This window comes from Gymnogyps californianus, chromosome 22 (genome assembly GCF_018139145.2).
Source record: "Gymnogyps californianus isolate 813 chromosome 22, ASM1813914v2, whole genome shotgun sequence".
Taxonomy (NCBI): Eukaryota; Metazoa; Chordata; class Aves; order Accipitriformes; family Cathartidae; genus Gymnogyps; species Gymnogyps californianus.
The window spans coordinates 4,542,829-4,612,694 of NC_059492.1; the positions used below are offsets into that span (position 1 = coordinate 4,542,829).

Consider the following 69,866-nt stretch of genomic DNA (forward strand, 5'->3'; position numbering starts at 1 on the left):
GCCTTTAGCTTCAATTCCTGACCAAAAAACATTACCCTTGCCCTGTCGCTGGTATAACCGGTGGCCCACGGTGAGCAGCCGTGGGGTCTCTGTGCATCCCATGGTGAGCGTGGGCGAGGTGAGACCCCGTGCCGCTGGCCGGCTTCTGCTGACACCGCTCCAAAACCAAGGCTGACCGTCTTGCTCAACGGGGATTTGTGATGCACGGCTGCAGGGGAAGCTGGAGGGAGCAGGGAGGCGAAGGAAGAGCTGCTTTTCAGGGTGGGGATGTGCCTCGTTGTTGTAAGGGTGTTGGGGTGCACCAGGCTGGTGGGTGCCGATGGCAGCACCCTGGGGTGGTGGCGGCGCAGGGTAGGAAGGAAAAATGAGTAAAGACCTGCTGCACATCTGGTACAGTCCCCCGGGTTATATGCAGGCTGTCGACGTTTGCTGCAGCATGGGAAGCATCCCCAGCGTTAGCGCCAGCTGAAACCACGGATGCCTTTTTGGTTGCAAACACAAATCCTCCTCCACTGTCCAGACCTGCTGCTGCTCTGTGCCTTGTCCGGAAAAACTTCTCTCCATTTCCACCCGTTTCTGCCTCTTCCCTTTACTTCCCTTTGCCACCCTGGCCTTGCCGGGGCAGCCACCACGCCGACGGCAAACGTGGTTTCCCAGCCGGTGGGGATGGCGAGGCCCTTCACAGAAGCATCCCCGGGGGGCAGCTCCCTCCTGGGCACCCCTGGTGGAGAAGGGTGCATGGGAAAGGGGGACAGAGAGCACCCACCTCCCACGCAGGGCACTGGCATCCCGCCTCAGCCGCTTCTGAGAGGGCAGGAGGTGGCCCCCGCACGCCGGGTGCTGTACGGACCGTCGTGACGCCACGATGCATTGACAGCCTAAAGCAACACCCAAGCTGGCCACGACAGCGGTCTGCAGGGTGCCAGGCGCAGCCTTCAACCACAGCATTATCCTCCTCTTCCTCCTCCTCGGCTCTCGTCTTTCTAAAAATGCTTTAATTTTTTTTTTTATTTAATTTTTTTTTTTCGAGAAACTGGGACAGCCGACGCGTCTGCAATCTGGGGGTATTTTCCATAACATAAACATATTAAAAAGAAAAAGAAAAGGGAAAATAAAAAGAAACAATGATTTTCCATTCCCACTGGAAGCGGCGAGTGCGTTTGGAACATGAGGAATGTATTACTCAAGCTATTGTAAAATAAAATATAAAAACAACCAAAATAGGAGGAGAAGGGAGAGATTTAAAAAAAAAAAAAAAAAGGCCTCAGTTGGGAAGGGAGACACTGAAAAATGGGCTTTTCTTCAACAATCTCTGTCGTACAGGAGGGCCCCGTAGAGACCTGACCTTTGCCTCTGGGATGGCCGGATCCTGGATGGAGGGATAAGAGGCTCCTGGGTTTGTATTTCCACTTGGGGAGATGCAGCCCTCCCCGTGACGGCTGGGAGGGACCTCCTGCCACCCTGGCTGGTCCCATCACGCCAGCGAGGAGCGTCCCACGAGGGATTCGTGTCCCCAGGGTGCCATCAGTTTCACGGCCACGATTCGGTGCCCCGAATCACCGCCAGCACCGGCCACGCGTCCCCCCCCAGCCCGCCCCGCCGGGGTCCGGGGCACCGACCGCCCTCGCTGAGGTTTCACCGACGCCTTTGGCATCGTGGCAGGGTTTGACCTCATAACCATGAGCTGTCGGCAAGGGGAAGCCGTGTGCCCGCGGGGAGCCTGGCCGGGAGGAGGCACCTTCCAAGGGTCTTTTCTCCTGGTAATGATGGGATTTAGGGCTCTGAGGCTGCTTTTTCTTTTTTTTTTTTTTCAGTCGTGCTGTGTGTGTGTTTATGGCAGCTATATTGGGATGTGATTTCACAAGGCAGCATGGTTTTTGTTAAAATAGCTTCTAAAAAAATCAAAACAAAATGGTAGGAATGATGTTAGCAGCACAACCCTGGACCAAAGTCTGCCCTGGCTTCTCACACCCTCCGTGCCTCCTGGGTGCCGGCCAGGGCTCAGTCTGGCATGGAGACAGACAGACAGACAAAGGGTGCCGCAAACTCTCCGCGTGCCGATGGAGAGCGTGCCGGTGCCCATGATTGCGGGACAGGGTGAGCTGGTCGTTAAAAGATACTCATTGTGTTAACGAACCTTGGTTGGGGCTTTGCAAGAGGTTTCCCGCATCGCTCCGGGTGCAGCACCGGCATCCCAGGACGGAGCCGACAGCACAGGAGTCCATGTGTCTGTTAGATGGGTGTTGGTTAAATAGTGCTTCTCTTGCGGCTGGAGGGGAGTTTTCTTGGAGGAAAACCTCAGCAAGTGACTGGAGCGGTTGCTTTCTGATCTCTGGAGCAAGCACGTGGGTTATTCCCAGGAGCGGCACGTTTCCTAACCAGCAACGCAGCCCACGCACGCCTCCCGTCCAGCCGCTGCCGCTAGCAGGGCTGTTACAGGAATATCCCCAGCTGTAGCTCGATTTCTCTTGCAATGAGAAGCCAAAAAGCCAGGGAGGAAGCTACACTCAATTACAAATACTAAAAACTCCCGCGAAAATTGCCTATTTCCATTCCTGTTCATATTGCTTACAAAATATTTAAAGGAATATTGCTCCCTGCATCCCACGCTCAGTGATGGTGGGTGCAAGCGAGTGGCAAGAAGATGTTCGAGCTGGGAGCAGGGCCACACATCGATGGGGTGCACGGAAAAGCCGGGGAGGCTGTTTCTTCACAGCCTGGCAGACATTAAATGCCAGACACGGGCTGCGCCGTTTCCCTTTAAACTGGAAGCATATGCATGGAGATAATTTAAGGACAGAGCACGGTGCCGTGATTTCAGTGACTTGAAGTCAGGAATAAACTACTTAGTGGGGATTTGCGAAAGGCTGTGCCATTTTCCCTCATTAGGAGAGAGAAAGTGCCAGCCAGAGAACGTAAAGACTAAATCAGATGTGCTGTTCCAAAATTAAGCCCTTGTTCTGCAGCTCCTTTGCACCGCGCTGCATTTTACTGGCCACTTTTGTGCCCAATTACCTTGAACCCTGTAATTAAACACCTTTTTTTATTAGCCCTGGGTCAGTTTGGAAAATCTTGCTGAATGAGCAAGCCTACCATTTTTTTTTTCCATAAAACTCAGCAAAACTGCCAGGCTGGGAGGAACAGCCCCAGCCCCGACTCCTCGTCCCTGAGCGGGTGTGGGACACCCACCAGCATCTCGGCCCCGAGACGGGGGTTGGATCCCATGCACGTTCTTTAAACCTTCCCTACCTCTAGCAGCTAATAGGGACCTCTAAGTGGCAAAGCCTTTCAGACCTCAATTTACTCCATGTTAGTGTCATGCGTTTGCTTTCGTACCTCGAGCTGGGCACTGAGCTTCATTTCACTTGGTTTTTCCCAAAATATCATGTTTCTGCTCCCTGTTAGCTCTGCTTTCACCAAGCGTGCCAGCCCTGCGATCACAAGCAGGGGCTTGGCCCGCTCTTGCAAGCCTGGGGGGGGGGTAGGCTGCTGAAATCCATCACTGCTGGCTTTCTCTTGTCGATTTGGGGACTTTGGGTCTGTTGTAGGAAGGGCTGAGGTTGGGTCGGGATTACGGAGATGTTTCGTGGTGGAGCGGGTGCTGGTGAGACCTTGGTGTGCCTCAGGGTGTTGCTGGGAGCCGGAGCTGGGCAGTTCAGCCCCGAGCCCTCCATCCTGCGACTCTCCCCATCACCTTCCTCCCTCAGGTGGAGGTCAGTGGGATAATAGATGCAAATGAGATCGTTCCTGATCGGCCCCCGCTTTGGTTAACTCTTTCAAGCCCAAACTGTGCTAGCTGGCACCACCAACGCACATTTTTCTCCCGTCGTTTGCAGGGGCTCATTCCTGCTGTGATGCCAGAGTTCATCTTCATTTACTCTGAGACAGCAGTATAGGATATTATTAAAATGCAAAAAGGTTGCTCATATTTACTACAACTATGTGCCTATCCATCCTCCGGGGCTTGTTATGCCCAGCTAGCCCCGGCCGGAGGGGACATTATCCTTGAGAAATGTGGCTCTCCATGCTGTGGTAGGATCTGGCCGGGCGGAAGACAAATGGAGCTGGTTAACAGTGATGAAGGGAGCCCACAAAAAAAGTTGAAGCTGTGATAGTGGGAGGGATTGGGATCCACAAAGTCAAAGCTTTGGGTCCACAGTGAGACAAGCAGGTCACCTACGATGCCGGCTCCCAGCGCCTCCACCCGGCTGCACCGGGAGCCGGACGCCCTTCGCAGGAGGGGTTAAACAGGACCGGCAGCGCTGGGATTCCTCCTGCACTGGAAAGTCAACACAGGCTTTGGTGTAGGAGGTGGATTAGCCAAGCCCTTAAGGTGGCATCTTTTAGTCATTTCAAACCTCTTTCTACCTCCACAGCCAGCAGGCACTGTTTAACCCAACGCGCTGCAGAAATCATTGCTCGGGTGGGCGGTCTGACTGTCCCACCCCGTGTCAGAGGAGATGAAATACCCTTATCACATCCAACAAGATCAGGGGCATTGGGGTATGCTTCTGAGATGGGGGATTCACAGTTTATCTATCTCCCAAACTTTCACCGGAGACATCCCACCTCCCGTCCCCGACCTCCTCTGCGGTTCCACTGCCGCCATTCAGCAGGCGAGCAAAGCCGACCGTTGTCGCTGGGAGATGAAAAGACCCGATCCTGCCAAAATCCAGCCCGCTTGAATCCCACTGACATCAGTGGAAGCGGGGAGTGCTCACTGGCGGCAGGATGGGCTCGTCCCCGTTGTGTCTTGAAATGCCAAGAATGCGAGTGCGAGCCTGCCGGGGCTCGTGGAGCTTTCCTCGGGTTAACGTTAGGTCTGGGGGGGCTGGTTGAAATCGGGGGCTCCTCGCTGCCGGAGGTGGGATGCGCACGTGGTGCCAGGACCGTGTTGCGTGGCAGGGTCTGGTGCGGGGGGGTTGCCGTGGCCGAGGGGTGGGAGATGGGGGAACCGAAGCACTTGCCAGGGAGCCCCCGCGCAGCACGTCTGGGGTCCTTGGGGAACGCTGTGGCAGAGCTGCGGATTGAACCCAGACATCTTGCTTCCCCCGCCAATGCCTTCTCCCGGAGCCCACGCTTCCTGCCAGCGAGGCCCCGCCGCTCGCTTGGAGGAGAAAATGTAAAAACTTTCTCGAAAACCACCAGTTTTGGAGGGTCAGGCAGGCGTGGAGCAGCTCAGAGCCCAGGACACAGCTGAGGTTGCGTTTTGCAGATAAGATCCCCTCTGTCCCCGCAGATCTGGCTGCTCATGCGAGACCGAAAGCCGCTACCGTTTTGTCTGGGCAAGTTCTCCATTTCTTTCGTCTCCAGCCCCAACCTGCTGCTGAACCGCTCCAACTTCCCGGCTTGCTGTCTGGGCTGGGGTGAGGAGCCTGCTCGTGGTGTCAGCCAGCTGACCCAGGCAGACAGGCACCTCCTGCTTGCATATGAACTTTTATAAGAAACTTCTGCAGAAAAAAAATGAGCTCACGCTGATGAGCATGGGGCTGGGGGTTTGATGGAGGCGAGCAGGCACAGTTCTCTTTCCAAGCTGCTGGAGATAGATGAGGAGCAAACAGTGACTTAACAGCGGTCCCTAAATAACATCACATTTGATTTGTCTGACTTCATAGCCAGAAACCAGAAAAGTACCTTCTGCGTCATTTTTAGCCTGTGACTAATTCCTCCAAGTCGGGGATTTGTTCTGTGCCTAAAGGGATGCGTAAGTGCTGGGTGAATTTGCAGGCTGAACCCTCTCGGGGGCTTGTTTTCTGGAGCTACTCTACAACCACCAGACTTATTGGTGGGGGATGTCGAGCAAACTCACATCGACAAGAGTCTTTACGGAAGGGCAAATATGAAAGAAAACATTTGCACCGGAAAAAATAATCTGAGGAAGGAGCAGAAGCAACGCAACCCAGAGCCCATCTAGTCAAAGCGGTCCAAACGCAGCCCTGCTGTGAAACAGCATCGCCCGGAGTTATTCATAGAAGTGAAAGTAGTGAATAATTGCAAAAAGCTAATGAACCTGGAAAAAATGGGGCAGGCCTGCAGGACAATTTGCAACTGGAACCAGAGGCCAGTTTTCTCAGAATTACTTTGCTGCAGGCAAGTCGTTGATGGCAGAGTTTGAGGTTGCTCCGTGTCACTGCTGGAGGATCTTCACTGTTTCTCCTGCGGGTTGGCACAAAGTCCAGCAGAGATGGCAGAAATCAGGGATTGATCACGTAGGGATGATAAACACCCAGGACCTTATTTTTTGTGGAAAAATGGCCAAGGCGTTGCATTGACAGAGATGTTTGGGGTGCAATCATGGCATTGGCATTGCAAAAGGGCTGCCAGCCAGCCCAAACCTCATCTGTATCTTCTGCCTTGAGCTGTAAGGCAGAGTTAATGAGCTGCGGGTGCCGGTGATTTCACGGGCAAGCTGCTTGAGGAGCAACTCGAGTGAGGCGGACCTGGGGTGACGACTGAATGCAGAGATGCAGGATCTGCCCGCGGGGCTGAGCAGGCAGCTGCCCGCAGGCAACCTGTGTGCCGCCGGCCGTTTGCTCATGCTCCACACCAAGCAGCATCGCAACGGGCTGGAGAAACGCACTGCCAGCCTCCTGTTTGCATTTCTCCAGCTGTATGCGATGCCGCTTGGTGCAGACCTTGCAGCTTCCTCCGTTGCTGCAATCAGTCCCGTTCTTCCCGTCCCTGACCTCTGCCTTTAAATATCAGTTTGGGGGGCTTTTCCAAACCGTTCTCTTGCTGGAGAACAACTATCAGCCACCCTGCGCTGCCACTGCTCTGCAAAGCCCATCTGTCTGCAGACAGGTGGGGAAAACCCTTGCATGGATGAAAGCTGGTGGATAAGGCACGTTTATAAACCACGCATTTATAAAGCACCTCCTGTGATCTGCCTCCCTCCCAGCCCGCTGGCTCTGCCTCCGTCAGGGCTCAGCCCAGGCAGGAGAAATGGGGTAACCACCTTGGGGGGAAGATGGGGAAAGCATTGGGGCTTGAGGCAGGAGGGGAGGAGATGGCAGTGCTGGTGTCACTGCTGGCCACCGCGGCATGCCGGTGGCTCTCCCGGCGAGGCATCGCAGGCTGAGGTTCGGGGGGGAAACTCTCCGCCTCCAGCAAGAGGATATTCCAGGAAGGGCTTTGGAAATTTAGCAAAGCTGCCGCAAGGCATCTCCGCTGCCCTGTGGTCAGCCAGCGTGAGGTGGCACAACCCCGTCATCCTCTTCGGAGCAAGATGCAAGCAATGCACGAGGCCACCGTGGAAAGCACATCGTGGGCTGCCTGGTTAAAGGGGTGTCCAGGGCTCTCGAATCAGTGGGGTGCCCTCAGAGTGACGGGGCTGGGTTCCCTTTGAGGTGCTGATGTCCCACAGGGAAGTTAAATGGGTATAGTGTGTTTGCACTTGCCTGTAAAGCTGCTTTTGCTGAGACGTGACCCTAAGATGCTCTATCAGACCTGAACCGAAAGGGAAATTGGAGTTCCCTGTCTGATGCCAGCGCCCATCGCAGGCAGCTGCCAGCTCCCTCCTGCCCTCCCGGGGGGGACGAACACCCCTTTCTGCCCCCACATCTGAGAGGTATTTGCAGACATTGCAGCCCTGAAGTGGCGAAACCTTTGGCCGCAGTTTTCTAACAGCCGGGTGCCCCTCGCGGGGAGGTAGGCAAGCCTGCAGGAACGCGAGCCGTTCCCAGGGTTCACTTTCTCTCTCTTCACGTTTGACTTCCCCAACGGGATCGCTTGGCAGCCGGAGCCCAGCTCAGCCTTGCTCAGGACGGTACAGATGCTTCACCCTGCCAGGGCTCGAGCACGTACCCCGGCCGCTGTTTTGGTGTGTGGATGCAAGACCCTTCCCCAAGGGTCCCTGCAGGCTCCCTGCTGCCCTGCAAACCTCAGCGTAGCACGGGAGCACTGAGCACCCGTTTCATACCCAGCATCACCGCAACATTTTGGGCCAGGCTGTAGGGAACAGCATTGAAAAATGCTCTTTGGGAAACACCATTGCATGTTTAGCCGCCGTACAGGGACAGGAGGTCGGTTTTCCCATCCCACCAGGGATGGGGACAAGCGATGGGGCAGTTTTTGCAATGCATGGCTATTTTCCAAGACAAGAAACTGCTTTCTGCAGTCTTTTGGTGTTGCAAGACCTCTTTGCTCAGCACGTGCAGGAGGATTTCCCTGTGCCCCAGCCCTCGGCGCTCTACCCGGGAGCCCTTCCGTGACAGTAACTCCTCCGAGCAACTCTCCTTGCAATTAGAAATCATGTCGTGTTTTTCTGCGTCCACCCCGTTGTACTTTTCTTGTCGTCATGTGCCTTTCAGTTCCTCTTTCCACCATCCAGACGTTTCCCCTTTTTCTTTCCTTTGGAATTTTTTTTGTTTCTCCCCCTGTCGCGTTTTGGGTTTTGAAGGGCTCGGCACTGCCCCGGGCTCCGGCGGCACGGCTGCGGGACGGGCACTGCCCAGGGCCCCGGCGCTCAGTCCCTTCCCTCGTGGTTTTGGCTGTGCCGGGCTCCGGGGGCTCAGGGGTTCGAGAAGCCCCACGAAACGCTCACCACGACTTCAACCATCTGCCTTCCAACGTGGGGAACGGACACATTGGAGATGTCTCCATGCAAGAAGAGTCCTCATTCCCCACAGGGTCTGGCAGGAGGCATCGTGCCCCCCTAAAACCCCTCCAAAACCCCCGAAGAGAGAGAAACTCCCATGAACTTGAATAGCTCTGAACAAAGTCCAACGTTTCCAGTTGTGCTATCCACCTTTGGGCGTTATTGGAGGAGATGGGATGTCCTTAGGTGCTCCATAACCTTTGCATGAATAGTTCCTTTTCTCTGCATAAGCACATTCTTAAAGGAGCATTGGGCTTTCATTCTCCACTTACTTCAACCGTCATACTTCTCTGTTCACTTGTTTAAATCAAGCATAAAGCTCTAACTGTTCTTTGAATATTTATGACTAGTTTTTATCTCATGCCATGCATACAAAACATACTTGATTTCTTTCCTAAAAGTTTTTTCAAGTGCAAAGTTTTAAAAACATGTGGCTTTTATTGCAGGCAGGAATGAATAACAGCATTCCACCAGTAACCACATTAAATGGAACAGTAATATTCATATGCGTAAGGGCAAAAGCTGCCTTGTTTCCTATTTGCAGTTGAACTCTGAAATTAATTAAGAACTAAAAGGATCTGACAGTCATTAGGATCTTTTAAAAAGGAGTGGAAGTGGCAGATGGGACCCACGCTCCAAAAAGCTCGGCCGTGCTATCAATAGCACAGAGGATGTGAGCCCTGAACATGCTCCTCATTGTCGGGGCGTTGTGGGGAGAGGAGAATCGCGGTCCCGAACAATGAAGAATGGCACTTTCGTGACTTCAGAACCGCAGGATTCACGTCAATCGCACTCGTGCTCCTAAGTCACTTCGCAGCTTTTGAAAACCCCATCTCATCCCGTCGGCGCTGCACACGCTCGAGTATTTGCACTACACCCAGAGCGCAGGGTGCTCGCCAAAGGCTGGTGCCGGGGGAGCGGTGGGTCCTGGCTCCCCTCGCGTGCTGTTTAGAGAGACGATAAATCCCCCGACGGCAGCGGCATCGCTCCTGATTCACCCCGGTGCGTGCGCTTGGGGCTCACCGCTCTGGTCCCCGAGCGGCTGAGGATGCGTGTGTGGGTGCACGTGCGTGTGGAGTGTCTCCCTGGGGATGCTGATTTAAATGAGGATTGGGAATAAAATGCACTGGTATAAAACGGGAGAACTGGGAGGACAGGCAAGCCCCAAAGCTGTAAGGAGAGTTAGCGACCGCTTCTCCGGTCGTGGCCTTTGCTAGTCATTCAAGTGATGGTGAATGAAACCTGGCCCCAGGCAACCAGGTGGGAATCTCATATGGATTTTCCCTGGGGACATCCTTTCATGCCAGGATCCAAAACTCTTGCTAGAGTCTTCCTCCTCCTGCCCTTGCTGCCCCAAGCAAGGATCCTGGATGCCAGGCGCCAGGGCTGCGTACGCAGACAGCAAAGTGGATTTGGGCAGCCGTGGCTCCCGTGGGGTTAACGGATGTCCCAGCTCAGGATTTGATGTCAAACTGCAGCCCTAGCCCTGGAAGCGGGTGCTGAGAAGGGTTTCCCCCGCTGCGGGTATCGCCCAAGCCCGGGGCGCAGCGGCCGCCGAGCAGAGCCCGGTGCAGCCCTGCTGGAGTCGTCAACAGGCTGGTCTCGCACTGCTCCCTCGCCCAAGCGCAGGCTTCCCCCTGATTTATGTCTGGGGCAGCCGCTGCCTTTTCTCCCCCTAGTTTCCCCTTATTTCTTCCCCTGAGCCCCGCAGCTTCCTCCCGCAGGAACCTCTGCCTGCAGCGCCCGTAATTGCCCCGTGGGAGCCCGTTTTAGCGGTGACACTCAGGGGTTAAAAATTGTCACCATCGTGCACCCCATTGGACCCAGCATCTGTTGTTTGATTTATGAATGAATAGCACGCTCCCTCCCTGCATGCTGCTCTCAGATCCCCTTCCCTTAACTACAAAATAGATCCAGACACCCGCATGGCCCTACTGAGCGCCGTGCTCCTGAGAGCTCTGAGGCAGAGTTTGCGATGAATTTTTAATAGAAAGCTTCCTATAAGCCTCTGCGCTCGCTTCCTTGCCGTCGAAACGAGTGGCTCTGCTGCTAAATAGCAGCTCAAATGAATTAAAAACTACAGAGGAGCCTGTAAGGGAAGTAATCCCAGCGAGTAATGATTTAAAGAGCCGCTGACCTCCCTGCGATGTGAACAGTAGCTTTTAAGTATTTGAAAAGAGGCCCATGCAAATCCTGGGGCTTATATTCTATTAACCTCCTCTGGAGTGCAGGGAGGGTGGCGGAGGCATAATCCCCACGTGTCGATGTCTCCTGGTTTGCGGAGGACGAGAGCAGTGTGAGGTTTGCCCCCTGTTTGAGACGCAGAATCCTGCTGTGCTGAAAAGGATAATTCAAAAGAAAGATAATTCCCGTGAGAGCACGGTGCCGTGGGTCCTCGTAGCTCTGGGACGGCTTTGCTCGCTCGAATACCTCTTTGCAGGAAACAGCCGCTGGGTTGCTTTGCTGGGCTCTGCACCTCTGGGGGTCACCAGCCAGTTTGGGGTTGGGGGGAGCCTGGTTTGCCGCTGCCCTGTGTTTTGGGTCCCGTTTTATGTTGCTGCAAGTCGGTGACTAACTCTGCACCTATGCAGCAGAGAAGTGCAGGGCCATGCAATGGGTTAGGGGGGTGAGTCTGCATCCCGCTGCCCTGAAGCCAGGAATAAGTCAGGGTGGGAGGGCAGAGGGTGCCGGAGAGAGTGGCTTTTGGGGAGGGAGCAGGACGTGGTACCCTGCGCACCTGGGAATACCCAGCCTCGGTGACTGACTCGGGGTACTCCGGGGAGGCATTTCTATGTTGCCTTGAGGACACCGAGGCGATGTAATTAGGTGCGCTTTCCAACAGGTTGCTCCCGGTATAAAAAGGGATTAGGGAAATGCGGGGATGGCAGGGCTGCGAGCGGACGCCGAACGGATAACGCAACCGAAGCAGGAAAAGCAGGAGATGTAAAGCCAGTAAACCTGGAAACGAGCATCGTGCTGCAGGGAGGCAGCTCTGTCCTGCTGGGACCGAGCCCAAAACAACCCAATGGGGGCTTGCAGGACGGGGCGGCCAGCCACGGCAGGGCTTTACCTGTCCGTGCGGGGACACCCGCCCTGCACGGCTCCGGGGGTGCAGCTCCCGGGATGGGGGGGGGGGACAGGACACAGTGACCGGGTAACACCCCCCAGGGCTGCGCAGGGAGGCGGCTTGGGGCAAAGGCGGGGTAGCCCCGGGGGTCGGTTCAGCGGCGGTAAGAGGCAAAGGAGAGGTACTGCCTTGCAGCGGGCCGGGGCGGGCGGACGGCGGCGGCGGCGGGGGGGGGGGTGTCAGCGGGCCGGGCCGCCCCGTCGCGCCCGCCCCGTCGCGGAGCCGCCCCGCCGCCACGGCGGAGCCTCGGCGCCAACTAGCGGCCGCGCCGCCTCACTGCAGCGCTGCCCCGCCGCCGCGCATGCGCGGTGTGTCTCTCCCCAGTCCCTCCATGCCCACGGCCCCCGGAGGGTACCGGGGAGGGGGTACCGGGATGGGGACGTGCCCAGTCCCCCGGTAAAACCCGCAGCAGCCCGGCTCGGCAGGTTTTCCCCGCCCGCAGCTCTGCCCCCTGCTCCGGGTATTGTGTGGGTCCCCCCGCTGCTGAACGGGGGGCGAAAAATAGAACTAAACCCGGCGGCCGCTTTCACCTAAAAAGGGCAGGATTTCAGCGCCGGTAACTGCGGGAGACGGCCCGACACGCGGGGCTGGCGGCCGCCCCCCCCCCCCCCCCCCCGGGCCCCGTCACCCCCCGGAGCCGGTTGGGCTCGGAGCTGCCCCCGGCACCGGCTCGACGGACCCGGCTCGCCCGGCGCGGCTCCCCGGGGCGCCGGTGCAGCCATCCGCGCTGCCCCGGTTGCTAACGGGGCGCTGCAGCGAGAGAACCTCCGCTCCTCTTAGTTTAAAAAAAAAAAAAAAAATCTATTTTTTTTTTTTCTTTTGGACAAACACGGGGTTTTTCTGGGTCTTGCGAGCAGCGGGACGCGGAGCCCGGCCCGGGCTCGCCCCTCCGGGCACTGCGGCTTGCGGAGGAAAATGTTTCATTAGTTTGTGGAAGGAGTTCAGGAAAAGGAGAAATTTTTTTGGTGTTGGGGTTTATTTTTTGTTTGTTTTAAGGAAAATTGCGTTTCACACCGCGCAGCGCGGAGCCGGGAACGCTGCGGCCCGGCCGGCTCCGCTCCGACGGGTCGTCCCGGTCCCTAAACACCACGGGCAGCGCTCAGGAGGAGCTGAGCCCCACCGGGAAACGGTCGGGCAGCGCGGGCAAAGAAACCTCCGCCTCGGCCTCCCGGTTCTGCCCCCGCCCGCCCCGCGGTTCGGCGTTTCCGCGGCCGGGGCGCCGCGGGCAGCCGCGGAGCAGAGCGAACCGCCGCCTTCGTTGTGTTCCCGCAGAACCGGTGGCTTCGCCACGAATTTTCTCGCCAACGATTCTGGCCAGAACCGCCGGCCCTGCCCGCAGCCGCAGCCCCGGGGGAGCTGCCGGGGGGCACCGGGCGCTGCGGGCGCCCCGGGAGCGCCGGAGATCGAGGCCGTTTTCGTTTTTCTGGGGGAGGGCAGAAGGCGGAGGTCGGGGAGCAGCGGTTTTCAGCGGAGGCCGTGGGGAGAGCCGCCCCCGTCGGGGACGCCTGTGCCGGTGGTCCCCAGCGGCTGTCCCGCGGCCGCCGCTCCCCCTGTCCCGCCACGGCCGAGCGACCGCGGGGGGGCGCGGGCGGCAGCAGCGCTTTGCGGCGGCGAACGTGCTGTATTCCCAGCCGCTCTGTACGACGGCGGCTCCGGCCCCAAACCGTCCCCATCGCGCCCCAAAACCCTCCGCCGGCGGCGGCGGCGAGAAGCCACCGGGACCCCGACGTGCGCCCGCCCCGACGGGCCAGCCCGACGGGGGCGTGGCTCCCCGCGGCCACGCCTCTTTCAGGCGAGGCCACGCCTCTTTCCGCCTTGCCCACGCCCCTTTCTGTCGTGGCCACGCCCCCTCGCCCCGAAGGAGCCGGGCGGTGGGAGGGGAGAAGGACCCCCCGCGGCCCCCCCTATTGGCGCGGCGCCCCGTCCGTCAGGGCGCGGCCCGCCCCCCCGGGGCCGGCAGTAAATACGGTACCGGGCGGCGCGGCTGGCACTTGGGAGCTGGTTTCGGGGCCGCCCGGTGGAGGGGACCCGCCTGCAGCCGAGGGCGCCCGGCCGCGACGTGGCTTTGCCGGGGCTCCGCGCCGCCTTTCCCCGGGCGGGGCGGACGGGACCGCAGCGAAACCGCCGGGGACGAGCCTCGGAGCCCGGCGGGAGCGGATACCCCGCACCGCTTTCCCCGCGCCGCTCCGCCGAGGACGGCGATCTGCCGGGACGGAGCGAGGCAGCGCGGGGCCCGGCCGCCGCTGCCCCCGCCGCGCCCCGCCACCGAGCCCCGCCGCAGCCGAGCGGTGGGCGCCGGGCCCCGCCGGGTCCCTCCTCGTACCCCCGGGCCGCGGCGGCTCCCTGACGCCCGCCGTTGTGATGCGTATTCCCGTAGACCCGAGCACCAGCAGGCGCTTCACACCCCCCTCCACGGCCTTCCCCTGCGGTAAGATGGGCGAGAACAGCGGGGCGCTGGGGGCCCCCGCACCGGGCGCCCGGGCTCGACCCGAGGTCCGCTCCGTCGTGGATGTACTGGCCGACCACGCCGGCGAGCTGGTGCGCACCGACAGCCCCAACTTCTTGTGCTCGGTGCTGCCGTCCCACTGGAGGTGCAACAAGACGCTGCCCGTCGCCTTCAAGGTAAGCCGTGAGCTCCGGGGAAGGCTGCGGCCGGGCAGGTAGCCCCGGCGGCTCGGAGAGACCGGCTCGGCTCCGGGCTTGCCCTCCGCCCCGACCCACTCGCCTCTTTCCCTCCGCCCCTTTCACTTTAACTCGCTCCTGACATCACCTTCAAGGGAGCCCGGTTTATTATTTTTAATCAAGTCTCCGCATTGCCCCGCGGTCACAGCATCTTAGATATTCCGTACAGTTAGGAGCTCTCAGGCAACTTTGAAGTTTAATGAGAGTGGAGGTTAATTACCTTCCTGGGAGAGGGAGAGAGAGGCAGGGAAGGGAGATCTAATCTGCAAGAAGAAAGCGAAGAGCTGAAGCACCGGCACCGGGCTGCGCTACCCGGGCTCCCCGCGGCCGCCGGGCTCCGCTCCCGCGGGACGGGGCGACCCGACGGGGCACCCCCGGGCCGGGCATCCCCGCTGCGCCCCCGGGGCCGGGGCTTGGGGGAACGGGGCTGAGGCGAGAAAGCCAAAAATCAGCGGGAGGAGAGGCGGGGGGAGCCGGGCAGGACAGCAGCCGAGTCCCGGGGAGCCCGGCGAGGCGGGGGGGGGTGGGTGGGTTGGAAACCGGGTTCCCCCGGGCGTCCCGGCGCCGGGAGCTCGGGGCGCTGCTCCCCGGGAAGGGGGGGAGAGGGGGGGGTCCTTCTCCGCCAGCCGGGCGCAGGTTCCGCGCTCCCCTCCGCGGCCGCGCAGTGCCGCCGGCTCCCCGCGCTTCCCCCGGGCCGGCCGCGGAGCTCCGGGGCCCCGGTCGCGGCCACCCCGCGCTCGGCAGCGCTTTTTTTTTTTCCCCCGAATCAAACAAAATAAAAGCGCAAATGCCCCCGGCGGGGCCGAGGGCGGCCTGACCCCCCCTCCCCGCCCCGTGGAAACCCCTCGCTCCTTTTAACCCCTTTTCCCCATCCCCCTCCGATTTTCCAGCCTTCCTCGGGGGCTCGGATTGCTTTTAGTTTTGCTTTGGGTTTTTTTTTGGGGGGGGGTTAGGGGGGAAACCGTAGGGCAGGTTAGGTCCGACCGCAGTTAATTTTAGCCTAAAATCCTCTCGTTCTGCCCTAGGTGGTAGCCCTCGGAGATGTGCCCGATGGGACGGTGGTCACGGTGATGGCGGGGAACGACGAAAACTACTCGGCCGAGCTCCGCAACGCCTCCGCCGTGATGAAAAACCAAGTAGCAAGATTTAACGACCTCAGATTTGTTGGGAGAAGCGGCAGGGGTAGGTACCGGCCAGGAAATGGTTGGCCTCTTTATTTCGCTTTTTTTAAGAGACAGAGAAGGGGGAAAAAAAAAAAAAGGGGTTAGTTTTTTATTTGATTTTAACGGCGTGTTTCTCGCGGGCCGGTGGTTTCGTTGCTGCGGGCTGGGCTTGTCACGCAGGGGGGAACCCCCCAGCCCCGAAGCAGTTAACGGGAGGGATGCGGGAGGGATGCGGGAGGGATGCGGGAGCAGCCCCGGCCGCCCCCCGCGGCGGAGCGGCTCTGCCCGGCTCGTCCCGAGGGTTTTCCCTCTGCCGAGGTGTCGGGAAAGGAGAAGAAAAACCCTCGTTGTAAAAACCTGCGCGGTGGAGTAAGGCAGCCCCCTCTGAGGTGCGGGGGCTGGCAGGCAGCCCCAGCCCAAATCCTCCCGAATTTCTCTCCTCAGGGAGATAAAAGGAGGCAGCGAGGAGTGCGCGGGGGCTCGGTGCGTCCCCTCCGCGGGGGAAGGAATGCGCTCAGGGGCAATAACCCACCTGGCAGCTCGTTTTTTTTTAAATGGTGAAAATCAAGTGTTTGAAGTAAAATAATAATCCCGTGGTCGGCGTGAAGGGAATGCAGCGGGTAGGGGTGCAGAAAGGCTCATTTCAGTCGGGAGATGCGGGGCAGAGCTGTGGGCGCTTTTTTGGGGGGAAGGTTCGCTCGTTTTCTCCACGCTTGTTGCATGGAAAAACGGGACCGAAATTTTACTTTCTGGCCGGAGAGGTTGGCTTTGTCATTTAGCCCTAAACGGATCGCGCTGCTGGCTTTTTCAAAACAAACCGGCAAGGCAGTCAGGCTGTGCCATCCGAGGAGAGGGAAATCAATCCTCCGAAAATACTGACGGGCAGCGGGTGCCGGGGGCAGAGCCCTGCCTGCCCTTCCCTCCCGCCTCATCCCTCGCAGCCCTACTGTACCTGAATTTCAAAAGTATACATAGAATTTCAGCATTTCATCACCGATAAACACTGCAGATCGCAGCACTTAATCGTTCATTTAAACAAAAATAAGAAGACTGTATTTTAATGGCCGTATGGCGGCATTTTCGCAAAGGCTTCGAACGTATACGCACAATGTCAGATATATTTTGACTTCTCTGCATTAATTAAAAGCAGTGATGTTAGGAATTATTTGCATGTAATAACTGTTTACTTGTTCCTCTTTATGAAACTTGAATAGTTTACATTCTTTCATACATTTCCTTTTTCCTGTTGGCTCCTTCTCCATGTTGCAGTTTCTTTAAAACTCTCCACTTAACTGGTTGCAGGTTGATGGATGGAAAATGTTTTTCTTTTATGAATTAAGCTTTCATTTCTGTAATCCATTATTCTCTTAGGCTCTTTTCTTTCTGGTTTTTTTTTTCATCCTCCTCCTTACACAAATTTCCAAACTGAATGCAACCCAATCTCAGCTTGACTCTTGAATTCATTATTAACTTTCTTCCTCTGCAGTCCCAAGCTCTGAATTAACAGTCGTTTACAGTCTCAGAAAGCACTTGGGTGAACAGTCTCCTTCCTCGGGCAGAGTCCTGGCAAATACTCATTACAGCAGTGGAAACACCTCTGCTGCCTCTAACAGGCTTCAGAGCCAGGAGCATAACTCAAGTGCTGATTTTTCTTTTTTAATATATTCTTGTGGGATGAGGCTTTGTAATATTTGCAGAGAAATAACCCCATTGGGGCTCCCTGGGGCTGGCATGAAGACGGCACAGTGGGGTTTTCTTGCAGCATGAAGCGTGTGCTTAGTTCCCTGTGTACGGCCGTGCTTTCCCGGCAAGGGGCTCTTTCAGACCTATTTAGTGTGAAAAATCGTTTCTATTGAATTTTTATTCTGGGTGTCACACTTGCTTTCCCTTGTTTGGCTTAATCTCTGACAGCCCGGTGCTGGTTTCGTTTATTCTGGCAGAAATTTGGATTCGCTGCAAAATATTTTGTTGGAGCAGAGCTCTGTGTGTGTGTATAAATGTTTGTGTAAATCCGACGTGCGGACGTGTGCATCTGTAAACATGCACAGTCAGCCCCTGCGAACAGCCCGTACGTTCACGGGCTCCTGAGCTGCAGGAGCCCTGTAAAATCAGAAGCAGCGAGGCTCTCGTTCTGAAAACATGACTTGAAATGGTTCAGAATTGGGCATTTTTAGTATTAGTAATACTAATCATTCCCCGGCACGGTGAGGTGGGAAGAGCAGGTCCTTACCCGCCCCCCCCCCTCCAAAATTACCATCCCCATGTGCAAGACAAAGGGAGGGGAGAAGCACCAGTTTCCCTCTATGCTTCGCTCTAAAAAACCCCCAAAAAACCCTTTTCTGCTCAGATTGCACTGTGTAAAATGAAAGCCGAGGCCAGTGAGGTGCTACAATACCCGCTGCACCCCACTGCTGGCTCTCCCAGCCGGAATATCCCCCCGGAGCATCCCGCAGAGCCGTGGGTGCTCCCAAACCCACTCAGGAACTGGGATCCAGCCCCACGCAGCCGGCAAACCGTGGTTGGGGCTGGGGCACGGTGGGAATGAGTAACCTTAGCCTGGCTTCCCGAGAAGGCGGGAAATGAGTAAAAATGATGCTGAGTAATAATTGTCATTTTCGATTCATGGGAGGATTTTTGAGAGCTGTTAAGAGACGCAAAAATGGCCCGGCCGGCTCCGCGCTGTGGCCGTCCTCCCTGGAGAGGTGTTCGTATCTGCAGCGAGCAGAGGGGGAAACTGAGATGCAAGGAAGTTCTTTCACATGGAGAATAAAAAATTAAAAATAAAATTTAAAAAAAAAAAAAATCAGATGCAGTAATAAGTAGGGGAGCCGGGCACGGAGCTGCTGGGCTCAGCTCCCCGGGCGGGCGGGAGGGTTATGTGTCTCACAAGCCGGACTTGCCTGCACGCTGCCTGCTCCCTCGCATGCAAACCAAGGGGCTCCCTCCCTTTGCCTCTCCTCCCGCAGAATTTCCTAAATAATTGCTCCTAATAATCCTCGTCCCTGCACTCTGGGTCTGCAGACGTTTTGCCAACAAATGCTCGGTGTTGGTTGGTTTTTACGTGGCCGTGCAGGCGCCTGGGAGCCTTCATGCTCCGCAGGCTGCGGCAGCGCGGCTCTTCCGTGCAGGTTGTCAGCGCGACCGTTTCACCAAGGATTAAAATTGTATTTGGGAGGGTACACAAAATTCCTTTTTGTGCAGAAAATGAGCTGAAGGTTTGCGCACTGTTTAGTCCGGTTTTGAAAGCTGAGGCAGGGCAGGGATTGATGCTTGCTGTCTGCTTTAAAGCCAGCATTTCCCCCTCCCTCCGACACTCCTGTAGAGAAACTCTCCCACCTGGGATAATTGCAGGATGTTCTCCGGAGGAGATAATTTCATTTTTCCGTTTATTCTTTTTTCCTTCTAGCTGTATAAATACTGTTTTGTTCTGCTGTGGGTATTTTCAGGTCCAACCCTGTAGCTAGATGATGGTCGGGATCTGAAAACCCCTAATCCCTTTAGGGGAAAGGGAAAGGAGGTGGTTTCTTACTGCATTTATTTGTGAAATAAAGGCTGGAGGAGCTAAGGGCTATTGCACGGGCATTTCCAGCCTGATTCCTGCTGGGGTTTATACCTCTGAAATACTCGATACCTTTGAAATCCAACGGTGATTGCTCTTGGGGGGTTGCTTAGAGTGGTTTGCTCCCTTGCATGTGCAACCTCTCTCCTTTACCCAAGGGATTCCTGAATCCGGGGAGGCTGCGGGAGAGCCGAGGCCCTTCCCGCGGAGACCGGCGCTGTGCGCCGGTCTCCGCGGGAAGGGCCTCGGCTCTCCCGCAGCCTCCCCGTCGGATGGACATCGAGTAGGTGATGGCAGCCGAGATCGAGCAAGGAGAGGGCAGAGGGGTCCGGGATGGGGATGCCAAGGCTGCAGGAGGTGAATGGGTTTGGGGTCAGGATGGGTGCTGGGAGGGGAGAGCGGGGTGGTAGCAGGGTGCTGGGGTGCTAACACCTTCCATGATGCCAACAACATTTTTGGGCTGCGGATGGAAACCTGTTGTGCCAGGGCAAGGGGTCACTGTTGTGGTCTTGCAAAATTGGGCTCCCAAGAGCTTTTCACTGCTTTACCTCTTTATTTTTTTTAAAAGGTGACAAGCTCGGTGCTTCAAAAGCATCCCTGAAAGCCCCCATAATGGTATCTGAACTCTTTCCCAGCAGCAGGTTCCTGCTCTCTGGTCAGAACTGGGAGAGGGGGACAGTCCCCACAGCCGGCGGGGCCAGCTGTCTGGTGGCCGCTTCTGGTGGCCAAAGCCGGCCGGATTCAGTTCCCATTTTGTAGTTTCCAATTTCTGGCCCTGGCCCCCTGTACGTGGGCCGCGGGTGCCTGGACGGCCGAGAGCCCGGTGCAGCTCCCTTCCAAACGTCCCCACGTAGGTGCATCCACGGGGCCAAAGCCACCAGGATTCCCCCGCAAACGCCAGCACCCATCGCCTGCAGACTGATGCCATCTCACCAGCTTGCTCCCACAGGAGCATCCCATGGGCACCAGGACCCAAATCCATCCCTCACGGAGGGGGTCCCGCATCCAGCGCCTTGTTTCAGGGCTGGATTCCCATGGGAAAAGGAGAAGCATCCAAGTGGGAAGGCACCAGGAAGCTGCTGTGGGTGGAGGGGTCGATATGGGGACAGGGCAGGGGAGGGGGGGGACAAGTGACTTTTCCATCCAGGAAGGTCCTGGCTCCCGCTCTGAACGGGGTCCAAGCCTCTCTCCGCTGCAGCCAGCTGAACCCCAGCGGGAGCCGGCCGAGCTTTGTGTCTCGGCAATAATGTCTCATAAAATTAAATGATGTGTGTGTTGGAGTTCGGTGGATGCGGATATTTGTGTCTGAGCTTGCTCCAGCAGGAGCCTTGCGCTCTCACAAGAGCTGAACCCATGTGAATATCCTCATTTCTCTTGTTTCCCCCCCCACCCTCCCCCCCCCCCCCCTCCTTAGGAAAAAGCTTTACCCTGACGATCACCGTGTTCACCAACCCCACCCAAGTCGCTACCTATCACCGAGCCATTAAAGTCACCGTAGACGGACCCCGGGAGCCACGAAGTAAGTGATGTGTTTTATTTGGCAGCCACTGAGAAGCGCGGGGTGGCTGGGGGGGGCGCAGGGGGCTGAGCTCTGCGTGGCCGAGGGATGCAGCACGCCTCTGCGGCCGGGGCAGGCACCGTTTGCAGCGCGCGGAGCTAACGAGACGGCGTTGGCGTGGCCGAGCGAGCCAACTGCGGCAGGCACGGCTTGCCTGCTTTTATTTTCCCCGCACAGCGGAGAGGCGCGGCGTGTGTCCCTGCCTGCTGCTTGCTCTCGCCGCGCTCCGTATCCCATCGTGGAAGGGATGGTTTTATAGCTCCGGTCCTCGTGGCGGTTGGGATGTAGGGAAAATGCTTCGGGCTTCGACAGCAAAAATACAGAGGATTAAAATCTGGCGGTGCGCAAGGCGTTTCTAGGGGGGTTTACAAAGCCAGAGATGCTGTGCCCGGCTTCGGAGGCTGCCTTGCTGATTATTAAACTAAAAATGTTTGCAGGTTTCCTCCGCGCTGTGCTTGTATTTGCCTGTCTGTCCGCACGGGCCCAGGAGAGCTCGGAGAGCACCTTCCCCTTTTGGTTAGTGGTGGTTTCGCTTTCGGGTTGTCAAAGGCTCCGGCTGGCAGCGCCCGCGGCCGGGGGCTGCATTGCTTGAGAAAACCAAAGAGACGATTCAACCACAGAAACGTCTTTCTGTTTTGATCGAGTAGGCTCCTGGCTACAGGCCGGTGCCTCTTGGTTGAGGGGTGGCTCTTTGCAAAGGCGGCTGCAAACCCGCCTCGCTGGGTTCGTTTTCGGCGTCGGGCTGGTTTGAGCTCACCTTGGCATCTCCGGTGATCCGAGGAGTGCGGGGGAAATGCTCCGGTGCCGTCGGCTGGAGGAGTTTCCTTTTGCCATGAGTATTATTTGCTCTGTGGGACCCCCTGTGTGGTGGGATCTCGTCCCCGGGGTCTCCATCTCCGGCTTTTTGCTCTGGCTTCGCCTTCCTTCTCGCTCCGCACCACCCCGGGGACTATAAAGCAGAGTTTGTTCCCTTTGCGTGTAAAGCTGTCGGTGCCCAAATTGAAGGGAAATGGTTTGATCCTTCTAAATATGCTTTAGAAAATATTTTCTGTTGATGCTGTCGTTGGGCCATCGGTGGCCCTTGATGTCAGGCCAGGTGGAGTCTGTTACCTCGGTGAGGGGGTTTTATTTGCATCGGGGTTTGTTGGATTTTCTTCCCCCTTGATTTTTATTTTGGAGCGCGAGAGGCTTTACAGGAACCTGTCGAGCTGCTGGGGCTGGATTTGCAGAGCTGGCATCCAGGCGAGGCAACGCTGTTGGTTTTTCTTTTAAGCCAGAAACACAAGGCAGGTCCCTGTTGTGGGGCTGTGGCGGCGAGCAAACGTGGGTCGTGGTGGGTGCTGCAGCCGCTGGGAACGGGCTCAGCCCGGGGCTGGGAGGGGAAAGCAGGCAGGGGTTGGGCAGGGAATTTCACAACTCTTCCAGGTCAGGAATAGAAACCAGGTCTCCTGACTCCTGGCTCAGCCCCTTATCTGCTGCATCAGATCGCCTTTCTAATAATAATAATAATCAGGAATACATAAATAATAATACAGGGCGAGATAGTTACTACTCTTAGCGTTTGGTTTGCTCTGACTTCACTGATAGCCAGCGCTCCCCAAACCCCCACTGAATCATACCCGCTCCTCCTGAATTTCAACATCTCGGCCGATCGCTCCTGATCTTTAATTTAAATTTTCTGATAGGGAGGCGAAGGCTTCATAGCCAGGCGGAGAGCTGGGGGGGCCGAGCCGTGGGCGTGCTCGCCCTGCGCTGTTTGGATTGGGGCTGTGCCTTCGTTTGGCATAATTAGGCAAAACCGGAGGATGGAGCGGCTTGCCCTGGCTCTGGCTTGGTGTGCCGGAGGGATGCCCTCCCTGGGACGCCATCCCGGGCTGCAAGGTCAGCAGTTTCTCCTTTTTTTTTTTTTTTTTCTTTTCCCTGATTTGCGGACCTGAAAATGTTTGTGCCGGAGGTGTAGGCTCCTTAAGGAGGTCTGCGTGGTGTTTGTTTGCTGCTTATGCCCTTGCCTTGCGTGGACCCCAAAGGTCGATCTCTCCCCCATCCCTGTACTCCCACAGCCCATAAATTGCTGATCGAAGGGCTTTAGACCCAAGTTGTGGTTTTTTGGATTTTTTTCAGACGATCATAGATTTGTTGGCAGTGAAGGTCATATTTTGACTCCCAGTTTGACCCTGGGGCTTAAATTCATTATTGATGAAAATCCAGTGTCTTGCACTGGAAGAAAAAAATAAAAAAAACCTTCTTTTTTTGCCACACTTTGGTTTGTATTTTCTAATGAATACGAAAATTTAAAAAAATAATTAAATAATGCCCTTTGCCCTTCCTTCCCTGCAGTTCTCTGCAGAAACCCTGGGTGTGGAAATACCGGCTGCAAAATGATCCAGGCTCGCTCGTGGAAACCCAGTGTGGTTTTCCTGGTTAACCTGCCACTGGGTGGCTCTCCGGCATAGCACCCCTCGGTGCGCCGGCACCCGCTGGGCTCGCCGGCCGGCAATCGAAGCCGGTAAAGCCCCGGTAATAACCACCTTGGGCCAAACACGATGGCTCGCGCTGCCCTCCCCTGCTTGGCTTTGGGAGGTGAGAGCTGCCAGCAGGAATTGCAATTTTTATGCGTGTGTATATATCTTACATATACTCTTTAACATATATATGTAAATACATATGTGTGTGTGTATATATGTGCGTATATATGTGCGTGCGTAAAAATATATGGGGTTTTTTCCCCCTTCTTGGCTGCGGCATTGCAAATGAGTGGGACATGGTGTGTGTTGGCTCCTGTTGTGCAGGATCGGGCCTGGCCGGGGCTGGAGGCTGGATGTGGGGCTGGTGTGAGCGGGCAGAAAAGCACCCTTAATGTGGAAAGAATTGGCCATTTGTCTTGGTATCCTGGGAAAGCCCTGGGCATCGTCTTCTCAGATGCGGCAAAATTCCTCCAGCAAACGTTCTCGTGGGGTTTTTGGGCCAGAAACGCAGCTGGGCTCCATGCCCCACCTCTGAGCATCCCATTCATCTTCCACCCCTGTCCCATCGCTTCATCTCAGCCCTTAAGCAAGTCTTTTAACTAAAGCTGCGCCCAGAAAAACTTCTGAGGAGTTCGAAACTGAGTTGCAATGGGTGAGAAATCGCAGGGAAGCGGGTGACAGCCAGAGCCTCTCGCGGGGCCGGGGGGTGAAGCCTGGGTGGGGGGACCGGGAGAGCTGGACCTCGGTGTTGAAGACACCGAAGCGTGCTCGATTGAAGGACCCGCAGCCGAGCGAGGAGCGGTGCCAGGGCGTGCGTGGGGCTGATAACGGCAGTGGCTTTGGCCAAGCCACTGTCTCGGCTGCTCTGCCACGGTCCCCGAGCATCCCCTGCGAACCATCACACAGGCTCGCTCCGAGATATTTTTTTCTTGTGCTCAGGCTCTTTCTGGGTTAGATCTGGAGAGAAAAAGGACATTTTTTCAAGTTGACACCTTAGCTCTAAACAAATGGCGCAGCGGGTGCCAAGTGTTGACATACTTTGTACAAACAGGAAGTAATAAAATATTTGAACTTCCTGTGGAATTTCCTTCTTTTTTTCCCCCCTTCTCTGCAGCTCTTTATTTAGCAAGAGCCCAACTCAGCTGAGCTGCAGCCCTGATGCAAAGCCCTCTCACATCCACAGCTGCTTGCAGAATAATCCACGAGAGGCAGAACATGGAAAAATGAATAGCTGGAAGCTATACAGGGATGTTTAGACTGTTTCTGGGTAAATGGGAGCATCTCCAGGGCCTCCCCCATCACACCCACCTGCTGGCTCCCTTCCCTTTCCCTTCCCTTTCCCTTCCCTTCCCTTCCCTTTCCCTTCCCTTTCCCTTCCCTTTCCCTTCCCTTTCCCTTCCCTTTCCCTTCCCTTTCCCTTCCCTTTCCCTTCCCTTTCCCTTCCCTTTCCCTTCCCTTTCCCTTCCCTTTCCCTTCCCTTTCCCTTCCCTTTCCCTTCCCTTTCCCTTCCCTTTCCCTTCCCACCACTCTCACCTCCTCTCTGCTGTCACTTTTGCTCTCCTCCTCCCAGCTCCCCCTTGCAGCACCAGCCCCTTTCTGCCCATCTCCTGGGAACTCCTATGCAAAGTCTTTTTTTTCCCCTTTAAATCCCTTTCCCCCCCCGCTTTGACTTTTTTTCTTGCTGCCATTCAGTCTTCCTTAACCTCTCTCCCCCCTTTCTAAATCTCCTTTGCCCTTAACCCCTTGTTTTTGATTTCCACCCCATCCCTGCTGTCCTGGCCACCGTGTTGAGGAGGAAAGGGAGACCAAGAGGACTTGATCACCCACCATAACCCTTGTGAGGAAGCACATCTATACCCAGCCGTGCTCGCCTGGGGTAAAAACCATCCCTCTGGCTGTGAGCGTGCACAGAGCCCCGTGTGCCGGTGCTGGGGAGGTGGGAAAGGGTGCAAGGCAGCCCTGCTGGGATATGCAGAGCCCTCTCTGCTTGCATGGCGAGGGCTTGGACTGCTTTGAGTGTAAAGTTGCTTTCTGAGGTTTAATGCTGCTTAAGTTTGGGTGAACAGAGCTGGTATTCTTCGCTACCCCCAGCAAAGAAGGTGAGTAGAGGAGGGAGAGGGATGCCGGAGCGAGGCACTGGGGGCTGGAGCCCTCGCCCAGCGGCACAGACCTCCCTGCTCTTACATTGCAGTTTAATTTTCTCCCGCCCTGGGCTGAATGATGAAAGGGAGGGTGAGGAAGGGAGGGTTGTAGCCTGGGTTTCCACACCTGAAGAGCGAGGGGCAGCAGGGTCCCCGTGTCCCACCTTGTTGCCCACTCAGCCACAGCAGCAGTGCGAATGCTCGTGGAGGTGCTGGTGCTGGTTGTTGGTGTCTCCCGCCTTGCTTGTCTTGGGTGTGTGCGTCAGAGATTCGGTGCTTTCGGTTGTGTCCCCCGCTTGGTGTGACCACAGTAAGTGCCAGGAGCGTGTCCCCATCCTGCAGCGTCTGCTGGCTTGGACTGGGAGGAGGAGGGGGCTTGTTGCTGGGCTTCCCTTGGCCAGGCAAGAGTATTTTATATCCCTTCTCCATCTTGTCCTTGCAGGGTTTTTCTCGCTGGGCCCCATCCTGTGCAGGCACAAATCCCCTCCGGGGCCACTTTTCCTCCCCAAAAGGCTCCTTCTCCCTATGTCCCTGGGGAGGGAGCGATGGGGCCATGCCGGGAGTGGTGCCACCCAAGAGGGGACAGCCCAGCGGCCACCACTCCGGCTCACCCAGAGCACCCGCTCCCCCCTCGCACGGCACATAGCTGATGGGTGGAAAGGCTCTCACCTCCCACGGCTCTGAGTCGTTTCCAAGAACCGCTGCTTTTTGCTTTCATATTTTCGAGAGCCTCAGCTGGGTGAGGGTTTCCCTCCCCGCCTGCCCCCCTTGCGCGACGTCAGCCCGAGCCGCAGCCCGGCCCTGCGCTCTCGGCTGGGAAATGAAGAGTTTAGGATCCGCAGAGGGTGGAAACCCCCTTGTCCGTTCCTGTGCAAGGTGTTAGTGGCATCTGTGTCCCCGGGGTGCTGGCGGTCAGTGGGCGCAAGGCTGCGGCTTGGGTGCTGGCTGCCCTTGAGCTCCCCATGTGTTGAGGATGCTTGGCTTCAAGTACGGGGTAAAAAAGCAAAAAAAAAAAGGGAGAAAGATTGACTGTAAAGGGGAAAAGCCTGTCTGTAAATCCAGCCTGAAGAGGGCTTTGCCACTGTTAATATTGGGGTGCTGGGGTGGCTGTGGGAGGAGGGTGCCCACGGCCCCGGGTGCCCCCAGCCCCACTGCAAGGGCATTTCTTCCAGCAGTGCTTGTGCTGCCCAGGTGGCAGCCAGGGAGGAGAAAGGGTTGTAAGGGTTGTATCAGCACTTACTGGGGATGACACATACCTCGCTGTGGCTTCTCTATCCATCTCGAAGCCACGCTGATAAAAGCAGCGCCCTGAACCACCCCATCCTGCATTGGACCCGCCAGCCCGGACACACCTCAGCACCGCTGCCCACACCCCCGTATCTCACCACCTCCATCTCGGTTCTCATCCCACGCCCAGCGCCTCGCCGGCCCCAGCTCCTGGAACCCTGGTGCGTCTGCAAACCACCCTGAAAAAGCCTTTCTCACTTTTTTTTAATTTGTTTCAGGTGCATCTGAATCCATTTTTCTTGAGTTCAGAGGAGTCTGTGCAGTGGTTTGGGTTTTTTTTTTTCCTTTTATTCCTTTTATTCCAGATGCTCCAGTTTGAGGCTAGAGAGAAAAAGGATGCGCAGGACCGTGCTAGCAAGGCAGGCCATCCCCCCGCTACTTTCCCCGTCCCTCGTGGCTGCAGATGAGTCTGAGATTTACTACCAGAAACAGCAAAACTGAAAACCCATTTTACTCAGGGAAGGGAAAAGAGGTGCAGGATTCCACCCCGTTAATCAGAATAAGCTCTGTAGAGGCCCCAGTATGATGCTAGCAACTAAAAATCGCCAGGCATCCCCTATAAGACGGTGCTGCCCTAATTCGAGCCTCCCATCCTGCCCAATTTGACCTGCAGATTTTGGGCAGGGGGGGAGCGAGGCTGAGCACTCGGGTTTTGCGTTTGCCACGGGCTGCGCTGGGAAGCTTCAGTGCTTTAACTGGGAGGGTTGCATGCGTGGAGTCGGTCCCTGCCCGCCGCCCTCTCTGCTCAGCGCCGGCCTCGACCCCCAGACCAGCTCCGCTCCCCCGCAGCCCCTGGGTGTGACGGGGATGTGTTTATTTGAAGGCGAAGGCAGCTTGCCCAGAGCCGAGGCCATGCCGTGGCTGGGTGAGGCCGAAGAGCTGAGTCAGCCCCTCCACGCTCGCTGGCAGCAGGGCTCGGATTTGGGGGGTTTCGGCGGTGGGACCTTCCCCACGGTGCGACCTTCCCCATGGTGCGACCTTCCCAGCTCCTGTTTGTTTTTCCTGGGGTACAGCAGCCCTGTGCAAACTTGATTCCTTTAGCAGTATCATATTTTCATGCCCTAATGGCTTAAATGCCATCACAAGTACAAAATGATGTGTTTAATATATTGCGGAGTTGGTTATTTCCTTGCTAACTTTTGGGTTGTAATGTCTTTAAAAGCATCGATGGTTTCTGGCAAGCTTTCTGACTCCTTGGTAATTGCTCGTAACAAAGAGCATCTCTTTAGGGCTTCCCTCATTTGCACTGTTTTGGGGGAAAAAAGAGAGAAAGACGAAGCAGAAACATTCCATTTACCGTCAAGAAAAGTGACTGATCCATGAATTCACCCATCACATCCCGGCCCTGCCGGACACTGTGCTTCATGGAAGGGAAATTGCCGGTACTTTTGGGAAAGGCAGAGCCACTCTCGGGGAGCGGGGCCGATGCCGGGAACCCCACGGCAAAGCTGTTGTTTGCCCCCCTAGCCCGGTGGGGATTTTGGCTGGCCCGTCTCGGGATGCTTTGTCACGTGGACCTGTGCTGCCGGGGGGATTGGTGTAAATCCACACCGTGCTTCCTCCACACAGGGGGAAAAAAAAAGTCATCTCATCGTTTTGTTGTGATTCGAAGCAACTTTGAGAGGAGACAGGGACCTGGCAGAGCTCTGCGGGGCTCGGGTGCGCTGCGGGGAGGCTTGGGGTGATGCATCGTGGCCCTCTGGGATGCCAGCTCCATGAATCTGGATGGTGAAATAAAATCTGTAGCTCTCCCATTCCTGGGACAAGGGGGAATCGGGATCTACCGAGCGGCAGACACGGGTGCGGGTCAGCGAGGGACAGCCTAAAATAGCTGAGGATGAAGAAGAGGCAGTGGGGCAGTCGGATGGGGTTACGGGATGGGACCCAACGAGGAGAAAGGGCAAAATGATCCCCTATTGCCGTGTTCCTACGGGCAATTTTGGGACCCCACGGTCTGCAGCGTGCCCGGGTCAGTGACACCCCGTGTTTGCTGCACCTTTTACCCTCGGAGATTTGATACGGCTTTGGCAAGTGCTTGGAGACGAGATAATAAATTATTAGAGGGTCTTGCGCTTCTCAGAAGCTCGAATGGAGACCCAGGACGGGGGCTGCGTCGTGCCAGTATTGTACCATTTCAGATCTTTATCTTGGCAAAAAGGCTTCCTTGTGGGGATGCGTAAAACTTGAACTTGAGATGTTTCTCTAATTAAAAGCAGGCTCAGTGCTGAAGTGCTCCCGTGGGGTGATAGTTTTGGGTATTATTAGGGTCTTCTGTTTTATTCTCCTGCTTGTCCTTAGCTAGATATAAATACACAGACATTTCCCAGTTTGTCTGGGAATTAGAGAGAAAAAAAAAAAAGGGGGGGAAATGGCAAAGAAAAAGGAAAAATAAGGAGGGAAAAAAAAAAGACAACTAAATCAATCAAACCTACAAGATCATTTAAATAAATAAATGACTCGCCACTTCCTGGACAGTTATTTGTCGATGTAGAATTGCTATAATTTGTTCTAATTTAAAATGCGGTGCTTAGAATACGCTGATTTCCCACTTCTCAAGACCTGTCCCCTTCCCTGGGGAGGAAGAGGAGGAAATCCTGAGCGACACTTTCTCGCTGCCCTATTAACTCTCTGCTCTGGATGAGCTGCAGCCGTTTGAGATAGATGTTTAAAGAAACCCTGTGGGCTCCGTACGCCCGCCCAGGCGCTTCGGCATCGCTCTTGCTGGCGGGGGAGCCGCTGTGGTGCTCCCTGCAGTGGCCCTTGGGCACGGGGTGGGGGAATGACGCTGCCCAGGGACATCAGGTTAATCCCGGCCGTGCTCCAGCCTCCGGTTATGCCGGTGGGAGGTTGTGCAGAGCTGGTGGTTCTCTGCTTCTCCCTGCGCTGATCCAGCCCCGCGGAGGGCCCTACCTGGAGGAGCGAAAGGGTTTTAGATGGGGCATAGGCTGTTTGGGGTGTCCTGAAACAAGGGAAATCCTCAGTGGGAATGCAAGGTATTTTAATATTTTAGTTTTATTGGTGTTTTCCCTGCTGTCCCTCCAGCTGCCGTTGGGGTGGTTGGTGCCTGGGATGGGGCGCTTGCACGGACGGTGCCCGAGAGCCCCAGCCAGCCCGTGCCTCCTGCACGGAGACCGTTCAGCTCCATCCCACCCTTCCCTGTCCCTTTTGCTCTTTGGATGGAGACAAATGAAAAGCAAACGCTGGCCAGGGTGAGGGGCTGGGAGGAAGGCACGGCATCGGTGCCATCCCTGCACGCCCCACCAGGCAGCTCGAGTGGGGCACAACCCACCGCCCGCTCTCGCCCTCCATCTGCCAGATCCCTTAAAAACCTCCCTAACACCCCATTAACCGCGACCTTTGCAGCGAGCGGCCGGGCAGGAGGCAAAGGACGAGGTTGAACCCGCATCCCTCGGAGCACGGAGGAGGCCCGCGGGTGGTGGGGCAGCAGCCGGCCCCGGGGTGGGGAGGGACGAGGAGACGTCGGCGTGCGAGGCTCGGGGCTCCCGAGTTCATGCAGGAGCCCTTGCAAATCGGTACTTGCTGCGAAGGAGGGTTTCTCTGTTTGTATTCCCATCGCTAATGTGTTTTGATCCCAGCGGGGAAATTTGCACCCTTTGGTATCTGCCGAGACCGTCCGGGGCATTGTTTTCTTGCAGAGGCAGTTCAGACCACTGTTGATACATGCATCGCAAGCAATTATGTTAAACAACCTCCTCCTCTAATTTCTTATAGGCATTGCTATCCAGTTAACCCCTTCGGGGTCCAATCCTGCAAAGACAAGGCGAGGGGGAGTCGGGGCTCAGCTCTGGAGGGGGGGGGTGGATAAAAATCCCTCGGTGAGAAAAGCAGCCCGGCACCTGGTTTCTGTGGGTTGGGCTGTGCAAGACCCCCGGCCCTACGTGGGACCCACTCCCCCCTCGGCAGGGCGCAGGGACGCGCCCGGGGACGCCCGGGTGCCGGGGGCTTGTAGAGCATTCCCTGCGGAGAGGAGAGCGGGGACAAAGGTTGCCCAACCACGCTCAAAGCAATGGGTTTGCATCGCCTGGGCCTTTGGTGCTACAGCTCGAGGCTGTAATCCCGGCCTCAAAAGAAGTATTAATAGAGCAACCAAAATTATACGGGCTCCAGTAAATTCACTCCTCTAATTATTTTATTTGCCATGTGTAGTAAATTCCACCTCTCCTTATAATCACCTGGCGCATAATAACTTCAAAATCATTTCACTTAAAAATGACCGATATTTTCTAAGCAAAGCAGTATTGGGAGTCAGAACAGGGAAATTATTTTTGCTTGCATTGTACAAAGAAATCTTTGTTGAAATTGGTTGCAACACCTCCTGCTTTTGAAAGCTTCGGGAAAACCCCAGGGCACGATTCTCAGCTGCAGTGGAAGAGGCATACCTGCTCCTGCTCTGGCTTTGAAAATAAATCAGAATCGGAGAAGTGGGCATTGATAGTGTATTTGGAAGAGATTAAACCGGAGCAAAAGGATCCTCTGGTGGATGCGGGATGTTTGGAGAATTAAGTTTCGTTTAAGGCTTCTTCCAGAAGGATGTTAGCGGTGTTTCGATGCCGGGCGTGGAGGCGAGTTGTGCCGGGTGCTGTACAAATAAATAGCAAAAGAAATTCCCGCTGGGTCCAGCAGCGCAGCCCAAAGGGAGCTGGGCAAAGGGACGAGAGGGCTGGGCTGGGACGCAGGTGATGGGACACGCTGGCACTAAAAAGGAGTATTTGTGAGCATTGCGGCAAGGACGTTGGTGAGCTTTGCTCCTTCGCAAAGGGGCAGTGTTTTGCCCCGTGCCTCAGTTTACCCATTTGCAAAGCGGACCTAATAACCTGGTGGGCAGCAGGTGATGTGGGAGCGTTGCACATATGCGGAGGCTGTCGTCGGTGAGGATTTATCGTGCTGTAGCTAGGACTGCATGTTGCAGGGTTATTAACGCAGTGCGGCCCCGCTTCCCTCAGGCAGGATTTGCGAGCTCAGGAGGACAGTGCGAAGGGTCACGGATTGGAAAAGAGAAAAAAAAATAAGTCAGTGCTAAAAGGCAAGTTTCATTTCAGGGAAGACAACAGCTAAAGGACCAGAACTATCAAACAAAACCACAAGATCACATCAGATGTCAGGGCAGGACACGTCTCATTTCTCCCTCTTGAAAAGGCTTATCAGTGCAACCAATCACTTTAATGATGTGGCGGAGGGAGGAAGAGGATTTGACTCAGAGTGAGATGAAATTTAGTTCCTAAGACCCTTCTCTTCCGCTGCCGGAGACCAGTCACCTGTTCTGCAATCAGCCAGAGATAAATCATATCCTGCAGCGGAAGGTGCTTAGACATGATTTTGCATTATTTTATCTTACTCTTTCCAGTGAATCTACGCACTGTAGTGGGAGAGGTGGGCAGAGAGGGGAGGAAGAAGAGGGACCCAGCAAGCGGAGAGCATCCCCGGTGCCCATCTCAGCCTCTGAGCCCTTGCACCGAGGACGACGGCAGCGGGAAGGTGCTGAGCAGCCGAGCCCCGTGCCGCTGTGCCTCCCCGCACGGAGGTTCCCAGCCGAGCACATCCCGAAACCGTGTGCGGGAGCAGGCAGCAGCTCGGCAGCCCCATGCTGCCCGCAGCCACGGAGCCCTTAGCCCGTACACAGCTCTGCTTTTTTGGCTTTGGAGGAGCGGTGTTGCAGAGAGGATTAAGGGTGTTGTGCAGGTAGCGTTGCTCTGGGGCTCTTGCTTATAGTGTTGCGCTGTGTGTGCTGGCAAAGCTCGGCAGGAGCTGTAATTATCCGACATACCAGCCAGTCTCTGGAGATGGAGCTTGGAGCTCAATCCTGGGATCGGGGGATATTAACATTCAAATGTCAGGGCTCGGCTCCAGCTCTGTCCTAGGGCAAAGGGGAAACCCAGCGCTCAGCATCCTCAGACCTTGGGAAAGTTTGGGTCTGATCTGGGTTGCTGAGAGCACAGGACCGGCTGGCAAAATGCTGCTATATCCAGTTGGCTGCCGTCTGGCCCCGCAGCATCAGATACATCTCGTATCCATTAGCTATACCACGGCACATTCCTTGCACAGGTCTGAACCCAGCAGATGGTCCTCCCCATCCTGGGCAGAGTATCCTTAACCAGTGTCACCCAAAGGAATTTGATGTGCTTGCCCTAATGGAACAGGTTATTAACTGGGAAAAACCAGCTATACTGGTACCACGCAGGTCCCATTTCAAGTTGTTAGATAGCAGGCATTAACTCACTGTAAATTGGCATCACTCCACTGATCTACGTAGTGACAGCTAATATATGCAGTTGAAAATCTGATCTCAGACGTGACTGAGGCAATACCAGCTGGATATACTTGAGATCTGTCTGCTTCCTCCCAAGCACCCAGCTTTGAAATCTTTGAATCAGGGGTTTTGCCTAATTCCATGAGAACTGGATCACAGCCCATAAATGAATTTTGCCTTCCTGGAAATGGGAGCAACTGCAGAGAAGTCAGCGAGGTTGGGCTGGTGGTTTTTGCACCCTGTTATGAAAGCTGCTGTATTTCCCGCAGATGTGCACCAATCTGCTGGTTTGTGACACACGGGGTGAAATTTTCAGATCTGCAAATCAAAACTTTTAAAAACCGCCTAATTCACTCTGCAGTCTGAGAGTCACGTTTTCAGAGGTCTTTAAGGATGGAAAGATGCAGGAAAGCACTCGTGGGGATTTTCAGCAAGGCACGAGTGGGCTAAATGCTTAAACCCGATGAAGTTTACCCAGTCTGTTGCTGAGAATGCCCCCAGCTTTCCCTGTGCTGTAAAGTGCTTTAAATATCTTTGCAAATCCAGAAAGACTCAGTCTCCCTGCTGAAACCCTGGGAATGGGGAGCCCGTGTCCTTCAGGGATTTGTGCCGAAGTTGCACGGAAATTTGGGTGTGATGTTCCTTTTGATTTGAACACGGGCCACGGCTCTCGCATCCCGGGAGCTTTTGGAGATGCTACCCTAGATTTCTGTTTAAATATCTGAATTAGTGCCCTGCTTTGTTTTCCTTCCAGAGGGCTTAGTTTTGGGGACTCCCGGTGTAATAAAAGGCCGCCATAGGATTTATCAGAAGCTGCCCCACTTGCAAGGCCTCCCATCACGGAGCGGGCAGGGAGAGAGGCAGAGGCAAAGTCAAGGGACTAACCCATAAGTGAGAGGAGATTAGGGGCTTGCAAAGCCAGCTAATCAATACCAGGCTGCCTCGAACGAACATCTCTCCCGCTGCTGGAGCTTCAGACAGTAAAAAACCTACTGTAAATGCAACATATCTCTGTGCTTCCTGCCAGCTGGCCCGGAGCCAGCCTATTTCCTTCAAAAAGAGGGATATTTATTTTCATCCTTTTAGAGGCAGCCAATTCATCTCAGACCACCACCAGCTAAAAAAGCTTTATAAATTAGCAGCCTTTTTTTTAATTCTCTCCCCCACCCCCTTAAATATTATTTTCCTTTCGTTGTTCGAGTCGGTGTAAATCCTCTGCCAGGACATGCGAGCCGAGGCGCATTGCGACACACTCCCCTTTCTCTCCAAGCTGGAGAAAGACAGTAGCGGTAGTGTCTCACGAAAGCCAGAGGAAACCAAAGCAAAGCCTTGCCGTGACTGATTCTCCTTCCAAATGGCGTAAGCAGGCCAACTTCAAACATGTGAATAATGAGTTATCTGTGCTTGACTTTGTTCGGCAGCAGAAGAGACGGTTCCTTCTAACATTTTCCTCCTGCTCCCTCCTGTGAACTGCTGGGCTTCAACTTTTAGAAGTGGGCTGAAGTAGCGTTGGCACTTGCCAGCTGCTGCCGCTCACCGGAGCTCGGTGGAGATCTCCATCATCCTCCGTGGAGACGTCATGTTTGAGTCCCTTCCAGCTGCCGGCGCTGCGGGCAGCCCGGTTCCCGTCTCCATGCTGTCCTCCCCTCCCTCTCTCACTGGCCGTGAGGCTCCACCAAATTCTTCTTGGCTGGGAATTTCCCATGGCAAGTCTCGAGCTGGAGGTGGGTTTCCAGGGAAAACCTGAGGGATGTTCATGTCTTGTGTTATAGGTGTGCAAAGATGAAACCACCCCAACATCTGCTGTAAGGGACAGGCCTGCTGTTCCCATAACACAGGCGTTTCACATGTGGCTTGTTTCTGGAGCACATGCTGGGACTTGATAGTCTAGCCGAGACTCAGACTGGGAAAAAATTCAACCCTCTGTAGAGGATTGGCCTGTCTCTCTGAAGTACCTATTTTGAGGGCTACAAGAGGGATTTGAAAGGTATTTTGCGCATTGAGACAGAGTTTTATCCACTGCTGATTGCTTTCTTGTGGTCCATTCTCATGGACGTGTAGAGACTAAGCCACTGGGTTGTGTGCAGCATGGCTGCACGGGCTGCTCCTGGTGAGCTCCTTCTCGGCTAAGCCGTGGAGTTTGGCTGTTAATATTTGAGCAGAGCCTTCGGTGGAGGATGGTGGGAGCATGCCAGTGGGATGCTTGGAGCCTTGCTTTGAAGGTGGACGAGTGGGGGCCTCTGTGGCCACTGATGGCTCGGCTCGAGCTGCTGCCCCAGCCCACGCTACCGTCTCCTGGTTCTTGTCTCCTCCTCAGTGGAGCTAAGGAAATGATCTGCAAATGTGTGTGTTAATGAACATCCCCCCCGAGCTGAAACACTCCGCGTTTCCTTCGCTCCAGCTTGCCGCCAGCGTTTCGCAGCGTGACGCCTGGGGAGGGCCAAGCCACTTCCCACCATCTGCTCTCCCGTCGTTTGGTAGCACGGGGCTACGGCGCGGGACGGGGACGAACGTGACAGCCAAATCCGAACCCGCCGAGGTCGGAGAGCAGGCTGTGCAGCTCCTTGTCTCTCCCGACTGTAACCCCATCTACATCTAAACATAGATAAATCAGGGGACCGGGACCCCCAGGCACCCCAGAGAGTGTTTTTTCAAATCAAATCTGCCAGCTCTGAGATTTTGGTATCACTCAAGCCATGAATTTCCTGGACCCCCTTTCTACCTTCGATCAACTTTATATTCTGCATCTCAGCAATCTGGGGAAATAAACTGCTTTTGGTGAACACCATGGACACCCCCCCCACTGCCTGGAAACCCCATGCAGGTCCCAGCTTCGGAAGCCACGTTGTCAGGTTGCACACTGCTAGAAGGAAGAGCAGGGTCTGTTTGGTCCTTGAAATGTTTTAATGCAGAAAGCGTGTCTTTAAATCATAGCTTTGAGGGCCTGAGCTCCAGTACGGCGCACACTGTTTCGCTGTCTGCATTCCAAGGAAACACCCAAAACTTCCAGTATGCTTCTTATTACTGGCCTAAAGTGTCAAATTCACATCGGCTCTTCCAGCTGGGAAGTGTTCAATGGGATCGTTTGTTTGATATGCTGATACAGATCTTGTTATTACATCAGGATCGTAGGTGATCTGTCAATGTTTACATCATGTCATGTTCAATGTCGGAGTTAACTGATTCGGAAACTCGATCGAGCATTAAAACCCTTGCGCTGTTGACAAGAAGTGCCTAAGGTCAGTAGCTGCCATCATTTTATAGTACTGGACGGTTGTTTCCATAAATATTGACCTGCAAGGCAGTGCTGGCGCAGCTGGAAATGCAGTGCAAAATCTCCAAACCCAACAGCAGGTTTTGTGCCCCAAAATTCGCGGGTCGGGGTGATTAAGACTTCTCAGACAGATTTCTTGGGATGAGGTCTGGAGCCGTTTGAAGTCGACTGAAAATCCGCCCACTGGCTTCGGGAGGCTTTGAGTCAGTCCTTGGGTTAAGCTAGAAACCACCTTCCTCTTCTCTAAGGTATGAGCTATTGTTCACTTGACGGCATTGGTTTCCTCTCCGTGACAGCTGTGGGTAGATGGGGAAGGGCTTTTAATGAAGCCAACCGCTGCAGAAATTAAAAAGCTCAGGTTGTTCTGATGAAAGAAACCCATTAATAGCAATTCTCTCTTGCGTGACAAAGTCTGACGTCCCTAGCTCTAAGTGACAAGCGGCAGGAAGTCCTGGGGAGACAGCCTGTACCAAAGAGGGCTGGCAGTCCAAGGTGGTGGTTTTTAACTCATTCGCTGCCTTGTTTCATACGGTTTAGCGCTGCCAGGTCCCACCTGTGGGGTGGGATACAAACCGGAGAGGCTCTAGGAGAGCTGGGAAGAGCCCTGATCCCACCGCAGCTCTCCTCTGGGCTTTTACTCCTAAATGAGCCCCTGTGTTTGCCTTGACTTATATTATTTGCATCAAGTTTTCTGCTTTCTTTTTATCAGGATAGTTTTTGGTTTGGGGGGGGGGGTTTGCTGGTAATTGCTGGATCTCCCCGCAAACCAGCCTCTTTTAGAGGATGTAAGTACAGCACTGCTATTTTACTTGAGGCTTAAAAACCCCACGGGGCTGCGCCCGCGTTCAGACAGCGTGGGGACTGGAGCAACCACAGTGCAGCATGATGCAGCCACATGAAGCCCTTGGTTAAAAGTCGTACGGCTGAATAATCTTTAAAAACATTATCAGCATAGAGATCACTTGATTTATTTTTCAGGATTTTCTCCGTCACATGCCAGATACTACCGCAGGATAGGGTTTCAGCTGAGATAGAGGCAGAGAATTTAATTTCCATTAAATTTCTGTGGAACTTGGTCTTTGAAGTCCTTTTGGCTTCTCTGCTAAGCTCTGCCTGAGAAAACTGGTTAAAGGAAAAATGTAAACTTCTTTTTCTTCTTCTGTGCTCAAATCTATACTGAAATAAGAAAATGTGGACCAAAACAAGACACCTCACTGCACACGCTTTGCCCCTTGGGGAAAGCACAAATACCATGTGACAGATGCTGCTCACGTCTCCCAAGGCCCTCAGATAATGCAGAGATGCCCGAGGTCTAGGGACGCACAGAGCTTAGAAGAGATCATTTATGGTGTTGATTTGAGGTTTCTTTGGTTTACTTCACACAGCAGGGAAAATACATTTTCAAAATACCACTGGGTTTTGCTTTCTGCTGGGAGTTCGTCCTTACCAAGTTTTGCTCTATGGCGTCAGCACATTTTTGTTCGGTTTGGACTTTTACACAGTCGGGAGCCTGGGGATTAGAGAGTTTAGAGGGGATGGTGGGGCTCACCTGGATGTGGAGCTCCCAGGGGAGGGTCAAGGCCCCTCAAAAGCTGTGGCTGGGGGTGGTTTGCTGTTGGGATAGCCGTGGAGTGCTGCCGTGGCAGGGAACTCAGCTGGGAGCACAAGATCCCCTCCGGAGTCGATGCTCTCCCCTCCCGTCCGGCGTCTCCGCAGACAGCCTGGCAAGTGCAGCCTGAGTTCCACGAGCCAAGCAACTGCGAGATCAGAAGATACCAGACATCAGATTTAAAGAGGGGGAAGTCTGGGGACTTTCTGTGACTTTGCTATAAATTGACACCGAGCTCACGCTACGCAGATGTGAGGGGGGAGGGAAGGGGGGGGTGCGAGCAAGAGGTGGCTGCATTTTTCGCCTTTTAAATGCGTCACTTTTCTTCTTAAAAGCCATCAAGAACTGAGCTTGACTTGGTGGATGTTGGGCCGTAGGGCTAGATCTGATAAGGCCCAGCTCTCAGAAGAGCTGCAGAAAGGTTTTTTCCCAGCTCCTCTCCTATCTCCCCGGCGTGCCTGCGTACCTCCAGTGCCCCCAAGCTCTGCTCTCCGTTACACCAGGATAAGGCGTTCGCCACCTTGGGAAGGTCCTTTCACGGCAGGTGCAAAGAGCTGGGGGTGTTGCATGGCTGTCTTTCTGCGGCAGGTAAAGAGCAAGGAGAATCCAAGGTCTGAACCCGGCACTGATGTAAAACTGAAGCAGCTCCGGCTTCTCTGGAGTCCCTCCAGCTTTGTGCGGGTGTAACTGAGACTGGAATCCGGCCCAGAGAGAGTGAAGCCGTTCGGCAATGATTAATATAGTAAAATGCGAAAGTTATGTATCAAGTGTATTTCATGCGCCTCTTGCCTGGGGACAATTAGCATAAATTTAATAATTATTGCCCTGTGCCAGCAGCTGTTACCTAAGGAGCTGGGAGTGCTTTACGAACGCTCATTAGTTGCTGCCCTGCCTGGGGGAGGGAGGTGAATAGTCTCCCCATTTCACAGGTAGGAAAAGAGGAACAGAAAGAAGCAAAGTGAGATGGCCAAGGTGTGGTCCCAGGGCGGGCTGCTCCCATCCCTCCTCCTGCGCCTTCTCCAGCCCCGCTTGGCTCTGACCCCGTCGGGTGGGCAGAGCTGGGGAGGGGGCTGGAGAAAGACAAGAGTTTGTTCTCTAGGCACTGAGCAAACGCTGTAGAAAATATACATGAAATTCAACATTTCCTTTGCTGCTTCCCCAATCACCACCCTGCCAGGAGATGGGGTTTCTCCTGCCTTGCACGTGTCTCCCTTCCTTGTTCGGAGCAAGCGAGGGCTGGTGTAGGCTGGCGGCTCGGGCACGGCACAGGGCATCCTGACCCCGGCGCCCGCATCCTGCTCCTTGATCGGATGCTGACTTGCCGGATGATCTGGGGCCTCCCGCGTGGGCCAGTCTGTGTTCCTTCTTCGGCGGGCTTCGTCTGACTGAACTGCGAGGTCTTCCCACGTGTGTGTGCCGTGCAAAGCCCCCCAGGGAGCCCATCTCCGCCGGGGCTGCCACGCATCACCCCCGTGTGAATAATAGCAAACTGCGAAGATGGAGGCTGCGCTGACTTTGTGTGTAACCAGGGTGCTCTAGCCAAAGGGTAACTGGTTAGATATCAGACTCTCTTATCATGTTCCAGGGCACAGACAAAAGCTAGAAGACCAAGCCAAACCCTTCACCGACCGCTACGGGGAGCTGGAACGGCTGCGCCAGTCCATGAGAGTCACCCCAACAACACCCAACCCCCGCGGATCCCTCAGCACCCCAAGCCACTTTGGGTCCCAGGCTCAAACTCCAATACAAGGTAACTGGCTGGGTGCCCCAGCCTGGCGTCGCACCCCGAACCCTCACGCTCCTGACGCAGTCGGGCAGGGAGCGGAGCCGTCCTGGCCGAGCAAGCTTCCCTCCAGATGGTATTTTAGGGCTGGAGTCCAGCTCTCCCCTGGGTAAGGAGCCCTGCCTGGGGGACAAGCCAGGGAGGGGTTTGGTTGGGTTTCTTGACCCTAGAAGCGTTTTTGCACCCATTAAATCTGCAGACGGCTGCTGAATCATAAACTCAGGCGATTTCGCTCTGTGCACCATTAAATACAGGGTCTTAGGAAAAACTGAGCAGTTTCAGCAGGAATGCAAGGGGGATCAGAGCAACATACTTTGAATCCAGTAGCTTCTTTGACATGAAGGCACCCGCGTAGACGGTTAAGCATCAACTAGAAAGGGTGTATTATACTTTACATGCTAATTCAAATCGTTTCTTATCTTGTTGCATTGTGTTTATGCCAAGTCTGGTGATCCATCACCCAACTCCAGCATAATTCCCCACACGTATGCACACCTGCATGGGCGCACGCGTGCGCGCGCACACACACACACACACAGAGGCTTTGCTCTTCCCATATTTGCCATCAGCATAGCTGAGCCCTCGGGCATTCCCCTTGAATCTGCATCGTAGCTTGTTGCCAGGAGAGAGGTAGGAATTGCCACCAGAGTTACCCGAGAGAGGTCAGCCTCCTGATTCCCATGCACCTGAATTTCAGCCCCAAACGAAGCATTGCATCTGCAAACACCCAGCTGCCTTGCCGCTCCCGGCTTTCCGCACTTCTCAGCACAGCCAGATGCCACCAGGATGTATTAAGAGAGACCGTTCTCCTGTCCGCGCGCGAGACGTGCTCCTTTTCCCTGCATTTTTAATCTCGGTGGTGTGTTCCTTTGAAAATCGGCAGAAATACTAACGGGCATTTAAGGGATAGTATTTAAGCTGTCTGCATTTGGAGTTTTGGTGAAAAGTGGCCCTTCTTGGAAGGTTTCATATGAAAAGTTCCAAAAGCCTTTGTGTTGCATTTTCAGAAGTGACGTAGATGTTTGAAAACCTCAGTGTCATTGGCAAAGAGGGTGTCTCAGGTGCAAAAACATGTTTGAAAACGTTACCCGAACTGTAAAAGCTGCCCCGCTCCTCCCAACCCAAAATTACAGTGAAAATTTAATTTATTTCTCATTGAAATGCAAATCTTTATGCTTGGAATTTTCATTGATATTAGCATGGTTTATGAGAAGAACCCGGGCATTTTGTGTAGGATTATCATTTGATTTTTGTTTAAAAAAGCAAGAGGGAGAGAGAGAAAGAGTTTTATAGGCCCGTCCCATTGGCTATATAATAAAGAAAGAGATTCTTGGGGGAAGAAAAAAAGATGCATATTTTAAATTAGCACAGTCCCCTGTAGTGCCAGAAACCCAAAGAGCGTCGTTTGGAGCAAAGAATCAGGTGATGACACAAATTCAACAAGAAAAAAATGAAACTGGCCACAAGCTACCGTCCATGCCAAATTCCCAAATGTCAAGTGACAGCAGGAGTGGAGACACACAAAATTAGCCATCTCAAATCTTTCCTGCGGAGTGAATCCAAAGTACCAGGAATGCTGCAAAAGGCAGTTCGTGCATGCTCTGCTCTTGGCTCCCTTGTTCCCAAGTTGGAGGAACTGTCTTAAAATTACTGTGGGTTCTTACCAGCGTAACTGGCAGCAGAATCAGCTCAGTAATTTTAATCTCAGCCCTGTCCTTTTGACACAGCACTAACTATAACCAATCATAATAATAATAATAATAAAAAACCCCCCTCTTTCTCTCACACACACACGGCTTATTCACAAAGATCATAATTTTTACCCAAGCAAGTGGAGCCTGGCCCGTGCCAAGAATAACACAGGAGTTAACAGGCCTGTAATTCTCACGACTTGGCACGTTCTTAGGTAACACACACGAGAAGCCGATTAGCAAAAAGCATAACGAGATATCGGTTAGGAGGGACCAACGGGGCAGGCTGGAGTTCATCCGGCCCCCGCTATCCTTTACCTGGGTGCTTCCCAACCTTAATGTTTTTAGCATCCTCGCATCCCTGTGCGGGGATTAAAAGGGGCCCAGCGAGAGGCAGAGAGGCAGGTTTTCCCTCCACGATCACCTACGCCCGGCAGCCCTCCGCTCGTGTGCCGGAGGTGGTTGGCCTCTCGGTTCTGCTGACCGAGCAGTTTGCGCGAACGCTTCCTAATCCGCTTCTGGCAAAACCAGGCTGGGGAGCTGAGATGCTCAGAAACAGCCTCGGCCGCCGAGGGGGGATTCAGGCACCTCCAATTCCTGAACACAGCACGTGGGGTTTGTGCTTTGAAGCAGGCAGACACGTAGGAGACAGCGTTGATCTTTGGGAGGAACTGGGGTCCTTTGGAGACACATTTGCTCTGGCCCAGTCCAGTCTTTCCTCCCCGGGAGCAAAGGCTGTGGCCACAGTGGAGATCACAGCAAGGACACTGGTGTAAATGGGAGAAGAATATGGCCCTCAGCCATTTGCAGAAGACTTTCAGTAAAGCAGCCCCTGGAGGTTATAAATAGCCCCCATGTAAAATGATCATCCTGAGGTTAAATGGTCTCAAACCAAAAACCTCCCGGTAAGAGAAAACCGATCGTTTCTGAAGGGCATGCCAGGAAACATGGGAGGAGAGCGTGCTCAGCACCGTGGCCGAGCGGGTCAGATCCTGCTCTCGCGCTGGTTTCCCACTGCCCAGTGTCAGTGTATTTCAGTGGCTTCGGTCTTGCCTGACCCCGTGCAGATGGGCAGAGAATCAACCCCTTCCCATGCCTGTCCGCAAATGGGACGGACGTTTGCAGCCCTCCACACACCAGATGTCATTCCCACTTACACTGCTTTGGGGGGAAAATAGGGTAATTCTGGGTTCACCCCAGTGTAGCTGCGATGAGAATCTGGCCCGGTAGTCGGGCAGGTAGGACAGGTAGACCCTCACCTCGCATCAGCCAGCGCTGCTTCCCTGGCTTCAGCAGAGCAGAGCCATTTGCCTCCAGTGAGGATTTGGCCCAATACTTCTCCAGCGAGGTCTGGAAAATCTGAGGTTTTGAAATCCCGGCTCTCCCGTCTCCGCAGCGAGACACCAAGCTGTCATTAGGATGGCTTGAAATGGTTCCTTATTACGGGGCACGCGAAGCCAGAGCCTTGTGTGCTTGCTTCATTTTGAGTTTTGTCTTCTAGCTTAAAAAAATCAAGTAGCTCTCAAAAGTGAAGCAAGATGTTAAAGGAACTTGCTTCTGCCCGCCTTCGGCTGCTTCTCGGGGCCCCCTTGCTCTGGGGAAGTGGGATGGTGACAGACACACGTCCTCCCGGGGAGAACCGGGATCGTCCTAGCAGCCCCCAATTCTCTGCGCGACGCTTTGCCCTTGCCCATGTTTCAGCAGTGGTTCATGCTGAACCATTTTATTCCCCTTGCAACAGAGGAGGACCGCCCACGCAGCCGGCTCCTGTGTTCTAGCTTTGTGGTGGAAACATCTTCAACCACTCAAAAGCAATTGTGTGCATTGTCCGGCAACATGTAGGGGCCTTGTGTACACGAGGAGAATTGCAAAGTGATTTTAAATTTGATCTACTCAGTAACAGAACAAGCTGTTTTGATTAATGCACTTAACATCCCCTTGCACACTCTTTGTATTGCTCCAGCGAAACCGAATTCCCTTGACTTCACAGGGAGCACAGTAAACGCTGGATCCTTTTGCAAACTCCATCCTGCTTCTCCTAGCCTTAGCGTCTGCTGGACGGTTTGGGAGACATTGTCTTTGCTGGTGAAGAGCTTTCAGATCTCCTGATCTGGAAACTGCTCATCTTTAACCAGCTTGATTTCCAATCCATTACTTAAAGCCAGTGCAACGTTTTTAACATAGGCCAGTCATCAGCAGAATGCTTCACCATATGCATTTAAAGTAAAATCTCTCTCTCTCTTTTTCTTTTTAAATATACATTTTTAAAGTATTACATTACTTTTAAGAAGCCTCTTGGCATAGGCAGCGAGTGCCCTATTGTTTCCGAAATGCAACGTGGCTGCTCTGAGGTTAAGTCCTGAATTATGGGCCCAGCAAATACACTGAATTGCTGCTTCCTAATCCCTGTCCAGATCGACTTATGGTTTCTTTAAAATATCCGTTTCTTAATGGATAAAAACATTCTACCATGGGCAGAGACTAAATTGTTTCCAAAGGAAGCTAGGCAAGCATTAGTGGGAAGAAAACATATTGTGGGATTCAGCTTCAGCCTCAAAGGAAGGAACACGCTTAAGATGGGTTTCCTGCCTGCTTTCAGGCTCCGCAGGCTTCTGTGCCTATCTTTAAACTGCTTTTCTGCTCCTCTCAATTACATTTGCCCGCTGCACAGTGGATGTCCCTTAAATGAATTTGGCATGTAACCGTCAAAGATGAACCACAGGCCAGTGCTGGACGGGAGCATCCTCCAAGAGAGAGTCCAAGCACCCGCGACCGCTGCTTTTGCCGCTGACGTGCAGCCGCCTCCATCTCCTAGCCACAGCTCAGGGTGCCGAAGTGCTGCAGTTCCTACGAAATAGCAGACGAGCGAAATAAATAGCAGGCGAGCTTGCAACGAGCCCGGCTGAATTTGCCTCAGGCTCCAGGGATGCCATCCTGCCTTTGACGTGAGATTTTCGAATGGGCTGGGATCCGCGCTGCCAGATTCAGGCTGCCGGTGGGGAGCCTCCAGCCCGGGGTCCCGCTGCAGGAGGGCACTGCCTGCATTGCTGGGCTGCTTGGCTGCGGTGCAACCCAGGAGCCGGAGCCCTATCTCCTATCACCCCATCAGCCTCCCCTATCAGCCTGCCGCTCCGCTCCACAGTGGGTTTCCCATGGCAGACTTGGCCTGGTCCAAACCTGCTCAGCAGGCAAGGTGGTCTAGCTGCAGGCTGGGTTGTAAATTCTGCAACTTCCTTTTATGTAGTCAGGGCTTGTTAATTTTTTTTAATACCCTTTGAATACAGGTAAAGAGCAAAGCGCAGGCAGGCCAGAGGGAGTGCCTGCAATCAAGGGAGCGTTTCCCGTTCAGCTCACCCACCGGCTCCAATTAGCACCGTTAGCTTATTCATTAGCTTTGCGGGATGGAGTGGCGGGGATTGAGCCTGATGCGGTAGGTGCCGGGCAGGGGGATGCGGGCAGAGGAGGGCTCTGGGGATGGCGAGGGGAAGAGAGAGGCTGTGGCGGGAGAGGAAGCTGGGAGAGCCTGGCTTGTTTAGTCTAGCAAAAGGCGGGCTGGGAGCGGAGCTGATTGCTCTGTATAAATACATCCAGGGGGTAAACAATCAGGGAGGGAGAGGAGCTAATGTAAGCTATGAAGGACAGCGCTGGCACAGGAGATGGGGCCGAACCGGCCCTGAATAAAGCCAGACTGGATGTTAGAAGCAGGATCCTCCCCAGAAGGGCAGGATGGGTCCAACGAATGGCTGGGAGCATCCCAATGGACCTTGAAGAGTTTGCAGAGGAGGTTGGGATGCAGTGCATGAGACACTGAGCTGGGAATATCTGGGAATTTCGCTGCCTCACTGCCCTGCCCGCCTGTACAGACCGGGAGGCTGTTGCCCAGCATATTTGGGGTCTGATTGAAAGTGCTGGGAGAGGACCCAGGAGAGTGGAGCTACGGTTTGCGATGATGCTCGCCGGGGTAGGTTTGGGGGCTGAGTGTGTGTCTGCACGGCAGCACAACGGTATGTGAAGAGAATTAGAAAGCTGAGCAGCAAACGTGCTCGGCAATCTTGAGGTGGTGCCTGGCGATGCTGTGATAAGCGACATGTGTGGTGTTGTGTTTTGGTTTGGGGTTTTTTGTTTTTTTTTTTTCAAACTCTGCAGAGGAAGTACTTGCACCCAGTTCGTGAGCTGGTTATATCAGATACAGAGCAATTGTTCCATGGGCGTGTAACAACGGATGCTGATCACACCCTCATTTTTTTTCAACACCTCCCCTCCTCCCCCAAAATAAATTTTGCTCTATTTTTTGTGGGGTGGGAGGAAGGGGCTGTTTTCTTTTTTAGTTGGCTCTGACTTGGAAACGAATGAACTTGTTAACATATGTGACAGAGGCGTGAGAGTGTGCCTGCACGCGTGGGTGGGGTGGAGAGCGGCGCCTTCTCTAGAGATGAGCTGGGTCTTCAGAGATCAAATGCGTCTCGTGCACCTTCCCGTACAGAGCAGATTCTCTCCATCTTTGGCCACCTGCCTCTCCATGCTCCCAGATGGAGCCGTTACGATCAGGGGAAGGAAGCAGAGAGGAAGAGAGGTCAGAAAAATGCTGAAAGACAACTTGGAGGTCCAAGCATCACAGAAACTAGCAGAGAAAAAATAGCCAAAGGTATATACAGAGAGAGAATTCCTGTCCCCACTCCGTCTCACACATGCATGCGTATTATATACATAAGCATAAAGTATCATTAGTGTTTACATTGTCGTCAATCATCATGGCATAAGACAGGAAAGGAGTTTTTTTTCCCCTGGGCTATATTTTTCATGACAATTTTGCAAGGCACGTATATGCATATAAATAAAACGGTGATATATGGCCAGGCTGAAGATATTCATATATTCTATGCGCTTGGAAAGTGCCACACTATCAAGTTCCCTTTAAATTTCCTTTGTTCTCTCTGTGTGTACCACACACTGTATTTGTGTGCGTTGTGTCATATACACACATGCTTACGTTTATTGCTGACTTCATTCAGTAAGCCACTGCATGTTCCCCACATCTCTAAAATGGGGACCAGAGGGTGATATCTTGGGTGCTGTGGAATTGCTCAGGTTCCATACGTCACTGCACAGCCCCAGATGATCTGATAATCTCCTCCTACTGCCGTACATCGAGCCTCAGTGCTGCGCTCTGCGCACATGCCCTGGGTGAGCTTGTTGTTTAGTTGTCCCTCAAAGCTCTTTCCGTGCTGCAGCACTGAAGAGGTCCTGACGTTGCTTTTGCTGCCCTTTCCTCTCTCCAGGCAGAACAGGTACTTCCCTGGGTTAGGAGGCAGTGGAAGCCCCCACTGCTTCACTGGGATGGATGCAGGTCTGTGCCGTTAGTCCCTAAAACCTCTTGCAGGGTCCGTTGCCTCGGCTCCATGGAGGCTTCCAGGGAACTCAGAGCAGATCCACCAGTCCTGACCCAGCAAGGGTGCGGGGACCAGTTTCGGTCCATCCAAAGCAGCTCCCAAACCCAGCATGGTCTTAAGGGAGGCGGCTGAACACACCCAGAGAAACCTCTGTGGTCGGCAGCCTCACGAACCAGCCTCCCCACCTCCATGCTCACGACCAGCCCTCGCCGCCCTGCCCGGCTCTGCCACGAACCAGCCGAGGTTTAGCTCCCATCGCCGCGCAGGCGCTCAGAGGTGGCTCTTTGCATTTATCTCCTTGCCATCCACCCAAGAAAAGACCCGTATTGTCTCGAGCCGAAAAGCAAGCTGCTGTGTCACTTGAGTGCGGTTGTTTTATCTGGAAAGGGGCTGAGCGGCTTTGAAAGCCTGTTTCTATCCAGCTCCACGTGCGGGGGGACTTGGGGGTCCTCAAAAGGTGCAAATTGCAGCTGCACAATTAAATAACGGGGTGTGTCCCGGCCTCCGCCGTCCCCTGGGCAGCACAGCCCTAACGAGGAGACAGTGGCATTACTAATCAGGGCTTTGACCTTTACATGGCTTTTATTTAATACACATTCCACACTTCCCCAAACTCCCATCCAAAACATTGACATTTCCGCTGATAGATTGGGTCAGATTTTGGAGTAGTTGGGGGACTCAATTCACTCTTACAATGGTTAAATTCTTACAGCTAAATGGGCTTATTCAGTTAGTGCAGCAGCTGGTGTGATTTCGAGAAGAAAATAAACATTTCCTTCAAATATTTTGATTGGCAACTGGACAACTGAAATACTCAAGCTCAGATTGCCAGGGTCCAAAAAAGCAAATGGGGGCTGGACGGTGAGTAAGCAAGGCAAACTGTAGTAAATCCTCCGAGGCAGCGCTACCACGCAGATGTGTGTGCGAGATGCGCTGGGCTCTGCCTGCGCTGGAGAAGGGGACAGCGAGATGTGATTTTTAAAGCCCGTCGTCGGCTGTGATTTCGAAGGGAGCGCGGGGCCCGAGGGTACAGCTTCACCCGCTCCGATTTCCCTGGCATTTGCTTAGCACGTTGCTTGCTCCAGGTTGCCGTTTGATGGCTGGCTGAGCGTGACGGAGGGTTGCTTTGCTGCTGAGTTAGGTGGTTATAGAGGGTATTAATGGTGATGTTTTATTTGGACGTTGCTGGGGCTGTTTCAGCGGGGATTTCCTTGAATGCAGGGCAGGAGGCCCAATGCCCCCGGACGGGGCTGCGGGCATGGGGCTGTGTGGCTCCGACCTGCATGGATCTGTGAGGCGGAGGGGCAACCCTGAGGCGAGGGAACCGAGATGGAGGGGGAGCCATGAGGTGAAGGAGACGGGATGGAGGGGCAGCCCTGAGGCGAGGGCGCTGAGGCGGAGGGGCAGCCCTGAAACTAAGGAGCCGAGATGGAGGGGCAGTGGTGAGGTGAGGGCTGAGATGGAGGGGCAGCCGTGACGTGAAGGAGAGGAGATGGAGGGGCAGCCGTGAGGCGAGGGCCGAGATGGAGGGGCAGCCCTGAGGTGAAGGAGACGGGATGGAGAGGCAGCCCTGAGGTGATGGCGCTGAGGCGGAGGAGGGACCTCACCGTGAGGGCGCTGTGGACGGCGCAGGGCTCCCCGCCGCGCTGGCGGCCCGGGCCCGCTCCCGCCGCGCCGGCTGCCGGTCCTCGCCTGGCTGCTCCCCTCGCCGAGCCCGGGCGGCGGCGAGGCCGGCGCGGCCGCGGCTCCCTCTAGCGGCCTCCTCCCGCTTCCCGCCGCGGGCCCGGCGGCCGTTGCCCCCTGCTGGCGGCGGGACGGGCCCCGGCCGGGGCTTCCCCTCAGCCGGCGGGCTCTTCCCACCGCCCTGGGCCCTGCGCGGAGCCGGGGTCGCCGCCGAGCCCCCCGCGGCGGGCCGGGCCGTGGACAACATGGCGGTGGTTATGGAGGAGGCCCCGGGAGGAACCGCTCTCCGCCAGGCAGCTCTGTGCCTTGGTCCGGCGACGGCCGGCTCTGCCCGGTGCGGCCAGGGCGGCTCTCCCGCCTGGGTGTCGCGGCGGGGAGCGGGGATGGATGGGCTTTGCCTCCCCGGGGGCTACTGGGGGCCACGGGAAAACAGAGACTGACATTATACGGCAGAGCAGCCTGGTGTCTGGTTGGCACAGCCTGGGAAGGCCAAACTCCCCCCAGATAACAGAGAGACAAAATACACAAGTGGTTTTTTGTTTTGGGGGTTGTTTGGGGGTTTTTGTTTTAGCCTCAGACTGGTCAGGGAAAGCTGGAGCTTTATTCTAGGCCAGACTTTAAGCCCAAGGCCCAGCGAAGATGAAAGCGAGTTGGTCATGGTCGCGTGGATGCCCCACTCGCTCTGCGGGGCTGTGGATTTCAGTGGCCGGGGCAGGCACAGCCGAGGGATTTGCTTTCTAAGGGGTTCGCACCCACACACACTCAGAGTTATAGAGGGCCAGCCCTGCAGAGTGCTGTCTGTCAGAGACCCTGGGGTTCAAAGCCTGGCACCTGGAGAGCTCGCCCACTGCCCGCCGGTGTTTCGCAGGCAATAGCCGGCGTGTCTCTAGACCCGACAGTATCACCGTGCTTTGCTCGCCACGCATGCAGCCTGTAATTAACACTCTTACACACTTGCGTCTAAATTAGTAGCAAGGACCCATTGCCAAACGTTGCAAGTTCAGGCCAATAAAACGTAGCCTCTAAAAAAAAAAGAAAAAACCCTTTGAGTGTATTATAGAGGAAAAGGGAAATGTGCCCTGAGCACTTACGTTTTATTTCGATTTGCATTTTATGGAATATTATTTATGGGCATGTGAAAGCTAACGAAGGAGCGTGGTCTGATCGCTGGAGATTGTCATCCGCTCTCGGGAAGGGAGCGAGCAGCAGTCTGGGTTTTCTGGGGGCTGAGGGGGATTTTGAGACTGCTTTCTCTCAGTGTATGGCAAAACAGTCCAGCTACTTGGGCCGCAGTGGCAGGGCTGCATGTGTATAAAGAGGAGACATTCAGAAAATAGCACTTCTTCTCTCCAGTCCAAGTTCAGCCAGGACTTTTGTCCCATAGTCCTACCTTTTATGCTGTGATGCTGCTGGATTGCTAAAGCTACGGGCTCTGGTCAAGCTGCTTCTTGCAGAGCTGGTCTCCAAACCTCAGCTCACAGTGCCTGACAGCAGTTTTGGTGCTGCTTTTGCAGTAGCATGGCTTTGGGATGGGGTAGAGCATCCTGCTGGCAGGCTGAGATGTGAAATCAGGTTGGCTTGGTCAATTGCGAGCATTTTTCGCAGCGTTGTGCTTTTCTAGCCAGCCCAAGCATGCTACCCCTCCACATAGCATGCAAGAGGGATGGCCCTGCGGCCAGGCAGCCGCTTCCACGCTCGGCTCGGCTGCATCCAGCCCCGGGTGTGTGCAGAGCGGCGCGGTTCATGACAGCTTTGAGCTGCTCCTCTCTTATCTCGCACCAAAGCCGCAGCCACGTTCACAAACCAGGTGCTCCCCCGCCTTTCTCCTCCGTGGAGCCTGCGTGGGAAGGCAGGCGCTGCCGATCGCCCGCAAAACGGCTGGAGGGGAGGGAGGAACCTCCCCTCCCCTTCTCCTTCCAGCGACCGACCGATGGCTGAAGGACTCACCTGGGATGAGAAAGAGGGTTCAGATCAAATCCCCTCCTTATCTGCTCCTCCAGAGCATGCCCTTGCCACTAGTTAGCTGGAAGGGATTAGCTCAAGTATTTTTTCCTGGGGAAATGCTGCAGGGCCTGGAACACCAGCCCTGAGAAGTTAGAAATGTTTCATCGTAATAAATATATATAAAACACATCCCTATGCATGCATAGCAAATATACAATCATATGAATGTGTCTGTATATATATGCCTATCTAAAACCAACAAGCACGTTTCTCATACTCATCTCACACATTGTCTTGCTCCGAGACAATTGAAAATCCAGCCGATGTGACAAAAAAAGCCACTGAGGCCAGATGAGATCGCACTACCAAAGCAGAAAGGCGCGATGCCCCTGCTTTTAACAAGGGAAAAATAGAGGTCTTGGGAGTAAACAGGATGAAAAGCCACCTCCAGCTGGCCGAGGCTTTGAGCTCGGTGCACCAGCCCGGTGCTTTGGGCTAGAACTGCTCTTTCTAGAGATTTTCATCCCAGGAGGGGTGTTAAAAGGCTGAGAAAGGCGCCGTCGCAGCATTTCTGGCTGTGCCCTCCTGCATAACCAGTGCCAGAGCTTGGCGTGGGCTGCTGAGGTCTCGAGGAGAGAGGTTTCGCATCTCTCCTTGGAGAGCAAAACTCATTTCTCTCTGTCTCAGATACGCCAGAGGCGTGCTGGGCTCTGTAAGGAAATGGCACCAGGCTCAGGACAGCTGAGACCGCCACAGAAAAGCCTTGAGGTCCTCAAAGGATCTGCTGGTGTGGATTCCCATCTCTAACCTGGGCTTCCCACAGGAGGACGGGACCCGGCAGCACCGGGCAGAGGTTCCTCTCCAGTGACAAGCTGGCTGCGACCCGCTTTGAATTTAGACCCCCCCCAAGAAAAGGTACGGGGGGCTCCAGCATCCGAGGGAGCTGGGTAACATCCCCACCATGCTGACCCAAGCCTCCCTTCCCCCAGTAGAAGAAAGCCTGAATTTCTCACTCTCTTTATCCTCTTGGAAGGAGAAAAATACACAGAGAAATCAAGCAGAGGGATATTGTGGCTCCTAGCTTGGGAGTTTTCAGCTGTGTGTTTATCAGCTCCATCCCCTGATGGTATCAGCACGAACAGGCCACCCACAAGAAGGCTTAGCAGGCTGGTCTGGACTCCAGCTTTTCCTCTCTGTCTCCATGTGTGTGTATATACACCACCGACTATCTCAGGGACTGGCCGTCTGGGGCCTGCATCCATTTATTTACTACACAGCTGATGTAATGGCTAAACATTTTTTTTCTGTGTTTATGGGGTGTGTTTTTTTAATCTGCCAGAGATGAATAGACCCCTAGAGAAGTCAGCTTAGTCGTGTCCCTTCTTGGATAGGAAACAACAAGTTTTAGGACAGGAAATGGGAACAACTTAAACAAATGGGTTTAGGATTCTTGTATTTAAGTTCCCCAGCCCTCTTCCCTGGCAGATCCCAGAGATGCTTTTCCCTCTGACTTTAATTCCTTGGGCAGGGGATGGCCCAGGCTACAGGACAAACTCTACAAGCCTCAAGGATAGTGCTGTAACCACCCACTTTCTTCCTCCACCCCAACAGGCACGTCAGATCTGAGCCCCTTCTCTGACCCCCGGCAGTTCGATCGCTCCTTCCCGACGCTGCCGGCTCTCACCGAGACCAGGTTCTCCGACCCGCGGATGCATTACCCCGGCGCCATGTCCGCTGCCTTCCCTTACACCGCGACACCCTCCGCCACGGGCATCGGGGGCATCAGCATGACCAGCATGCCCACCACGACGCGCTTCCATCACACTTACCTGCCACCTCCCTACCCCGGCTCCACGCAAAACCAAAGTGGACCCTTCCAGGCCAACCCCTCTCCCTACCATTTGTACTACGGCACGTCTTCGGGCTCCTACCAGTTCTCCATGGTGGCGGGCGGCGAGCGCTCCCCCACCCGGATGCTCTCTTCTTGTACAAGTGCCTCAGCGGGGAACAACTTAATGAATCCCAACCTGGGCAATCAGAACGACGGGGTGGATGCGGACGGGAGCCACAGTAACTCGCCGACGACCATGACGACTACTGGGAGGATGGATGAGTCCGTCTGGAGACCCTACTAGGAGGAACTCAGCTGGGCACCGATAGCTTTAACTTAATCAGCCACTGTTACGTTACTCCTTTTGGTAGTGAATAGAGCGAAATGATGCCTAGGGAAAAGGTAAACCAAAGTCTCCCAAACCAAAAGCAAACCAGGATCCTCTGCATGCAAGCATGGGCAAACATCAAGCAAAGTTGGACCAGGACCTACATTACATTTCAAGATGAACATCCGCGAGGCTTGAATTTGTCGCTTGATGTGGTTCCTTTCGTATGTTTTAAGTATGTGGATTGTACATAGGGGAAAAAAAAAAGGACGTGTGGAATTAGATGTTTGTTTCTTGCAGAACACTTCTCAGTCCTCTCACTCACACCTCTTCCCCACACAAAGCATTCAAAAGTTACAAAAAGCTCACCCTTCTTCTGCAAAATGTTTCAGAGAAGAGAAAAGACCAGGGAGTCGTCCAAGCCATCTCTCTGCCAATGCAGGAAGACTGAACTGAAAAAAAAAAAGGAAAAAAAAAGAAAAAAAAAAAACCCATTGTCTCCTCTCCTTCCCTCCCCGCCAGTGTACGGCCCCCGACCACCAAAGAGCTCTGGGACGACGCCAGAGCCGCGCGCAGCACGTGAGAGTCTGGTTTACAGCACAACCGCGGGGACTCGGGCACGCGCGGGGGCTGCGCGCTCCTCGCGGGTCGGCCGGCATCAGCCATGTGAACAAGAGCTGTGATGTGATTATTATTATTTGTTGTTGACGACAGAGGTTGTATTGTTCATTTTTGTCATTGTCGTCATTTTTAAAACAGTAACGTGGTTGATCCCGGGCCTGACAGACCCCTCTTTCCTGTGTGTTTACATATGAGATGTACTTTTTACGAGACGTGTTTTGTTTTGTTCTGTTTGCTCTTTTGTCCTGACCTCACCATTCAATTCTTTGCTCCTCTTAGCAAATCTCAGTGATGGTGGCTGAAGTGAAGGCGGCGTTCAGGACAATCCAAGATGCATGAGATGCACTTCCAAGCGCGTTAGCTGCAGAAGGGACTCGGGAGCCTTTGGCGTGACCCTGCCACCGGTCTCTGGGTCTTCCTTTCATCCTCTCTGAGTGGCAACACATGCAGCTGGTGGCAAAGCATCATATTTCTGTTATGATTCTTTCCCATGTTTTCACCCAGAGCGGATTGACACATGATGACTTTTTTTATTAAAGAAACAACTTACACTTGTCAGTTCAGACTGAAAGCTCTAACTGAGATTTGGAGAAAGGAGCAATCCCTTCAGTCCCTTGGTGGTGGGAATATCGTGAAGCAATGTTATCTAGCCTTTTCCATCCCTTCGCCCTCCTTTCCTTTCCCCCAAGTGACCCAGAGCACGGGTATCTTGCTGTAGATGAATAAGCTGAAGAAGGGGCACTAAAGGGACCACCGGCCCGTCGGTAGCTGGTTGCATCGTGTGGCATTTGGAGGAGCCAGGTCTCCCGGGCACCACACACCCCCTCGTAGCTGATACCAAAGAGATTGCAACCCGGACGGGACCGGGACGGGAGGTCGTAGGCAGCCGGAGAGGTGGCAGGGGCTCCCCCAAGGCTGGGTTAGTGGCCTGGCTCTGACGCATGCCGCAGGGTTACATCGCCTCCCATGAGCCGGTTGTGCTTTCTGCTGGCGTGGGAATTCGGGCTGGATTCGGGATTCCTTGTCCTGGCAGGGCTGAGGGTGCGTGGGCAGGTTCCCTGGGAGCATGTAACTGCGGTACCCACTGCCCTCCGGAGCCTACCCTGCAGCAAGGGGACGCAGACAGTCCTCAGCCCCCAGTGCCACCAGTAACCAAGCCTGTTTTTTGATATTTTTTGCATAAGCGTAAGAAAACTGAAACCCCACGGCTGCCCTCCCGGCCCCTCTGTCGAAGTGACACCATTACAGCCGCACCGCCTATCGCCAAATCTCAGTTGGCAGCTTGTCAGCACTCGGTTGAGGTACAGAGCGTTGTAATTGCACTACCACGTCAAGACTGGAGCAAGACATCCTGGCTTAGTTGGAAAGCTGCGATGACCACTCATGAGTTAAATAAGCAACAAGAAGAACAACTCGTTTAAATAATAATAATTAAAAAAAAAAGCCCTACCCCAGCAAAACTGCAACCTTCACTTGCCTTAGCGACAGCGAGCACCTCTCCGGTGCTTGCCAGCTGTAGAAACTGGACCACGGCAGCCTGTGTTTTGATGCATTTACGTTTATCATCCGATCGCGCCACTGATTGAAAGCACAAAGAAAACAAGGCATTCGTAGTACTAGGTTAATTTAAGACTGTTTGTAGTGAATTTAAAAAATAAAATAATAAAAAGAATGGCAACGATGTTATTTTTATGACATATTGTCATGTGAAGGTGTAAATATATGCACCTCTATTGTATGCAAATGGTCATAAGACAGGCCAACTTTTTTTGCTTTGCACTATAATTTGCTTTTTTAAAAAAATGCACAATCGCTTGTACAGTAAAACCCCTTTGTCTGGCTCACAGAATATTTAACTATAAAATCTAATTTTTGGTCTTATTTGTTATAATAATATAATTCTTAAATGTGTTGAAGGATCCGATTCTTAATAATGCTTCTAATACTTGTATGTGCAGGGTAAAATAACAACAAACAACTAAGGAGATGAGAACCAAGATCTTTGTAGATAAAGAAGGCTAAGGTTGTTGGTTTTTTTAATGGTGTCTTACGATGGACATTAAAAAAAAATGCTAGTGATACCAAATAATGTGGTTATTTGTGTAATATACCAACCCTACTTGAAGGTAATGCCCTATATTTAATATGTAGCCCATCTTTTTAACCTGTAGCACTTGTCACTGGGGAGGGGGGAGGCGGGGAGGGAGGGAGAGGAAGAGGAGGGTCTGCTCCTGTTGAAGTCATTGGAAGAAGCTCTCGCTGGAGGAGTCTCTGCTGCGCTGGCTTCAATGAGAACAGAGTCGGGCTCCTTCGCGAGCGGGTGGAAATCGCCTTGGTACGAAGCCATAGCAAAGTGGTCAGTTCTGCTTTTCTATTATCGGTGTCGATGTTCTTATCCAATGTACGTGATTATATCGTCAGGCCTCCGTGTAATCATTTTAATGACTTTCCATGTGGAATAATAAACGTACGGTTACCAGTCTCCCCGGTGCCTTCCGCCTGCTCACTTCTCGCCGGGGGGAGCAGATCTGTGCCCCGGTACAGAGGAAGGTTCGTCACGCTGCTTTTTCTCCAAGGTCTAATTTTGGCACCTCTCCGAGCATCCCGGTGCCCGGATCCAGTGTCTGGGGGGGGGCTCACGGCTGCTCTCCACCGCAGTTTGGCCCGAGCAGGCGTTGTGAGGGTGTCTGGGGAGGAGGGCAGGCAGCTGCCTTCACAGGGATGCAGGAAGGTGATGGGTGGGGGGGCACCCCGGGCTGTGAGCTCTGAGAAAACCCCTTTAGACTTCTCCAAGGTGGGTCTGGACCACTCACGCTGCACCACGCTAGACCTGGCAGGTGATCCCTGCATCCCCAGCCAAGCATCCTGCACCCCGACTGCCGCCTGTCATCGCCGCGCTGCTTCCCGAGACACAAAAGCTCCGGCACAAATCTTAAACAGGACCCAAATTCCCAGGCGGTCCAAGCCCAAACCCCTTAGCACTCACCACTTGCCTCCAGAACCCAAATGACAGCTGAAAAGCGAAAATCAAAAAAATCCCAGCCTACAATAGCGTCTGATGCCAATGCGCTGTAGGCTGGGGGCTCCCGAGGAGCCAAGCCACTCAACGCAAGCGTTATTCATGAGCCCGGAGAAGGCGGCAGCAGCAGCGTGCCGCGGCAATGCCAGCACCTTGCCCATCAAGCAGGGCGGACGTGCCGGAGCCGATGCTCTGCCTCTTCTTTGCAGCGTCTCCGTAAGCGTAGCCCATAGTGGCGTTCACACAGAAAGAGAAAAAAAGAAAAGAGAAAAGAAAAAAAAAAAAAAGGAAAAGCGCAAACAAAACCACAATAAATGCTAATATGGGTGAGAACCTGGCTCCACAGCCCTGGCCAGCGGAAATATGTTTCAAGTCAAACCCTAGACATACCCGCCTTTTCTTCACAGCTACTGGGAGAGGAAACACCCCGAGGTGTAGCTATTATTTACAGGAACTTTCCATTCCAAATTGATCCCCGCTTTACTCGCAGCCTCGTTTAAAGCTGCAATGAAAAGAGAGAAGAAGATGGAAAGGGAAAAGAAAAAGAGGGCAAATAAAAAGAAGGGCTTTGTTGTACCGACGTGCGCCGGGTCATCCACGGAAAAGGGGCTTTCGAGGGGGGCAGCCCCTCTGCAAAGTGGTTTTGGTGCTGGTGCCGATGGGGCAGTGCCCGTCGGGGGAGCGACGCTGGGGCTGGATCAGGCGCTGCCGTTCAAGGCGATGCTGGAGCAAGCCAGTGCCGGGGGGACACAGCAGCAGCTAAAATAGAGCTGGGAGGCCCAGGTAGCTCGGGGAGCCGATGGTGTTAAATGTAGCCAACACCTGAGGGGCCAGATAGGTGTTATTTTTATATGGGCGTTATTTTTATATGGGCGTTATTTTTATATGGGCCACCTACCAAGCACAGGATCCAGCGTGCTGCGGATGCTGGGGCTGCATCTTGCTTCTACGCCGGGTTTGCACCAATTTAATGAATTTAAATGGGAAAGCTGGACCCCAGCATGGCAGCGTGGGATGTGGGGTGCATCAGCCTCTCCCAAAGGCCCTTTGAGAGCCGAGAGCGGCCGCAGATGCCGGTCCTGGGTGCCAGACAGCGGAGCCGAGTAGCCGAGGGCTCCCGCTGTTCCAGGGGGATGCTGAAAAACAGGGCTGAAAGCAATAGTGTGGGGCAGTCAGAGCAGAAATGTTTGGTTTTTCTTTTGCAAATGAAAACTGAAAGGGGAAAAAAAAAAATCACTGGAGCTTGGATGACTTTTTTTGAGCATTCAGATATTAAATTGAGTGGAGTTTGGGCTAAAAAATCTCCTAGGAAAAATGAAGACTATTTCCTTTGAGAACAGAGCTAACAAAAGTCTCAGCAAAAATCTTGTTATATTCTCTTTCCAGACCAAACTCTAAACCCCAGCCTGTATTTTAATGACTGTGTTGTGTCCAAACTGCCTGTCTTAGTAAATAAACTTTTAACTTGCAAAAAGTTTCTAGGCTGCGCAGGACATTGGGGAAGGAGCCTGCCTTGCTGCCGCGAGGTCTCGCCTTGCCCACACCGTCCCTTTCCCTCGTCAAGCCCTTAACGAACCTTGCACAAATGAGCCATCAGCATCATTAAGGCACAATCCTCTTCCTCTGAAATAGTGGGGCCAAATGGCCCTGCGAGGTGCCTAGCACCCTTCCCGCACCCCCGGGGACCCCCTGAACCTCCAAACATCAACCCCCTGAGGACACCCATCGCCTGGACCAGCGTGAAACGGAGCCACCGGCTCCCACTTCGGCATCATCTCTGTGAGCATCCACGGGGGGTTAATCCTGCTGCAGGGCCGTCCTGCTGGAAAGGATGGGTGGTTTGTTGAGGTTGGGTTTTTTCTTTTTTTTAATATTGCCTATTTAGAAGCTAAATGGTGGAAAACATGGAAAATTCATTAGGGTGTCTGGGAAAGTGTTAGGTTACACATCATTCACATCTACTTACTCAGCGGGACCTCACGCCTTGGGGGAGATATATATTTATATATATTTTTTATATATATGGGTTGGTGGGGGGTTTTTTCTCTCCATTCAATTCCCAGACAGGCACGAAAATGAGCCCTTTCGCTTCTCACAGGCTTTTCAAAACTCGTCCCCCGAAGCGGAGCTGCCGCCCCTTCGCCCGGCCTCGCTGCGGCTCTGCCCCCTTCCCACCCCTCCGGGGCCAGCCCTGATGCTCAGCATCTCTGCGAGGCGACTGGTGCCATTCCCACCCGCTTGGAAAAGGCAGGAGCTGTTAAACCAAGGCCCGGAAAGGGCAAATAGGCAGCCACGCCAGGACCTGCTGGCAGCGAGCCCCGGCTGGCTGTTTCTTCGGTGCTGGCTGGCAAGAGGCTTGGCGAGGATGGGAGCTGGGAGAAGAGCAGGAGGAGTGGAGGGCTGGTTCAGTGCCCAAACTATAAAACCCGAAAAAAACAATCCTTCATTCCTGATCACTCAGAATTTCTCAAGTTTGGTGCAATACAAAAACAACCCAATAAAAACATCGTTCCGGGGTCACAAGAGCTGTTTTGTTCAGCTGCAGCCAGGATGTTTCGTTTTTCAGGTCCGCTATAGCTCCTCTGCTGAGTTCTTTCTCCCCAGCTTCGCCCAGTCCCGACGCCGCCATCCAGCCCTGAACCACAGCTTGTTCAGCTAAAACCAACCCCAAATCTTTCCATGTATTGCAGAGGAGACTCTCCGATTCAAAAAAAAGGAAAAAAAAAAAAAAAAAAGGCAGGCTGTGTTTTCCCATAAATAGGACTCCAACAACAAATCCTCGCTGCTCAGCTCATGCCAGGATGCCTGTTTTCCCCAGCGCCTGCTTGCTCCCAGCCGGGGCAGCCCAGCCCACGTGTAGGGAATAAGGGCTGAGGCATGGCTGTATGTCAGAGCTCTCCCTGCGGCACGTCGAGGCTTTGGACACCGGATTGCGGGGAGGAGGGAGCAGCCGAGGCCAGGGCTGCCGGGGGAGCCAGGGCTCCAAGAGCTAATCCCCCGCCCGGGGTGCAGCGTGGCTCTCCCGGGTGGGGAATGGTCCAGTCGGAACAGTTTGGGTTCATTTTTAGTGGGTCTGGGGCATTTCTGCAATGCCATCCCAGGTACCCACCTTGGAAATCTCTCCCTAAAGCCAGTTTGGGATCGAGGCTGTAGTTGGGGCTAGAACAGGCAAAAAAGCTGGTGGGAATTAAGCACCCAAATACTTTTGCATAGCTCAGGAGTCTTTCCCAGTGCCAGATTTAAACCCAGTTCCCTGGATCCCCATCAGCGTCCTCGAATCCCTCCCACCTCGCAGGGATGTCACCAAGCAGGGCCATGTCACCGGGGTGCGCATCCCCATGGCACGGGAACCCACAGCGCCGGTGCTGGCTGCACCACGCGGGTGGCGGCTGCACCAAGAACAGCAGCCGCATCTCGAAATCCCCCCCGGAGCACCTGATGTGCCATTCTGCACGAGGGCTGTAATTTAATAACATTTACTATTTTTTATTTAAGCCATGCAAACAAAGTCGCCTGTGTAACTGTTAATTCCCTGACAGCAGCAGGCTGAGATGCAGGGAAGGTGTTTTCTTGCACAGAGACTGGGCTGGGCCAGGAGATCAGAAGAGTTTAAATTAAAATAGGCTCATGCCCTGTGAGTCTTTATTCTTGGCTTAACCCACAGAGGCTAAAAATGATGTTAGCGACACGGTGCTGGGATCCCAGCTCACTCCACCGAGCACCTCCCGCTGCCGTCAGACACCGGGCAATGAAACCAGCTCGACTTCAAAGGGCCGGGGCAGGGGAGGATGGAGAGCGAGGACTCATTAACCTTGGAATCGCGTTAGATGAGGCGATAGCGGGCTTTAATTAGGCCAGGCGAGGCGGGCAGGAGAGACGAGGCTGTATCCCGGCGGGAGCGTGTGTGTGTGTGTGTGTGTGTGTGTGTGCACGCGTGCGGTGCCGTTTCGGCGCACCCCCCCAGGTGAGCACCCCCGGGCATGCACCTGCCTGCGTGGGCAGAGCGCACACGCGTGACGGGGCATGTCCGCGTGGCGGGGGGGGACGCGTGCCCGGCGGCACCCGGCGGCACCCACCACCTCCCGCCAGCCCCACTCGGGCACCTCCAGCCGGTCGGATCCCCGCAGGGATGTGCTGCTGCCCCGGGGATGCTCTGCTCCGGCGGGGCAGGATCTGGCCTCGGGAGCGGGTCAGGAGCGTCACCCCCCGCTGCTCCAGCCCCTGAGGGGTCAGTCCCGCTCCTGCCGCAGGTCAGGCAGGGTGCTTCAATGGGTGCTGCTTTTAAACATATGTAACGTATCCTGGGCTCCTGGCAGGCAGTGTACTGGGTGCCTCCGGCCCAACGCTGCGCTCCAGGGAGCCCGGGGCTGGAAATCCCACTGGTGTCTCGGGTGGGCAACCAAACCGACCCTGGGATGGCACCGGGGACGGCAAAGCCCTCAGGCAGAGAGCGGTGAAAGCACCGGGGTGCTGCCCTAAACTCCTGCCCGTGGCACGGTGCTGCCCGCAGCCCCACCACGCAGCAAGGCAGGAGGGGCAAGAAAACACCAGCGACCTTTTTGGGCTGGATTACCCAAATCCTGGCTCTGTCCTTATTGTGATGTGGGCAACCACGGACCAGGTTGGGCTTTCCATCACTGCACAGAGCTCCGGTGATCCCCCTCTGGTGATCTGGTGAACCCCTTCTCCAGCCCCCGCCTGGGCTCTGGCTGAGCTCCAGAAGGGATATTTCACACCGGTGCTACCAGGCAGCATATTTCCTTTCCATTCTAGCGACTTGCAAAGCCCCTCGGGTCCCTGCAAACATATACAGCTAATTTTTTAAGATGAGGATGAAAATAACCATAGCAGAGCTGGGTTTGGCTGCAGAGAGGGGACCTGGAGGTGCCGTCCCGTGCCGTCCCCGGGGTGGCTGCAGCCCGGTCCCCCCCTTGGCAGGTTTTGCTGTTTGTCTTTGCAGCCGGCGGGTTTATTACGACCGGGAACACCCAGGTTTTTTCGCTGTCTGCCATGAAATCGATACAGTAATTTCATTTCTCAGTCATAAATGAAATGAGCTGTAAAGTAAAGTTGGGTGTTTAAGCCAGAGTGAAAGAATGAATTGTTCTAATGGGGGACGTTAACGAGGGGATTAAATGTTCCTGAGAAACCTGGGGGTCCCCAGGCCGCCCCTGCCTGCCGCCGGGTGCTTTTAGGGCTCCCCGCACCCCTCCCTCGCGTCGCCTTGGAGCTGTGTGGTCCAGTGCCCCGGGCCCCCGGCCAAGCCACCGCCGTCCCCGCCGGGGTGGGTGGCCACGCTTCGCCCACTCGCCTTCCCCACGCCCCGCCGGGGACCCCGCCGGGCACAGAGCGACTCCGGAGGGGTTTCGGGGTGCTGGTGGCCAAGGGAGAGACCCAAGGGAAGGTGCTCGCTGCGGGATGGGGCTGTTGCAGCAGCTCTGCCGGCCCCTCTTCGCCAGCATCCTCGTCACGACGACGGCTCGCTTCCACGTGGAGTTAGACTAAAAGCAAATGGGAAAAAAAAACCAAACCGAAACGGAGATGTTTCTTAACAATAGCCTTTCAGCTGACCCAAAGCAACTGGTTTTCTACCCAGAATTTTGTGGGGGGACATAAAACCCCGCTGCTCCCCGAGGAGGGTGTGCAGAGGTTTCCACTCCCAGGGCCGGGCAGTTTGCAGCACGCAGGACATTTTCCCCAGGTAGGGAAGGCAGGCGCGGCCGGCCCCGCGCCCCCCTCTCACCGTAGCAGGATTCACCCAGCTTGACACTGTTAAATATTAAGCCCAAAATTTGGTCTTTGCTTTCCTGCCCGCAGCCTGGCAGCCCGACCTTGGGAGCCCTCCTCTCCCGGCAAATGACCGAGATCCCCATCTCCCCTCCCGCCCCTGCTCCATCATTTATTTTCCAGGGCAAATAACCCAGCGCTGATCCAGGGCAAGAGAGAGCACTTTAACAAGTCCAAAAATATGAGGGCCATATTATCTTTAAACCATTAAAAAAAAAAAAAACCCACAGTGAAAGCCCTATTGGGCCAGGAGAAACTCCAGCCAAGTTCCCCAAGTCCGCCCCCCGCTTCAGTTGTATTCCCCTGGAAATCCTCGCAAAGAAAAACACAGGGCATGAAAAAAATTTGGTTTTCATTAAAAACCTCGAATGTGAGGGGTTCTGTAGCTTTCAATGGGGCTTTGATTCCTATAGATGATGGAATGTTTTCAGAACATTTAAAAAATGTTCTCCACCTTTCTATCTTGTATCGGCAGAAAACTGCGCTGGCGTTTTTTCCCCCCACCCGGGCGATAGAGGTGGCAAGCGCTGAATGCAGATGCAAACCCTTGCCTTTACTTACCTTGAGGTTTTGTTTTAAAAATACGATGATATTTTCTTGTGGCTTTGGAACCAGAGGAGATAATCCACGTGGGGGGAAAAGAAATGTGTGGAAAATGCTGCAGCGATTTTCTTAAGGGGGGATTTTTATTATTTTTCTTTCATTGAGAGAAAGCAGGGTCACTCAGCACTTGAAGGCACCCATGGACCTCCCTGAGCACCGTCGTTGGGGAGCAGAGAGGCATTTCCAGCCCTCTAAGTCATCACCAGCTTCGTGGAGATCATTGTCTTTGCCTAAAGAGATTATTTTATTGCTGTGTTACATCACTGCTCCTGGATGCGCCAGCTGGTGGCTTTTCTAAACGCCCCTTTACATGGCGTCAGCTTTTTATTTTATTTTAATTTTTTTTTTTAGTGACTGTAAAGTAGGTTTCTGGCCTTTGCATTTTTGAAGGTGAGGTTTAAAGGGCTGGACTCAGATGGAGAGAGCCGGGGCAAAACGCCCCTTCCCATCACACCCACCTCCGCCTGGTGCCAGCGATGCCCGAGGAGCCCCGTGATGCTGCACTTCTGCTCCGGTGCTGGGCTGGAACGGCCACGTGTCCCCTCTGGAGCCAGGCCTCGTCCCCACCGAGCGCAGCCCCATTGTGCCGGGCGTCCCCGGGGCCCGGCCGCCCGCATTGTTCTCTGCAAAGAGCTTTTTTCCAGCCGTGCAGCCAGCCGGCTCCTCGGGGGCCATGCTGCGGCGCTGGCTGCGGCCAAGCCAGGCCGTGTTGCAACCCCAGCATCGCCCTCCAAACCTCGCCGGGAGCCGGCGCTCGCCTTCCCCATGCGAACCCCAACCGAGCTGGCATTTTGGGTGGCTTCGTGCTTTCAAAAAAAAAAAAAAACCAAAACCCAAACCTTTCATGCACCTTGGCATCTCAGTGCCACGTTAGGGCACGCGGCAGCGGGGAGGAGGTGCGAGCCCAGCCCTGGGCAGCTTGTGCCGAAATGCGGCACCCCGGCACAGGCTGGTTCAACCGGTCGGGCTGGCTGAACAGCACCCGTTGCACCCAGACACGCCGCGTTCGCCCCTATCTCTGCTTCTTCCCCCCCCACACACCTTATGTCAGCTCACCTGCTGGTGTATATTAAAGCCTCATCTCAATTACAAGAGTCATTAGTCACCACCCAAGAAAGGGCCACCCAGTCTGCGGTGGCAGGGTGCCACCGCGGATGCCCGGCCCCGCTGCCCCGCGCCGAGGGATCACCTGCAGCGCTCCCAGCCCGTATTTATCAGCGATTCCTTCCAGAGGGATTAGAGGGAGCCGAGGGATTTGAATAAACCCGAGGGAGCCGTGCACACGCCGCCACGGAGGCGATGCTGGATGCCAAACCCTGAGGATGCCATCGCTCCAGCCCTGCCGTGCTGACCCGACGCCTTCGGAGAAGCAGCCGCCGGCTGGTTTTGTAGCTGCTCCCCGAGGCAGCATCCCTGCGTGGCGGCGGGGTCTGGCCGAGCAGCAGCGGCCCAGGGGGGGCTGGCGACGTGGGCTCCACGCCTGGCCACGGGGCTTCGCCTGCCCGCTCTTCTGCAGGCAGGGACAAGCCCGCTCTGCTTGCAGGCAGCTGCCGGGCTGCAGTGTATCAAAGGGATGGGAAGCATCATGGAGTTAAGGCTTTGCCTTTGCCCCCCCCTCCCTTCCCTGGGGTGTCCCTGGGCTCCCCCAGCCCCTGCACAGGGGGCTGATGGCCCCTGCCCGTCCCAGCACCCTGCCCCGGGTGCCGACGCTGCAGGAGGTGGGGGAGAGCCGGGCTCAGGCGTGCCTGCCTGCCTGCCAGAGCTCACGTAGGCAGGAGGTGCTGCCGACCTCGGCTGCCTCCTCTCCGACGCGGGAGAGAACGGGATACATTCCCCTGCACGACAGGCAGCGACCGGGAGCCAAAGGCATCGTCAAAAGGAGATGTGGCTGGTCCTCGTTTTAAGATGTGAATGGCGACAGCCCCCTCCCTGCCCCTTGAGAGCCCACGAGCAACAAGCGGCCAAATAAAAGCTACCCAGCTCCTACCTACCACAAGAAATACAAACATAATTAGGTTTTTTTATATATAATGAACTTTTAATGTGTTACCCTTGCGCTAGGAGTACAGTTACCGCCTCTGCGGCTGTCACTTCAACGCTGCACGTCCAGAGGTTATAAAACACCCTCGCGGAGTCTTTACGGATCCGAGGATCCCCGTTAATTAGCACGCAGGGGCGGGCAGGGTTAATCGCCAAAGACCTCGCACGTGTGCTGGCCGTGCACCGTCGCAGCGTCCCACCGGCCGGCGGAGGTGGGTGCTGATTTGGGCAGCGCTGAGCTCCCCCGGAGCTGGGGAGCCGCAGCTGGGGCATCTCTGAGCCCCGTCGGGTCCCTCGCACGGCTCCAAACAAGCTGAAATTATTCAAGGCAAACGTCAAAGGCCTCTCTATAACCCGGCGTAGAGCTTGATGAGCTCTAGCACTTGCCTACGGGGAAAAAAAATGCTTATTAGATTAAAACCAAGCCCCTCTTCATGAATCCTCTCCCTTTTCCCGAGCCCAATCATTTTAAAACGCAGAAGTGGAAAAAAAAAAAAATAGGATAGCGTTAAAGAGACTTACCCCTTCACAGGAGATACTTCAGCCTTCTGTAACTTTACAAATAAACTTTGCTTTAAAAGTTTGACTTGTGGCACAGTTTTGGCAAATTCAGACCCCTTAAATACACCGTTTCCTGCATTCTTGATTGCTATCTGAAGGCTTGTGAAAATATACAGGTGGATGGAATAAATTTTAACTCTTTGCTCCCCATCCTCACCCTCTGAGTCAGAAAGCTGCCGGTCTAACACAAAGCTCAGGGCTGCTCCGGAAGGGACAAATGTTCCCGGCTGGGGACCAAATCTCTGCTCCGGCAGCACGAGGAGATGCTCAGGACAGGCTTAGAGAAAAATAGGAATTGGGCCTAAAGGAAAGGGCTAGAAATCAAGCTCAACCCCAGCTTCCTACTGCCTGCGCTGCAGAAAACCTGAGGACAAGTGGGACGGAGGGGACGGAGACTCCTCGCTTCACCGGGCGACTCGGTTTGCCTGCCCATGAAATGGCCTCTTGCCACCGCCGGCAGCCGGAGTCAGTTTACCGCACATTTGCAGAATCCCTGAGAGGCTCTCGCTTCACAATTGCAAAGGAATTTTTATTCTTGGTCTTAAAAAAAAAAAAAAAAAGGGGGTAATAATAATAATTTATGGGATGCCGGGCATGAAGCTCTCCCAAGCCCAGGGATGGGGAGGCATCTGCCAGTGCTGGTGGTCCTCTGTGGGCAGAGCTCCATCCCATCCCGTCCCCACCGAGCCCCATGGCACGGGAAGGGCCACGGGACCAACCTGCCCACGGAGCTGCATCAAATCAGGTCCAACTTTTGGAGCAGGATTAACTCCCCCAGGAACCATCTGACCCTTTCTCCATGGGGCAGAGCTTTGCTCTCAGCGAGATGCTCGCGTTCGAGGTGCTTGCCCCCCATCCTTTGGCTGTGTCAAGTGGCCTGGCAGGGTTGTGCCCAGCGAGGTGCCAGCCTGGCCGGAACCTCCTCCCCTTGTGCCAGCGTCAGCATCCTTGGGGGAGAGTGAGGCTTGGACCTACTAAATTATATTATATTTTATTATATTATATTATATTATATATATTATAAATAATCCTCTTATTTCCTAGTTATTTCCTCTTCATCCACCACTCGGATGCTGCCAGGGCTCTTCCAAAACCACCGGGACTGTTGGCGTTGGCTCCTCTCAGCTCTTGGACCAAAGGGGCTGGGGGGTCCCCAGCCCACCCAAGGGTGTCCGGGGATGGAGCGGGGCCGGGGGGGGGGAGGGGGTGCCATGGCAAATGATGCTTTGGGGAAGCAGGCGCTGCCGGCACGGTTGTCCCAGCACATTTCCCCAGCACCGTCTCGCTGCTAAGGGAAACAACCCCTGCCCGTACAGCGAGCAGGGAGATTTCAATCATTTAAATAAAAAAAAAAGACAGGAATCAAGGAAGCCGATCCCTGCCCCCGTTCTCCTGGACAAACAGCCTTTCTCAGCCCACATGCAAGAACTGATTTCTTTCTGCCACATCAAGATACTACGGATCTGAATCAGCTGTTTTTACAGGATTTTTTTTTTTTTTTTTTTTTTTTTTTACATTTGCCAACAAAAGTACTAAGAGGTTCAGCTCTGCAGATGAAAAATGAGCGGCTGGAAGGAAACGCAGCCCAAAGCCCCAGGTGAGGCGTCGGGGGACTCTGTGCTGCCCAGAGCCAGCGCTTTGGCGAGGAAAAGCCGGGCACTGAAAGTCCAGCTTAATTTCCACCAGAGCAGCCTACAAATGCCAGTGACCCTGCTGGCCGAAGCTTGTCTGGAAAGCAAAATAAACACAAATAAAATAATAATAATTTAAAAAAACAGATTAAAAATGCCAGCCAGGCCTTTTGCTTAAAGGGGACCCCGGGAGCTGCAAAGACGAGGGGTCTCTGGTTTTCTTCTGCGCCACGACCTTGCGATTCAGGTGCGTGGCTGCCCGCTTCCCGCAGCGCGGGCAGGCAGGCAGGGCAGGGGCAGGCAGGGGATGGCCACACTCCTTGGCTCCTCAGCAAAGGCAGAAGCCAGCTCTGGCTCTGCAACCACCTCCCCGCAGGGCTTGGACAAGGCTCTCCCTCCCGGGGTGTGCGAAGGCAGCGCGCAGCCCTCTCCTTCCTATCTGCTTAGGCTGCAGGTTTTTAGGATGAGCTTTTTGCTGCGCAACGGCCCGGCTCCGGTGCACGTAAAGGTCCTTTTTAACCTCGCCTTGGCACAAGGAGCTTTGCAAAGGTCAAAACTCGCTCCCGGTTGCTGTTAGCCCCAAATCGGAGTCTTTTCACTCAGTTCGAGGTCTCTCCTTGAGAGCTGTGCTTGCTGTCCACGTTACACGTTGGGATGTATTCGGCTACAAGCCGTGCTCAGGGACCACGCATCCACGGCGTGCGGGTGATGGACCAAGACACCAGCTCAGCCCCTGCCCTAAAAAGCCACCGTTTGATGCCCATGAGATACTGGCTCACTTGGCTCTGCCTCTCCCTCCCGGGTTGGCCGGGCTTCGGTGAACTCGGTACAATAACGCTCGGGTTGCCAAAACCACAAGGAAAATAAACATCTGTTTAAAAAAAGAAAAAGAGGGGGGGGAAACAAAAAAAATAAGTTGCAGCGCTGTTCCTTTGGTGGGGGCCAAATCCGAACCGGCGTTGTCCCTGTACCAGGAACCGACCTCAGGTCTGGACCGAGCAGGAGGAGGAAATGCCAGCCCCTCCGTGCTAGTTGCCACCGCAGGAAGATGCTGAAGGTGCCCAGAAAGACGTTGGTAAGAAACGTGCTGTGCAGAGGCTCACCCGACCAGGAAGGACGCATCCGTGTTGGGATGGCGGGGCTGGGTCCGGTGGTCTTGTCTTCTGGGTTTTTTTCCCTGCAAGCCCAGCCGGCAGCCTTGGTTTCGCTTGAACACGTGGACAGACAGAAACACTGACAGGACCTGGACATCTGCATCTGTCAGCCAGGACATTGCTGAGGGGTGGGCATGTGTCGTGGAGGTCCAAACAACCTTCCAAGAGGAACAGGAGCATCCAAACCTCCCACGGGAGCGTGAGCGAAGCTGGCAGGGATGCGGAGTTGGGAGCAGGGACCCTCTCTGGACCACGGTGGCTTTGCTGGTCCCCTTGACTCCAGGGCCACCAGCCTCGCATTTCCTGGCATGCAGAGACTCGGGACAGCTGGTGAGGGAGGGGATTACTCATCTCCGCGGGGTTTGCAGCTCCCCGGGGGAGGAAGGCTTTTTTCCTTCCCCTGCCCCAGCCTCCCCTCCCACCAGGGATGGATTTTTGCCTAGCAGAGGCCAGCTGGGACCTCGCTGAGTCAGGCAGGCGGGATGCAGCCAGTTCCCATGGCTTTGGCACGGAGGGAGCAGGCAGAGCATCGCTGTCGAACAGAGCTTTGCTGAGATGGGCAAGGATTTGCAACCCGAGCCCACGCTGGTTCTTTCCCAGCAAGGTAGCACCAGGTTCACTGAACAAGGCAGACAGCAGCTCCAAGCTGACGGGAATATCCACGTCTAGTGAGAATTACGAGGGCGATGGGAGGCTGGCCCAGCCGCTTGGGCGCAGGCACTGCGCTGAAGTTGGGAACATGGAGCCCACCCTGAGCATCATCACCCTCAGGGTGCTGCAGGGAGCCCGACATCTCCGCGTCGGTGCCCACCCATCCCCTCCCCACAAGGGACATGGGCACGGGGCAGAGAGAGGGCACACGCTGCCAGTGAACCCTCGCCCCGCTCCAGCCTAGCAGGGGCAATTAACAGGAGCCAAATGAAGCCCCTGACTCACCTCTGTTTCCCCAAGAAGGGCCTAAAGCGCTCGGGCATCAGGGCCGGAGAAAGCCCCGTTGCTCCGCAGCTCAGCCAAAGGACCTCGGCTACCTCCTGCCCACCTTGGGCACCTCTTTAATTGAGGGGACAAGGACTCGGCTTTCCCACCCACTCCAAAAGAGCATCGTGGGATTCAGCTCAGGCAAGGGCTGATCCCTCCCATGGCTGGAAAAAGCTGGTGGGACCTTCCCGGGATGCGCAGAGCTCGAGCCCACCGGCCCAGCTCCTGGGAGCAGAGGAGATGCTGGCCTCAAGCGGCGAGAGCTGGCATGGTGCAGATGAAAGCGCCCGAGAGTGTTTTGAAGTGATGGACAAGACAAAGGGAGAGGATGAGCAGACACAAACCTGCCCCAGATGGGCTGTGCTGGGGCTGGGGTGAGGACGGGGAAGGTGCACGCTCGGATCTGAGCTCTGCCCCAGATTTATGGAATGACCTCAGGCAACTGCTTTCATCTCGCTCTGTCTCTGCAAAACTGGGTTAAACGCTCCCCTCTTTCCTCCTTGTTTGTTTAGATGGCGAGCGGGCTGGAGCACGGGCTGTCACCCAGGTCCTCGTAGGGCCGGTGCCAAGGCTGAGCCGCTTCAGGTCCCGTTTGACCTGGTAGCCACCGGGCTCGGGCACCCCAACACACCACATCCACTCACTGCACAGCTCTGGGAACATCCCCAAAAAACCCCGTTTCCTCTAAAAGAGGGGAGAAATACAGAATTGATTCTGACTCTGGCTTTTCAGCAGGGGGAGGAAATCTGGCCATCAAAGGGGAGCTCCTTTTCCAACCATCAGCCCCCTCCTCACTCCATCTCCAAGGAATGGAGAAGAAGTTGCAGAGCCTCTCCGGCCACGTCAGGGAGCAGGACAAGGAGCCGGGGGCAGGAGCGGTTCCCTTTGGGCCCCAAACCCCGGGGGCTTGCACCTGGGGGTTCACACTTGCATCCCGCTCTGCACCAGCCATGCTTCGCCCATCCCCATCTCCCGGCACGGGGACCCATCCCACCACCCAGACGTGGATGGGGTGGGTGGAAAGCGGCCAAGCCGGACCCGGCTCTCCCCGTCACCCCGCTGGGCTTTGCCAGAACAAGAGGAAAGCACAGCC

The 69,866-nt window shown here is 54.7% G+C and overlaps 1 protein-coding gene across 1 annotated transcript; it reads left to right on the top strand.

Annotated features, from left to right (window-relative positions):
* The first annotated feature begins 14,084 nt into the window (after positions 1-14,084).
* On the top strand, positions 14,085-52,805 carry RUNX3 (RUNX family transcription factor 3). Its single transcript, XM_050909936.1, has 5 exons — positions 14,085-14,345; positions 15,431-15,587; positions 20,542-20,646; positions 39,315-39,479; positions 51,832-52,805. Exons 1-5 carry the CDS (start codon positions 14,085-14,087, stop codon positions 52,353-52,355), a joined length of 1,212 nt encoding a protein of 403 aa, XP_050765893.1. The 3' UTR covers positions 52,356-52,805.
* Positions 52,806-69,866: the final 17,061 nt, after the last annotated feature.

Bases quoted from the DNA above. Each gene is read 5' to 3' on its own strand.
- RUNX3 (XM_050909936.1), top strand. From the start codon at position 14,085: ATGCGTATTCCCGTAGACCCGAGCACCAGCAGGCGCTTCACACCCCCC. The intron at 15,588-20,541 runs GTAGGTACCGGC...CCCCCTCCTTAG, and splicing joins TGTTGGGAGAAGCGGCAGGG to GAAAAAGCTTTACCCTGACG. The intron at 20,647-39,314 runs GTAAGTGATGTG...ATCATGTTCCAG, and splicing joins CGGACCCCGGGAGCCACGAA to GGCACAGACAAAAGCTAGAA.